The sequence below is a fragment of the Boleophthalmus pectinirostris genome, unplaced genomic scaffold (genome assembly GCF_026225935.1).
Source record: "Boleophthalmus pectinirostris isolate CB_2022bp ecotype Guang Dong unplaced genomic scaffold, ASM2622593v1 HiC_scaffold_18, whole genome shotgun sequence".
In the NCBI taxonomy this organism is placed as follows: Eukaryota; Metazoa; Chordata; class Actinopteri; order Gobiiformes; family Gobiidae; genus Boleophthalmus; species Boleophthalmus pectinirostris.
The window spans coordinates 30337521-30398727 of NW_026571133.1; the positions used below are offsets into that span (position 1 = coordinate 30337521).

Consider the following 61207-nt stretch of genomic DNA (forward strand, 5'->3'; position numbering starts at 1 on the left):
ACATGGGATAGAGAGAAATGTACTTTTGATTCCTTTGTATGTCTAGTAAATGTGAAGAAATTTATAATAAAGCTAACTTTGAACTTTGAACTTTATATTGCCAAAATATCTTCAATTTATCATACTGAAATACAACAAACAGAGATATATTAGTTTTGCCAATATCACTCGCTCCAGGGTGCATTTGTTCATATAGGGTGAATGCAGACTCTTGTCCAGCAGTAGCTCTTGTTGTGTTTGTGTTTTCTGGGTAACCCTCTGGACATAGATTTGGCTGTAAAGTCCAGTATTGTGGTTCAGACCAGACCTGCAGACATCTGGCTTGTCTCATCTCAGTACATCAGCCCCATGGTTCAAACCCTACTCGGGCCTCTGCTGCAGTTTCACTAGCTGATCTTATCCATGTTTGGTCATAAATGTAGTTTGGGGTGAGAAGACATGAATGAAAGGCAATGAGAACAGACACAAGATGGACTGATGCAACAGGCAACTCAAGCAAATTCACTATGGCCCATGCTAGTTGTTCTTCTATTGCAGAAATGAGCTAGAATTAGTGTGTGTGTGATAGGAATTGTTTAAAGGTCCAGTTAAATGAACTGTTGAACATTTGCTCAATTCCCCTTGCTTCACTCTGTTCATTAAATCTTTGTAGTATTTGTAATTGGAATTTTTATTTATTTATTTATTAACTTATTTATTTATTATTTATTTGAATAGGGACAGACACGACAAACGTAGATTAAGAATTAAGTGCTCACAGCCTAGCTCAGATTTAATTAAAAAGCAATGGGAATATCTTTAGAAAAAGAATAAAATAGTATAAAAATATTATTATTATTAAAAGTAGTATTTTGTTGTTGTAAGTTACATTATCAAACCAATCCTTTTGTGAGTCGGGACATTACATCTCTAAATTAGCTCTGCTAATTGGAGCTCCACTGTAGTACATCACAGGGGTCTACCCCCGTGATATACTAGAGTCAGGTCTTTAAAGTCACTTTGGAAACAAAGAGTGCTGTCTGATTGGCTCTTTGTTCCTCAGTAAGCTATACTAAATGCTCTTAGAGTGTGTGGAGGTGCAGGGCATCTCTGCTATAAGCAGCAACAGATGCTCCACTGACCTCATAGGCTTCCTGGAAATACAAATTTGTCAGAACTTAAATGTAACATATCAGTGACACACAGACGGCACAAATACATACACTTAGTTGGGCTATGCAGAGTTTTTCTATGAACACAATGCATGTGTATTATTCAGTATATATTTATTTAAAATTATTCATGCTTTATTTACAATTCAGATTTTATACACCTGTAGTATTCCAGGTGTAATAGCACACTTAGGGACATATATATCACATTATTCTATTTGAAAATTGTCATCTGTTTTCCAGCTGTTGATATTAGATAATCTTATCATTTTTTCTGGTGCTGTGTTGTATTGAGTTGTTTTGGGGCTGAATGGTCATTCTATGATAAGTGCAGCTGATTAGAAGTGATTGAAAGCCACAGAATCACCTATTTGTCTTATCCTTCTCTTTCTTTTCTTTCTTCCGGCACAGGAAACAATCACACTATCATAGTGATGGCCAAGCAGCCCGAGCACATGATATCACCTCTTTAGGAAAACAAGAGGAAACGTGTGCCAGTTGTTCTCACATGTGATCAATTATTTCACTGAGAAGTCGTGTCAGGGCGAAGTTTCAGCCATTAGTCCTTTAGTGCAGGGATCATACTGGGGCTAATAGTGACTAAACACTGAATAAACACATTTGGCTAATAGGTCGTTCGTGCATGGAGTAGCCCACTGGCTATCAGCTTGTTACGCTGGAAGAAAAGAAATATTTGCGCACGGGATTTCACACATGCACTTCACATTGTAAAATAAAGTTCATTTCGGCAATGTCAACTGATTATATTGTCTGAAGTTTAACAATTTGAGACATAATAAATGCTACAATTAGAGGCTGTGGTTGTAGTAATAGTTATGTGACACAACACACAATACAACAAGATTTTGCTTTCATCCAAACGTGGTCACTATTTTACCCATACTTTTCTTTCCCAATCACACGCATTGCTTAGGTTTGACAGCTGTGGAAACATCTACAGTACATTAGCAGAGTCAGTAAGAACAGTTCAGAGCAAGCAGTAGTCTAAGCACATGCACATTCTCCTGCTCATTAATGGATGTGGAGCAGCAGCTATACTCTAGGCTTGTTATATAAGAGAGCTGAGCCATCAAACACCCATAAACAAAAACATATTTTCTGTTCAACAATAAGTCAATCTCTCTTTAGCATCTAGATATGACTCCCTCCTCCAGAGTGCTCAGAGTGTGCATTTACACACTGAATGAAAGTTAAAAACAGCTCCCTTGTTGTCGCTCGTTCTCAGTGTTTACTCTACAGCCGTGCAGCAGGCCCCATGAGCACAGAGGCTGGACTTGTTCTCAGGGAATAGTCCAGTCCCCACAGAGCTGATATCAGAACAGGTTAAACCATGGATAGACTGATAGTTCCCAGTGAGTGGAGAGCAGAGGCAAACACTTCCAGATCACCGTGGCAGTGCAGTGTAAACAAGGACTAGACCAAGCCACTGCCACACAGTAGTCTCCATGGACTCCACTGGAGCAGGGCTTCCTCAAACAGAACTGCAGGTGGGAATGGCCGTTGGTGTTTTATTGCTTGGAAAAGGATTTTGTTAAAATGTTCTGACAGAATTAAACATTCTGACATGGTCATTTCAGCCTAGCATATAGGAATGCTATTTCATTATTGTGGTGAAGACTTCTCATTGGAGTAAACTGTGTACCACACCATTTCTATAATTCTATTTGTATTTATAGTTCTATGACAAATGGTTGTAGCTTCTGTCAGGAGAAAGAAACACAGGTGGCTTTTCTGATATCTTCAGTCTAAAATCCCAGTATTGTGAGACCAGAAAGCAACTAAAAGCCAGCTTCATTCAGTTTGGTTGCACATACAGTTAACAGTTGTCATGTCTGTTGTATGCTCTATGTTCAGATATGAGCTGGATGTATGGCCTCTATGTACACATTGTTTTTGATACTTACACTTGCTCCAGTCCTGAACCACATCCAAAAGTCCCAATGATTGTGTACTGTGTCTGAGCTAAGAAGACACAAGTTCCAGTCCGCATGTCTGCTCTTTGGGGGCTGTGCTTGAATAAGCGCTGGAACTTTCCAGCATTTCTTTTTGGTCCTATTTATTTTTTGTCTGTGTTGTTTTCTCAGTATTGCAATGCATCACTTGACATTACCCAAGCAAGTTTGAGCTGCAGCGCATCAGCTGAAAGCAATTTGGTCCGGAGCGCAGCTGCCAGGCGGATAAGACTTTCCTTCTTTCGTTTACTTTGAAATGTTCCTTTTTTTTCAACGTCCAAAATACACAAGGCAGCCAAATTGCTGACATGTGTGAGAGGGGCAGCAGGACTCCTGCATTCTTTCATGCCCCACTATGCAAAACTCCACATTGTTTATTTAAAGAACACTGAACACTTTAGCACTATTAAGAAACATGTCATATAGTAAACTAAAGGTTTCCTCTCAGGAAAAATCCCTGTCAGTTTATTTTTCTCCTACAAAAAGTTATTTTAGTTTGGACTCACAAACTGCCTGCATGCACAACTAAACAACTGTGTTCAGGCACTAACAGGCTAACCAAACCTGGAAGTGTTGAGATTATTTATGTTGAGAGGTGGGAATGGACACAAAGGAGAGCTGGTCTGTCTCTGTCACACTCACATTGACTGAACTAGCTCAATGAACTTGGAGAAAATTACGGCTTGTTATTATTTGACTTTCTGATTTGTCCAATATTTACTGGTGAAAATAACAATAGTGGCACGAATTATAAATGTCAAAAGAGATACAACTGGCTTTGTGAACCTGCTCATTCTCATTTTGTGGTCAAAAGGACAATAACTGAATTGTAACAGTAAATCCAGCACGGTCAGTCAACAAAGAACACTGGTTTTGGTGGTAGAGAAAGTGCTGGCTTTGCTTTGGAAGTATCTACAGATCTCTCTTTGTGTCATCATAAGCTCCCGCCTCTTATTCTGTGGCTGGGGAAACTGGAGGTGACATGTGAGCAGTGCAGGCTGATGGCCCGAGTGGAAAAAGCCCATCATTGCTCAGTGGGATCTGCTCCCAGAGACAGACAGAGGGACATCCAGCCAGGGCGCAACTTGGTCATCAGATCAGGCTGATGGAGGTGGGAGAAACAGACTGAGACTCAAGGGCCCACAGTGAGTGATAGCCCACCAGGATTTCAGAGCAGCCCGGCACAATGAAGACTAACCCACCTTGACATGCATAGGAAACTCAAAACTCTACTAGCCCACTGTGAGATAGAAGCCACCCAGAGCAGCCCGCCACAGCGCATAGCCCATAGCCCCGCGTCCTTTTTAACTAGCTCTGTTTAGATGAACGCATGACTGAGGAATGCTCCAGTATACCTATGGAAACCACAAACACAACAGCATTAAGGCCATATCAGAATACCATTCGCTCTCGCTCTGCTGGCGGGAGTTCACTATGTCCATGAAAATGTGCTCATTGCTGTATGCTAACAATAGGCTTTATGTTGTGAGAATGTGAGAAAACTGCATTAAAATCAGATCAAAACAAGTGACGCAGATAGTTTGGGTCACTTTGAGAAGTGAATTGTTAATTGTCAATTACCATCTATAGTATGACATAATTATAATATGGTAATGGTACCAGTTTTAAAATAATACATTTTAAGTGGTATAATGGGAAATTTGTTGTATGTGCTGTATAAGGTTTTAGGACTAATTTTTTATGTATTGAACTGCTTGTCAGAATATAAGAGCAAAAGTATACACTGTAGCTGCCTAGTACTACACTGTAGAAACATGGTGGGTTGTTGGCATGCAGAGGAAGCAGTCTGAGGTGGACGTGTAAATAGCCGTGGGACAGAGGGATGCAGAAGTGGAGCCATCAGCGAGAAGTGACGAAGGTCTGGAACTGAGCCAAAACAAACAGTGCCTGGTCACAAGGAACACACACACACTCCTGGCCACTGTGTAGCTCTAAAACAACAGCTTGTGTAGCACTAAGCTGTGTGACAAGCATGAAATTGCAAATAGTAAAATTATTTATGTTGCGTTAATGTTGGCCGTTGTCTATTTGTACATGTTTTTTCATGTGCAGGTTTGTATGTCAGTAGGTTTACCTGTCTGACCATGGTTGCATGAATGTGCTCTGAAGCAGGAGCTCTCCTGCTCCGTCATGTCCCATAGATTCAGTGAGAGCTAACGCTCACTGTGTGTTGTCTTAAGCGCAGCATTCAGAGGCGTTTGGCAGAGCAGCGCAGTGAAAGACCATCTGTGGAGCGTGTCCTGAAAGAATGTACAACACAAGCCCTGGTCATCCCTCTGTCACCAAACACATTTAGGGACTGCGTGTGCTTCATTCAATAGTATCTGCCTGGTCTGTCATTGTAGAAACTGATTCATGGTGCTTATTAAGAAAAAAACTAGATGCAAAACATTATGGTATTTCTTGCCAATAATCGCATAACAAGGTTGCCTGGAATCCAGAATACACACTTAACCTTTACTATTACTAATACACACTTAACCTTTACTATTACTTTACCATCTATATAAAAAATACAGAGATATATCATTCTGGACTTGCCAGGCAAATAATAAGGTGCATACCAAGTATACCTTTTGGTGATATTTATTTGGATGTCTTGGATTTTTTCAAAAAGAGCCTATGGTAACCTGTCTAGCTGAGCTGGTAGAGCTTTTAATCTGACGGTTCAGGGTTCAGGTACCTGTTCAGGCATGATAGCGAACTATTTTGAGTGAATAAATGTTTGAAAATACAGTATTAATATTGCATTTCTGTTCTATTTGTAAATTTGGATTAAAAATGAGTACTCATTTAATTTGTAATGGGCGCAAAAATGGAGGATTGTAATTAATTACATAAACTTAAATACATAATATTGTAACACGGCAATATTGTTATTGTAACTTGTGGCTTTTATCTCCTGAAGTATGTGAGTGGTGGGTGCAGATGTAATAGTGGTACTTTTGGCTGAGGAGTCTGTCTTTGCTGCCTAACATAACCTGCATAGCAGTTCAAAGCCCTGAGCCAATAGTAGTGACTCTATTGACGAGACATGAAAGCTCCACTCGATGTGTTCTGTCTAAAGATCAGAGACAAATGGCAAAGGAGTACCAACATAAACAAATCAAACACACCTCTATATTAATGTTTGTCATATCAAGTGCACTCTCATGTGAGGGCCTCTTAACAGCACAGATACAGCTGATGTCCTATGAAAGCAATGTGTTACATGTGAATTTCCCTTCTCAGTAAGAATCAATACTTTTTTCTGCATTCCACCATACAAATTGGAACATTAAATAATTATACCCATATATGAAGTGTTATGTTTTGATTAGTCCAAGGCTTGGACATATTATTTTGAAAGGTATTTAGTGCTCATTACTAGTTTTATGATGTTGGACCTGACCTGAACAATGGGATTATTGATAGTGGTTTGTTATGAACAAATGCAGTTGTTTAATTCCTTTAGTGCACTGGGCTCCTGGGCAGCCTGTCGCTCCGTAAAAGCCCTGTATTGTATTTCTTTCCTGTGCCAGAGCACGTTTCCTGCAGTGCAGCCGTGTCAAACAGTGATGACCCTTAGCTTCCTGCAAGTCGCATGGAGACAGGCCTGCCACGAGCCAGAGACCACAGAACCACTTTCAATGCTTAATTCAAGGGAATCATTTGGGAGAATTTGACTTTTTTTTTTCTTCCTACTCCTATGTCTAGTCCCGGATCCCCCCTGTCTGAGTTTGCAGGTCACACAGGCGTTTCCTGTGCGGGCTCCTGGTCCAGGCCGCACCTTGAGGGGGGTGGACAGGGGATTTCTGCCTGTATTGGCAGTGACGCCCAACAGAAACACCAAGACGTGCACACTCATGTCAACCAGTTTCTCCACAGGCATAGCAGTATATGGCAGCTAATCGCGACTGCCTTATGTTTAATGGGCTACCAGTGAAATGAGGAGAGACATGGGAATGATGTTGCTAGGACATAAAAAGGCATTCTATCAAAGTTCAATCTAGGGAAAGCAAAAAGCAATAAAAGTGTATTTATTTTGCAACCAATGAATTCAGTCCAAGTGAACGTAAAGATATTTTAGGCACTTTGTCAAATCCAGTGTTGACAGATACAAAAACAGCCAGAAGCAGCACTCAGACTTAAGCATGGGAAAACTGTCAAATAAATGTATTGCTTTGAGTCCCCAAAATATTCAGGCACATGACAAGAATTTAAAGATGAAAGCTATGTGACATGTGTAAGGAAGCCTTGTTTTTGGACTTCAGAACAGTCTTTAATGGTATTTTGTGTCCCACTGCTCTGTGAATGTCTGTATGCATTGGCACAAAGAGCTGTGTCCTCCCTCCCAGTGTACTTTAGATCAGGCCTCTTCCAGTCAAGGTCAAATGTGTTTATGTGCAGACGCACGTCTACTAGCTGCTATATTCTTTAGTGCACATCGCAAAAATGAATCCCGTAGTCTTGGTCCAGACCAGGTCAAAGGCAGGATGTCAACTGGAGAACAGGAGGAAGCAGAAGGAACGTTCTCTGGCTGCAGTTAATGACCCTGAACTTTGACCTCTGACTTTTTTTTTTTTTTAGTTTATTTGACAGGGACCATGTACAGGAGCATTAATCAAAGAAACACTGAAGAGATGCTTTGTACGAGACTATAGCTCTCGGAGCTAATTTCCATCTGCAGTCCCTGACCTTAGCCTTCATCATTCCAACAATATCTATGCTGACTACACACAGATGTGAGGAATGTGCCTTCAGTTTGCCAATATGTATGGGTAGATTTGGCAAAACTTGTAAAAAAAAAAAAAAGTAAAAACTATACTGTAAATGGGATTAACTCGAGACTGTATCTTTATTTTATTTTACATTAAGTGTAAGCCACTGAATTTAATCCTTTAATACATTTACACAGAGAAAAGCAAGTCTGTATTTAAATGGAAATTGTTGCCAGAAATCAATATTTCCTTTTAAATAGTCAGAGGGTTGAAGATCCATCCAAAAATACAGCAATGTGTGTTTTACAAATAATTACAAATACATTTGGGCAGAACACATAATTCTGTACTTTCTGATGCAGCTTCACCAGGTCCAGAAGAATAACCTGCTGCCATATTTGGAAGGCTCCAGTTTACCTTCGATGGCAGGGTTTGGCTCAGGACGTGGCCTCGAATGGTAGGGATTCTCAGGGAGTGGACGGGTGGTTGCCACTTTGGTTACCTATGTAGACACAACAGTTCAAACTGATTTAACGCTAATCTAAAATTCGTGCCAGCTAGCACAGTGACTCTACCATGGACACTGGACAATATATAATTAATGTAATGGCAAAATATGCAAATATAATGAAAGACTCACCTTGGACAGGTCTCCCAGTTCAGGTCTCTTCCATCCCAATTTGTCAAGGACACAGCTGTCAAATGCCTCTTGTTGTTTACGACAATAGCGCAGCTCAGACAGATTGGTGTAGTCCAGACAAGTCCAGTACTCTGTAAAGGACTCGGCACAGTTCCCCTTAATTTGCCTGCGTGTCAAATTTAAGAAGAAAATACTGAATACAAAATGGAACAAATGCCCATAAATCGTAATATAAAATACACAAATCAGAATAGCAAATAAAAAATATGCAGAGCAGATAATTCTGTTATTTATTTTATTGGTAAGATCAACATTTGCTTTAAAGTCTATTTTGTACAATACATATTTACTACAGACAGAACTGAAGTAAGCACTGGTCAGGAAAGTGTTTAAGCCTCTGAATAGTTAAAGTGGATATATGCCTGGACCACTTCCTTAAACATTCCCATGTGGCTATTTGAAAGTCACAGTCCAAATATTTGCACTTTTAAATGACTTACAACCAGATTGGATACCATTATTATGAAAGCTCATTTAGCCTTAGATATTCAAATACCCTAAACCCAAATCCGTGACCAAAACACAAACATCTAGCAGAAGTACTCATAATCATATGCATCACATAGTTCCAACATACAAAACAAGAATTGTAAAGGAAGTAATATTGTATTTTTTCTTAAAATATGAGAATGATTTGAGAAGCTTTGAGTGATGACCAAGTTGACGGTCTTTTCATTAGAAGTCCATCTTGTTCATTTGAGACTTGATAAACTAATTTACTGTAATTGGTGAAATCTGGTGGTCACTCAGTAGATCATAAAAACTGACCAAGTAGTAGTAGCAGTTTGTATCTATATATAAGAATAGATCATTATGTATTAATCAAAAAAGCACACCATAACCGTCTTTCAAAATTGTCAGATTGTCTCAGGTTCTGAGTTACCTGAAAAAGTTTAGAGCACACTCGTTGACTTTTCTTCCTTCTTCAAGACACTTTCTTGGGTCCTTTTCTTCCCAGCGGCAGAGCATAAATTCCTTGTTGGGTTTGTCACACTGGGAGCCATAATGGTGAGCAGCAGCCTTTAGCACTGCAGATGAAACATTGATCTGTAGAAACAAAATTAAATTGTTTTGAATAAACCATGGGCCTAAAACATTACTGAGCCAGGGTGACACAACATCAATCATGTAGACAGTGACAGTTATTTCTGAGAAGCATCGGGTCATTGAAAAGTCACAATGCTCAATTCCAAGTCAAGTTCCAATTCTTTCATTTCTTCAAATAAAGTGTCAAGGCATCAAAATCGTGACTCACCTTTCAAGTCTACAAGTCTGTTGCATATTAAATCAATTCAAATGTGTTATTTGTTCATTTATTTTGAATCATACATGAATATGTAAATAAAATTCCTCAGCTGTCCACGTAGAACCCATGGCAAAGGTGAAATCCATATTGTCAACTGGACAAAAGTTTTTTTGGTCGAATACGTTTTGTAGCTTATCCTAGCTGCAGTTTTCAGAACTAAACAAGCAGATTGAATGTGAAACGTATTTGACCAAAAAAACTATAACTAACAAAAAACTATAATCAAAGTTAGCAAAACAATAATAATAATAATGATAATAATAATAATAATAATAATAATAATAATAATAATAATAGAGTAAGTCGTAAAGGGGCAAATACCAAAAATAAAATAAAATAAAATAAAATAAAATAAAAATTTAAAACACTATTGGGACGTAGCCACTCCAATACATGACTCGAGATGTGATGCAGCAGGTTATGTTTGCTACAGACAAGTAGCTAGTGAACATGAATTTATTTGCAATAAAACCTGTCAAGTTGCTGTTGACTAACACAGATGGGCCGGAAAAAGTCGTGTTGTACAACATAACATCTTAACGTGACTATTTTAAAAAACGAAATTTGTGCATAGGTTTCAACTGTAAGTTTCAACATGTAAGATAGCATGTAAGCATTAGCAAGCTAGTTGGCTAACCTTTCCCACACGGACTAGATTTAACTTACTTCATCCACATTTAGCTCCTGTACAGTCGGGACATCCAGCGTTGGCATAGTTGCCCCTTATTGTATAAAAATAACCCAGAAACTCTCTCTGTGTGAATATCATTCGGTGTCCTCGCCTGACTGCAGGACAAGAGCCCAGACCGTGGAAGGTCAGTTTACTGCGCCTGCCCGTCAGTCGCATTCTGATGACGAAATAAATGGCGACCTAAGAGCAAAAATTAAACATATGCCTGTAAACATTGAAATTGCTTTGTTGTTCCTTCAGATATTCGCTAAAGATGTACTCGGGCTCTATGTATTTCCAAAACATTCATGTTGTCAAGTATCGTACAGACTGTATACTTCCACCCTACCTACTCCAGGTCTCCCCGTTGTCATGGAGACGCCATACCACAGCTCTCCCAAGTCTCAAAAGCACTTTGCTCTAATATCTCGAAGGAAGGCAATTAATGGAGTTTATTGGTAGCAGCTATGAAGGGGAACAGAAATATGGAAGGTAAAACATACTTTTGTCATTTGAAAGTTGGCTTGTTTTTATCTTTTCAGGCCATCTAAATAGGACTGATGTGTTTTTGTACGTCAAAACAAACTAATCATCATCATAGGTTCATAACTGAGGTGCATTCTTGGTGATTGTCTGTGATTTTAATCTCTAACACAGGATTTGGATTTACTTAGTAATCTTTCTTTCAGAATGCATGGAAAAGGAAGGTATACTTTTCCAACTGAGACCCAGTATGTGGGCGAGATGAAAGATGGGATGTTTCATGGTAAAGGAGTGCTGTACTTTCCAAATGGAAGTAAATATGAAGCCACTTGGGAAAATGGCATAACTAAACAGGTGAGTAATCCAGCATGTGTGTCCCCTGCACGGATGTCACAATGTATGTCTCCACATGTACAACTGTGTGTTTCACATTGGTCATAGCTTTCATTACATCTGTTACTGTTTACCAATTATCCACCAATATTGTTGTGGTTATTAGGTATCGCTCCTTTGTGTGCATGAAGATATTGTTCTCACATGTGTATTTGTGGGTCTGATGCGTGCTTTCAAGATTTTTTGTCACAACAGCCATCAGTTCAATTACTATCATCCAGAGGTGGCTCATGTGAGTTGATGGCCTGAACCATGACTAACCTTGTCTCAGACTTCTCTGTACCTGCATCAGTGCCCTCTTACATGCCTGCTTGATTATAAAGAGAATTTAGCTTCTGCACTAACTGCACTTCTACTTTAAAACACAATGATTCTGTCACTCAAAGTGATACTGTGCTCTCTTATTGTTTTGTATTTTATACAATTATTTAGACAAGAAATTAAAGATTTACATTAAATGATAATTATTTTTTCTTGTGTAGCTGTAAAAGCACATTGTATTGTTTGCCTGTAACAAGGAACAGATTTTGCTGTTTTGAAAGACAGTATCTAACAGTTTCTGTTCTCTACAAGGGTGTTTTCACGTTTGCCGATGGGCTGCAGTATCAGGAAAAAGAGTGGGCCTACTGTGACGGGTATGACCGCTGCTTTTACTCTGAAAGATGTAATGGGCTCAGACCTGCAGGTCGGCAGTTCTGTCATTTAATCATTCATTTAAGTTAATTACATTTTTATATTTGTCCCCATAAATATTCAATAGGGAATGTTTGTCTCTGTGTGTAGGAGAATCCCAGCTAACTGATCGTCATCCTCCACGTGTCATCCCTGATGGCTGTTATGATTGTGGTGATGGCTTCTATGACTCCTCCACCAGAGTGGTCACCTCATATACAGGCAGATTCCTCAGGAATGCAGGTCAGTACACAATAACAACAAATCCTTTTATTAGTACAACAATAATATGTAGTGCCATAGATCCATTTAATCTCTTATTGAGATAATAATCAGCAGTGGTCTACTCAAAATGTAAATGTAAATTCATACATGTACACATACATTATGGATAACAGATGAAATAACAACTGTGGATATCAGAGCTCTTCTCTTGGTGTTTATTATTGTCCCTTTTTGTCAACTTATATCAATGTGTCTTATGTCTTCATCTGAGAATCTTTGTTTACTTTTCCAAAATAAATTAAAAAGATAAAAGAGGAGAAAACATTTTCATTTTTAAAGCACCCTATAAATGTATTTGTCTAGGGAAGATGATATCACTGATTAATGGGTACATATTTAATATATTTAGATTAAAAAGGTTAGGGGAATCAAAAAATGTACATCAGCATAGAAACAAAAAAGTGTATAAGTGATTTGTTAAAAACAAAGACAGGCTGTAGTTGTGTTATCCTTTCGTCCCCACTTGCACACAGAGCAGAAGAGAGTTGTGTATCTGTGGAAGGTGAAGGCACATTTGTCACAGTGGGTGTGAAGACAGGATTTATTGCTCTGTGGCTTCCGTCCAGGATGAGAACTTTGTCGCTTTGATGGGACACAGGGGTGAGCCCCCTCCCAGATAGTACATCTCTTTTACTTATACTTCCACGAGAGTAAGGAAGGAGCTCCCTGAGCCGCCCTCAGAACTGCTGGGGTCAGACAGACAGGAAACCGAGCAAGACAGGCAAGCTATCGCTACATGATCTCATTCATATGGACGTATACTGAAATTGATTGAAGTTGCTAAGAAATAGATAGTGTATGAGCCAAAGCTAACTCTCCTTAGTAACAGTTGCTAATATAAGCAAACAGCCTCTCCTGGCCCAGGGCCAATTTCCAAAACAATAGGATCTGTTTTTAATATATCCCCGGAGGTTTTGTTTTATTTTTGTTATTGAAGCAAAAGTTGTCTTTGAGAAATTTCGTGTACATACTTTCAATATTTTATTTTATGGGGAGAGACCATGCACTGGCTGCTAAACCTTTATTTATATTGTGGATTTTCTGTCATGAGATGTATGTTTTACAAAGCATTGACAGCATTTTTTTGGGCCTCAAAGAAGTAGATGTGATGCTTCCTAATAATAAAAAACACATTTGTATGATTAAAAAGAACAAATGGACCAGATCATGTGAGTGTGTGTGATTGAGTATACAACTACAAACATACAGTGTGTGCGTGTGCATGGTGCTGATGCAGTAGGCAGTGGCAGCAGCTCCAGAATAAGCCATGTGTTGTCGTTCAGTTTGCAGCTCTTTCCTGTTTCTGAAATAACTGCTTCTTTTTGAGAATCTGTAAACTGTTGGCTCCAGGGAAAACACCTCTGGTGAGTGGGCCATGTGCTGTCCCGTCCCACTTACCTTCCACACACAGACTTACTCAAAAGTCGAATAAACTTACCACACCTTTATCCTGTGACTGAAACTGTTAGGATCTGTTTCCTCAGACATAATGCAATCTCAAACACAGTGAGACACACACAAAGACACAGACATTATTTCCCAAAATGAATTAAATTTGGCTTCATATAAATGTGGTAATATATATCCCCATAATGCGTGTGTCTGTGTGTGTGCGTGTGAATCACTGCTATTAGACTGGAAGGAAACACTTTTCCCTCTGAGTGTATTTTAAGGATTAAGATAAACAGACTTAAACAAGATGCCATTATCGCTTCCACACACTCTCTCAGTGCTGTGTTCACTGCACAAAGGTCGTGCACACAGGCTGTTATTCTCCAGACGGATATTGAGCAGAAAGTTTACTAAACAACAGAAATAGTTCATTAAACACAAAGATGGCTCTAATGGGGAAATCATATCAAATGTGTCCACACGAACCAACCGGAAAGTGGGTTTTCACAGGTCTCGTGACAAAACTAATTAACAACTCAACACAAATTTTGCTTTGAAATTGATAACTGAATAATTTTTTTCACAGGAAGGGAAAGACGACCTATACAGAAACTTTTGTCTTTTTAGCTGTAATAACATTTTTATATACCTTCCAGTAAAATACATACAATTATTATTTATGCATTTGAGGCCATTTATTAACATGATTAAATAAATACATCGTCTTGCTTACTATAGTCATATCCCTCTCCAGTTCTGCTCTCTTACTGACCCAACCAGGCACCTGTTGCATGTGAGCACACACTTCATCACAGAATATGGCTCTGCAGATAGAGTGAAAGTCATGTGTAGCCTCCAAAAACAACGCTTATTTTATCAACAGTATGACACAGATGAATGTGTCTTATCTGGCATCCAAAAGAAGCTATCTCACTGTATGAAAATGTGTGATCTTCATCTTGGCCTCTGTACAGCCCGAGATTGAATTACTAAAGTGGGGATGCAGAAGACTTCAAGCAGTATATAGTTTAGTAAGAACAAGTTAGGATGTAAAGCAGATTATTTGCTGTTATTATTTTGTTGCCTGAGAAAGATAGCAGCCACCTGTACCATAAAGTGACTCAATTAGACTTGACATTAATCCTGACATAAATGCTGCTTTACACCGTGAAGAGGCTCAAATTACAAATACCAAAATGCCTCAATGTAATTATCATTAAGACTAAGCAACACTGATTGAGGTCAGTGTGTGTTGAGTTTATGCAACACAGAGGCCAGAATAATTACTGTACGTTTAATTTCATAAAGACGCGTCCGGGCCTTGTGTGGCAGCTGTCCTTGGTCCGATGCGTTCAATGACCCCCGATCAGGTGGGAGTTAAAGTTGAAGAGGCTGTTAGTGCTGCAGGCCAATTACACACAATCACGGAGCCCTGCAGACCTGCTCGTGTGCACAAAGGGAGCCCACGCGCACCGCAACCTGGGGAAGAGGCCCGTGCCACTCAAGTGTGTGCAGCTGCATGCGCGTGCTCCATCGAACGCTCACTTCCCCTGCAATTAGCTACTCGTTTCTGCTTAACAATGAAAAACTGGTTTACTATCAGCTCTTCTAGCAGTTACTTGGTTTTTAGGACCATGCCGTTATTGTTTGTAGGTGTCTGAAGTGGCTACAAGAAGTTATTTTCTCCTAATTGTCAGGCTTATCTTGATTTGACAAATTTACCCAAGACTTGAATGCCACTTGAGCGTGTGGCAGCCTGTGACATGCAGAGTGACCTGTGGTTTCATTGTGCAGCCAGCAGTGGTTAGGCATGCTAATAACACCGCTTTAAGTCGAGACAAAAAAGGGCATTGATCTGTGAGTGCCTTTTATAAATCCGTCCAAGTCAATCAGAGCAGTTGGCTACACTCATGCATAAGGGGTACAGGTCAAGCTTTGTATAGAATTATCAATAAAACATTTATTTTTCTGTTAACAGATGACCGTGAGCATGCATGGATTGTACGGACATGTAGGAAAGCCTGGGAGGAAGAATGGATTGGAACCAATGATGAAAATGTCAGCAGCCTCATGAAATAAATTACTTTGTGAATATACAGATACTCATAATTGGATTCATAAGTTTGTTTTGTAAAAGTCTTGATTGTTTAAGACATTTCCATTTTGCATTTGTATATTACCACACATGATTTTCACACATAGTAACTAAAACAACATTGGAAATTTATCCAGAAAATTAGAGTTTGAGTTCCAACATTTTTGAGATGTCTCAGTCATGAGTATTCTATACTGTATAATACAAACATGTCCAACTAATAATTTACAGAAAAATGTAACACCTTAAATAAAATGTATTCTAAAAATAACTAATATCTGGAATTTATTAAAATGTAAGAAATGTTATAGTTTAAGCATTCAATCATCTCTACATGTGCTTGTGTACATTTTAATATGAACTCTGAAGTAAATGCCTAAGTCTCTGATTCCTTTGTGACAGATGACAATTGACCTACACAAGAATTCACATGATATGTTTGTAATCGTGTATGCAACCCCAGAAATATCCACTGAAATATCACATTTTAATTTATTGCATTTCATTACACAAAACATTTAAGATGCATGGTCTATCAAATAAGTTTTTTGTTTTCTTATTGTTTTTTTTAACAAAACCAAACATTTACAGGGGAAAGTGCTTTACAAGAATTTACAGTCTCAATAAATACAATTAGAACATTGAGGTTTGCTGGATCTTATCGAACTGCCACTACATAAAGACACATCTTTTACCTTTGCCAACACAACACTCTCGCTCACATACACACCAAACTATATGTACAAGCCTTATTTGTGTCAATGTACCAATACTAATGCCTCATCTTAAATCAATTTTGAAATAATATATTCCAAAATAGCATCGTAAGAGTAAAAAAAAAAACAAACAAAAAACTTTGGGACTAATACTGTAATTACAATACTGGAACAATGGCATATTATTTTCAGCAAAACCAAAAGTAGCTGTTTGCTATAATCTGAAACACCTAGAAATGTAAGGCACAGATTGTTTTGACAAATTTTTGAGAATCTGAGCTGTTGTTTGGGGGAAAGAAATAAACGTTGAGGCAAAATACTAGAGAAGTGGCTATGGTTAACATTAAATTTCCTTCATGTTTACCCAAAGAAAAAACAAGGAAGGTCCTTACCTCAACCGTTTTGTCTATAAAAGTCCACCTCTTTGTTTATCTTCACAACTGAAACAGCACAACGCTTTAGTCCTGCTTCCATTGTCATTCCTTTAGACTCCCACTGTCACAGGTCGACACTGAATGTGATGCAGTCCTTTACAAGGCTTTCATTCGTTTGTCATTTTCAAAGTGTATAGAGCGGCAGCAGATGGGATCTTCTGGTCCTTACCAGGCCTACAAAATAAGGACTTTTTCAGTATTTCCTCCTCATGACTGAGTTGAGTGAGACTTTGTCCGTGCTGACTCCTCTCTAACCCTTCATTTACTAATGCCAGGTCAGGGTTAGGATCAGAAGGTCAGAGGTCGTTGCTTTCATGGTGGAGTGCTAACGGCTGAGAGGAAGCTGTGGCAGTGACATGGCCTGGTGGGATAGACTCTGAGAAGTCAACACTGAAAAAGGATGACCTACAAAACATAGACAGTTGTTACCTTATTTATTAAAAATATACTTGCAATGATTTTTGACAAAGAAAAACTCACTGTCGATGTACCCGTGAAGAGCTACCATGCGCGCCCGCTCTGAACTCCCAAAGGGGGAGTAGTGCAGTTCATCAGGCAGAGACGAGGGGATCCGTGACTGGGGGTGACCTTGGGGTGCTCCACTGTGCTGGGGTGTGTGCTTTTTATGTCTTGCTCTGCAGTTTTGAAACCACACCTATGAAGATGTAACACAACCTGATGTCATGTATCTTTTGCAGTGTGTAGCAAAAGTAGAGGTTTTAGACACAATTTAAGTTATGCTTATTGCAAAAATAAATTAATAATAATAGTAACCACCCATCCAACAGAACAAAATATAGCAATGATCAGCATTAGCGTGCACCATTTTATTTTCTTTAGTAATTCATACAAACCTGTATTACTCTTCTGCTGAGGCCGGTCATGTCTGCAAGCTTCTGTAGTGTTTGGGCGTCAGGATTGTTGTCTTGGGCAAACTGTGCCTGCATAATCTGGAGAAGGAGTCACATCAGAGTCACACAGAATATGTCAAAAACATGTCTCTTTTATTGGTTAAACTAAAGAACCAGACCTGTAGCTGTTCTGCCGTAAAGGATGTCCGTGCCCTTTTGGCCGGTTTGGGCTGGCTGTCTTGTTCTGTTGGAACTGCTCCTTCTAACGTTATGCCATTGCCTGAAAATAAGCAGAAAAGTTGTACAAAAAACAGAGTAGTTGTGGACTAATTAAAAACAAATTTAAATGTTGTCCTGGGACACATGTGAACCTGGGTTGACAGTAAATAATTTCATTTAAGACATACTTGAACTGAATTTTTTAAACATTGTCCAGGCCTTTGCAGCCTCTAATCAAAACCACAAAAACAAGACATGTAACACAGAAACACTATGTAATATCTGCTCTTGCATTGTGACATGAAGCATATGCTCTGGGCAGTGTGGGAGGTTAAAGTCTGGCCTCCTACTAGTTTGATACTCACCGCTCTCTGCTGCCCTTTTGAGGTTCTCCACCATAGTGTCATAATGGATCCTGCACAGCACCTTCTCCTCCACCAGACCAAACTCTTCTCCTGTGGACAGCTGCCTCTTACAAGAGTAACAGGCAAAACAGGCCAAGTGGTATGCATTACCCCTTGCACGGCGCACCCAATCGCTGGCATAAATCTGACGACCACAGCGGGCACATTTAGTACCAAACCTACTGTAGAAAAGGGAGAGACAAAGACAGGAGAACACAAGGATTAGAGGATCGAAGGTGATGTAAAAGCATCTTATTACATCCTTGATAATTGGTGATGGACATAAGCAAGTAGGCTATGGCAGAGTTCAAACCTGGAACATGGAATGGATTTTTTAACTTAAGCACTTGGCAGAATGTAAAGGTCTTAAGGAAGAACCCCTAGAGGAGGACGTGGCCTTCAGAAAGCGCCCTGACTGCGGCTGCAAGCTGAGCCTTGAACGCAAACAAACCAACACCTGCAATTTCCTGCTTGATGCATGAAGACCCTGACATGTACACACACACCAACACACTGCAAACCAAGGAGGAAGAAAGACGTGCATGACATCACTTTAAATCGTCCTGCTGTAACCGATAGCAACAGTGAGGTCAGGCAGCATCTAAACTTAAACCACCTGACGCACCTTAAGACTATGGTGTGGGTGCTGCACTCTGACAGCATCAGACCAGTCAGCACAGACGGGGCTCTCTGTAGCCAAGATGTAGCTAGGTTTTATATTCATAGTTTTCTAATTAGTCCATCTATATTCAAATAGTGCTATATTCTTTAAAACGAATAACTAATTACTGCTTTATGGGACCCTCTATAACTGAAAGTACAAATACTTTTACAATAGCTTGCATATACTTTTTTTTTTTTTTTTCAAATTTGCAGTATTCAAGGAAAAGATGCAATATATTTGTAGCTGAGCATGGCATTGGTATTTGTTATACTCACATTTTTATAATTTTACCCAGTACATACATTAAAAATACAATGGAATTCTCCATTTAAATAATAGATAGTAAATAATCTAGTTATTTATTTATGATGTGTATTTAAAAAAATTATGACATATCTTGGACCATATAGAATACTGTAGGGAAAATCAGCTCAGTGAAAATAAGAGTGAAATAAAATACATGGGGAGCAGAGACTGAGGGAAGTAGATGAGTGTGTGAGAGTGGTCGAGCATGTAGTGCTCAGGAAAATAGTATAGTAACAGAGAACATCAATGGCACCACAAGAGCAGAGGAGAGCAGAGAGCATGAGGGCTGCCAAGAGACGGGGTTTGGCACAGTCTACGTGCACTCCATTCCACTCTATCTACGATGAAAGCATATCGTCCAGACAGATCCAAAAGCTTCTACATGCTTGTTTTCCTGCTATAGTAATGTTGTGCATATCTGACATAGCGCTATAAAAACATGTCAATATATATATATATTTTTTTTGTCATTTTAGCATTACATTGATTTTAAAGTCTAATCATTTTAATAGCACTAGCGGGATATGTTGTTGTGTATGCACAAGCTAAGCAACAAGTTTCATATAACTCAATATAGCCATTGTGGAGACAAATGGACTCTGTGGCTTACTTCACGTATGTATCATTTGGATTGTTTTGGAGAATTCCTGTCTGGTCCTACAATAGAGAGGAAAACATTGTGGAACATTGTAGCTAATCTAGCATGACAGCTTGTCAGTTTCATGTTCTGAGACAGAATCCAGAAAAGCAGAGATTCATCCCTTTTGTAGTTCCCCTGACCCCTCCCGCGCTCTGCCCTTTTTTTTTCATATCTCGATTTGGGTTTGTCCCAAGAACCTGGTGTTTACTTTGGAGGAACGTCAATCCTCACAGCCTCTATCTCACCCCCTGGATGCAAAGCCTGCACCACACAAAGCTACTATTGGCTCTTTTATCAGTCTGTTCAGCAGCAATTCACCTGCTGCTGAAAGAGGCTCTGGAGGAGCAGCATGTCTTGTGGCTTATTTCTGAAACACAGGGAGATAACTAATCTTTATTAGATTTCCCCTGGGAGATTTTATGTATTGACTGTGTGGTTCAGAGGCACTAGTTGAAAATGGAGCTAATGTGACCTCAAGTACGAGGATCAGTATTTTAAAATAATATTACCAAATCTGATACAAAAAAAAAGTATAATGATACTAATAAATTCCCATATAAGCAACTACACAAATAACTACTCAGTTAAAACTAAACTGTTGGTTAATTTCACCATCCAGAAATGGGTATTTCAACCTTAAAAATTTGACAAACTTTTTGTTACAAAAAGCTTAATTAAGACATCAAAACAATTGCTGCAACTGCAGCAGTAGAAGTAAAAAAAATAAATGGCGTGATTGAAAATGTACTCCTTGGAATACAATATATTCAAATAATAATAACTCATGATTACCCACCTTTGATACCAGCCACACAATAATAACTTAAACATTGCAAACATCCTCCAAACATTTCCCTAATTAACATAAGTGCTAAATCATAGTACAATAAAGAAATATCGTATTTAGGCCTGTTACTAAAGTACTGAGGCCACATGAACACAGGAAGCAAGTATCAGTCCTGAACATTAACAATCATATCTGCCATATTTTATATGGGGCATAGGTCGTATATTCTGCTTTAATATTTACAGACACTGGCAGTTAGTACTTTTGTTGTTTACTGAATACTACTTTTTAAAGTTACTATGGAGACAGGAGCAGCCTGTCAGTGGTGGGTTGATTCTAATTACAGTTATACAAATGCACTGGTATTGTAAGAGCTCCACATGGACTCTAGTTACAGTGGCACTACCTCAGCGTGCCCCTGATTAATGCAGCCCTGCACTTCCTGTGTGGGCCGCGCTGTGAGGGAGAGGGTCTGTGAGGGACGGGGGTCTGTGAGAGAGAGAGTGTGGTGAGGGAGGGGGATGTTTCATAGATGTTTCACGTGTGTGAATGTGGGCGATGGGCCCCCAAGGCCTGACAGAGGCTCAACTTCAGCGCTCTGTCCCCTGCCTCGACTTCCTTCATCCACCTGACCCCTCCCCCACAAATACACACGTATTCAGAGGGAAACCCACTCTGATTTCCTGCTATTACACCCCATTAAAGCAGCTGTCAGTCCAGGTCCAGATGAGAGGCTGACACAAAGAAAACATCTCCAGAGGTTTAAGGCAGCCAGATGAACTGAAGTCACTGAACTGGTCCAGCACGGTCTTACTCTAATGTTATAGACTTAAGTGTAGTATATCAATGCACATATTATAGTACTGTAGTGATGTCACAGCACCAACTGTAATAAAGCTACTATTTCAAATTTAATGTTATATTGTTATACTGAAGAAATACCTCAACAATCAAAATGATTTTTGTATTTGAAAATACATCAAGTAGTCAAATGCTGTCTCCTTTTCTATTTCCATTTGTGCATAATGCCATTTTGAAAACTAGATTTATATTGTATACTATAATAATATACCAGTATATAATTTATAATAATAGGAATTTTAACATGTTGAAGTAGTAGTATATTATTTCAGGAAAAATTTCGCTAAATTTGTTTATTATCTTTATTTAGTTATTTGTTATCTTTATTTAATTATTTCATTTCAGTTTGTGTAGAATCAATACCTATATGTCTGTTTTAATATATGACATAATAAGATAACATTTTTATCTTATAGTGGTAAAACGTATTTGTCATGGCAGCTTTTGGACAACATTCCCCTCATTTATACACTTTATTCCATATAAGCCTTTAATTTTACTACAAATTTACAGTGTTGGCTGGAAACAGTGTACTCGAATCCTTTTATCGCAGTTACACTTGGGCTACTTATCATAGATATTTGCTTGGGTTTAAATGTTTCTGAACTTTTTCTTTGGGGTGTGTATCTTTTCAAGCCTGTGATAAGTAAATAAGTAGGACTACAGTAGAAGCTTTACATCACTCTCAAAGTAAGAGTTCAGTGTGCCCCAAGAAGGCCCACATGAAGAGCGAATATCACTTAAAGAAGAAACCGAGCAAAATGACTGGCAGCTGCTGGCCATACACAAACAAACAAATATATCAGTGTGTGTCTGTCACTGCCCAGAGCCACTCAGAAGAGGTTGTAATGTGTACACTATTTCACTGCTTATGTTGATAATGGCTCTCGTATACTGTCTAATTTCTGGTGCTGTGCTTTGGTGCTATGGAAATGACTAATTGCTGGCTGTGTTATAAATGTCACAAAGTTGGCTAATTCTATCAGACTATCAGATGGTTGATGGTTGCGTGTTTCTGAAATATTCTACAGCTCTAAATTAAATTTCATAACACCGTTTCTGAGTGTACCCAGATTAACCTCAAGCACCACAGCTGCCATACAAGCCGATTGCAATAAACCAGAATTTAGTCTTCTATACTTCATTAACTTTCTTGTGAATTGTTTTGATGCTACTTTTACATCTGTGATTATTTTAAATTGTGGTCAAATTGACAATGTAAAATAAATGATTGTTTAAACATAAATCCAAAGTACAGCACTCACTGCTCTTCTTGAGTGCCACAATGCGGATGACACACACCGTGCATACAAATTCAATTTTCGTGTGGTTGTGCAAAGCTAAACATTTAAGTGTTTGAGTAAATTTAGTCCTGGATTATTGTTTAAATCCTCACATTATTTCTCTGTCTGAGAGTTCAATTGAAAACCATCAACATACCATCTTTAACACGGTCTGTGCGCCATTAAAAACCTTCTAAGCCTAAAGAAAATACCCAAATCCAGATTGATGTGAGGGAGTCATGCACTCGTCTACGGCCATTTATTGTTGATGACAAAAATAATTACATTCAATAAATAAGAATATATATATATATATATATATATATATATATATATATATATATATATATATATATATATATATATATATCTTTTTTTTTAAATTTTTTTTATAAAAAATAGGCATATAGAAACAAATTCCCCAAAATAACAAGTCACACATAACTGAGATTTCTGTTTGTTTTTTTTGTTGTTTTTTTTTAGCAATTCCTATTTTGACTTTTAATGTAAGTAGCCTTCTCTCAGTATACCCTATCTCCTTTAACCAATAAAAAGTATCAAGTATAAAACTGCCAATAATAGGCATAATATTCATTAATTAGTAAAATAAAATAATAATAATAATAAAAAACATAAATAGTTTGTAACTTGACACTTTCAAAAATGTTTGAGATTTATTATAATATAGACTTTAATATTAATATTTAGAATATAATATTGCCTGAGCTCGTGTCTTCAATATTTCCACTCGTTGCTCCTGAGTCCTAATAAACCAACAGGCGACACGTGGTGCGTGCAGGGTGTGACAACTAAACTTTAGAGAAGTCCTCATTCTCTTCAGTCCTTCTGAAACAAATCTGACCAGACTGAGCATGTCACCTGACCTGTTCTGTACACTGTAGTCTCTTTAAATGCGCTAGATTCAAAAGAAGTAGTTTCATGTTTACAGTAGGCCTAATACAGGTGCGACTAACGAGCTCTCCATTGCACCGAACTGTTTGTGCCGTTGGAGACAAAACAATAGTGGATCTTTCAACTAAATTTTGTTACAGGCCGTTGGGCTCACTGAAAGATCTAAAAGGAGCGCGAGGTCGCCCGCATCCATTTAGAAAAGCGTGCGTAACCGTGTGTGCGTGTAAAGACGTTACTGGTGTTTGTAGAAACATGCGTCAGAGACTTACCCTACCTGAAATAATCCATTTTACAGAAGATCTCCTTGTTCTTGATGTAGCAGCTGCTGTGCTGACGTAGCGACGTCCTGCACACTGAGCACTCCAGGCAGCGCACGTGCCATATGAGGTTGTTCACCTGCGCGCACGTACAGAGATGATCAGCGTCATTATGGCTTTAGCAACATACATCAGTAACAATAACCCATAACATCTCAATGTGCCTCTCACTACCTTGTGTATTTCTGATCTTTTTAAGACCTTCAAATAGGCCTACAATATATTTTGGCCTAAATTAGATCTACTAATTAACAATCCTACAGCAATACATTATAATAACCTAATAATAATATAAATAATAGGCCTAATAGTAGCCTAATAGGCCTAAGACACAAATATACATGCTGTAAAGCACAAAAAACATGTGCCACTTTTTCTTCGATCATTTCCAACGAAAATAAAAGATAATTCAATAACATGAATCTATGCCACGTTAGCATTTTATATTATTAGAAGTTTTCTTAGTGAAAATTCCAAGCACTTCCTAGCGGGATACACGCGAGCGCACGCGACACCTCCGTTACGTGAGGCCACTGAAACCCAAACATCTATGTTGTGTCTGTCTCAAACTGTAAGTCTGTCTTTTGTGATTTGACCCAGATATAAGACTTTGGTTATTATATTTTTTTTTTTTTAATTCATAATTTGTGACCAGATATACGTTCCAATAGCCTATAGCCCTATTGTTAGTGAGTAAGTAAAAAAGTAAATGTTTTAATTAGAATATATTTGAGAACGTATAGCTACGTCAATAAAATACTAACTTTGTCGCTTATTACATGTCTAGCAATTACTTATTTCTAATTTAAGTTCTAATTTAATTCCAAATCCATTTGTTTGCAGTGACCTTGAGCAGGTATCGGTCGAGGATCTCCAGGCCGCAGCTGGCACACACATTCTTCCCCGTGGACGGCACAGAGCTGGCCGTAGACGTGGGCGAGCACACTGACGGCGTGGACGGTGTGCTGGGGGACGAGCGCGTGTCCTCCCGCTCCATGTTGGACCGCTGTGACTCTGCGTCCGAGTGAGACTGTACCAAATAGTCCAGAGCACAACAGGACAAAATGAGCACGGAGTAACTCATACATGAAAACAAAGAAAGACTAAATAAAATGATTGCAAAGAGATCAAAAGAAAGATATTTGCCACGCGTAAAATAGCCTATGCTATGCAGGCCTATTCTATTAAAAAAAAAAAAAAAAAAAAAAAAAAAAGCCTAACGGGATATGCAATTTTTTGTACCAGTAGTCCATAAGGATATACGCTGAAAGATGAGTTGGCTCGCATATTTAATTTAGTTTTGCCTATTTACAGTCTATTAAGAAATCTGTATGCTAATTATTAAGAAGTGTTCGTATTTGGCTTCATTTTCTCCAAAATGACCAAATGCCTCGTCATAAACCACAGGCCGCACAGTGTGAGCTCTCACTTCGAACATTTAGGCTACACTATGGTTTGATCACGTTATAGGCCGTGCCAATCACGCCAGAACGCGAAAATCTCGGAATGGTGTAGAATTGATATGTCTAGTAGCCCTAGTGATTTGACAAGTTCTGTTTTGAAGCTCATAATCTGATATGAACTAATGGATGTTCAGTCTGTTTTGTTTTCCAAAATTGCGTTTATGGGAATGGGAGTCGGTTTCTGACATTAGCGTTTATATTTAGCAAATTACAAAGATGGCTCACCATCGGCGCGTGCTGGGGGTCGGTGAAGCGGCGCGTGACTCCCGGTGTGCCCTCGTGCTCGGTGCAGATCACCTAGACGACAGCCCGCGGTGAACATTAGAGACAGTGCTGCATCTGCGTAAACGGCTATACAGGCTCTGGCACCCACAAAGGCACATTTTAATCAATCCATCCACAATATTAAATGTTCACTAGCGTGTCACAACTGTTCTCTTCGCAATATACACAGAGTGGCGGGGGCTGGGGGGTTACCTGTAATTACAAATAGCTCCAAACGCGGAGTAGGCATATAAGAGGGACCCAGAGTGTCAATTTCAGCTGTCAGTCACTGGAAGCCAACGGGTCACCAAAGAATTGCAAATTTGATTTTTAATGGCTATAATTATAATGTAATTCTTCCCGGGAGAAATGGCAGCGCTCACAGACAACGCAAAAATCGGGCTTTTCATAAGTGTGGTCCAGCCGCAGTAAAACAAAAACAAAAAAACAAAACAAAACAAAAAACAAACAAACATGGTGTGTCTTCTGGGAGACAATGATCAACCGAAAGTGACACTGAGCTGCATGCATTGTAGGGCCACAAGTCTGCGTAAAGCTTCCAACAGGCCTGTCAGCACGCTACTCTTTACACTAGCTTTATGAAGAGGATTTGAAATTACGGGGACTACCGAATAAGAATATAAATTCATTTTTATTGAAAAAATATAGAATACGTTGGGCTGCCCGTTTTTAGTTTGCCTAGTCTACGGTGTGATTATGAGTAAGTGCACTTGAAAAACATGGGGGAAAACATTCCCCAGAAAATATCTGTAGGACTGGGCCTACAAGTACAAACGAGGAATAAAAATAAGGGTAAATGTAATAAGAGTAAGGTCTACAACTGCATTAAATGTTGTCTTAATTTTAAAATCAAGTTCATGATCCAAAGTAATTACCTGCTTTGTGGGAATCCCCTCGGACAAAATCTTATTTCCCTCGGACAGAGGGGATAACGCTTCATTTTTCCAGTACATGTACTCTCGAAGCCTCGCACCGCGTCCAAAGTCGAGAGTGCGATGATGAGTCGATGAACAGCGTTAAAACTTGTACATCCAAAGCTCGCATGAACCCAAGGCGCACAGGCATTGGCTGTGTTCAGTCAGCCTCTGCAGCTCTTACTTGCTGATCCACTACTGATAGTGTGTGAAGTGTGCAGAGCCGAGGCGCACTGTTCTCCACTCTGTTCCTCCTCTCCACTTTGGACCAAAGGAAGTGAATCACTTTGAGAGGTTGGCAGCTTGTGTGTTACTGAGGTTGAAGACGCACTGTTGCGGACACTCCGCACACAAGTCAGGGAATGCCTCTGTGCGGGGCTGCGCAGTGAAAGTTTGTGGGTTGACTGTTTTAGGAAGAAGGGGAGGGTAAACCTAATACAAACCAAATATACGCAGATGATGATGTGCGTGAGAAGGGCGGACACGCTCTGGGACAGCAATGTCATAAAACCTTTCTGTATGGTTTGATATTTAGGTAGGCCCATTTGTAGCTACTGTCAGACAAAAGTATAAATAAGATTTTTTTTTTTTTTTTTTTTAATTAAAAATCTCCGTGAAGAGAACAAGTCAATGGGGGTGCATTACGCATGATCACGCACAGCCGTTTTATGACTGTTTAGCTGATTTGGTAAAAACAAATTCATAAATTTTGTAAATGGGAATCTTTGAGTTTATATGATTCATGTATATCCAGATAAAGAAAACCTCTTTACATAGAAAGTCTTGGCTATATTTTAATCAATTAAAAATAGCAGATTTCTACCATATAAAATGGAATCAAATGACCATTTAGGGGGCTGTGCAGCGAAAGCGGAGTCTGCTCATTACAGCATCTGTTCGAGGCCACACACCACTTCCAGATCACGGCGTCAATCATTAGTCTGTCCGTCCGAACCCGCAATTATCAGTCAGTGTGTGGCACACCAGTGATCCCGTTTAAATAAGCCACCAATGCGTCCAATATTTTTACTATTTGTTAAGACGAGACAGAAATATGAAAAATAACTGAATCCCAGATGATGATAACGATTTTTTTTATGGACACAATTTGGATTTTTTTTCTTCAAGGTTCAAGGTTTTAATTTCCAGACATTTAAATAATTCGGGGGTAGGGTTTTACGCACGACCCATCAATAATATCGTTGTGCGGAAAAATTACACTTTCTAGAGCACTTAAAACAATAAATAAGTAAATACATACATACATACATACATATATAATATCAGCAAAGAAATACAACTATTAAATGTGATATATATTTTGCAGACAAAAACATTTTTTATATAACCTATATTTAGCACAATGAATCATTGCAAATTATACAGTTCAGACAATGCTTTCAGATATGTTTGAGACATGCTTCACTTACATGTTTAACTAACCCATTAAAACACACTCAATAAGACTGTGTATATGTACTACGTTTAATTAAGTGTAACAGTAAAAAAAACACACACACACACACACAAATACTTTCAATATCAAATCACAAAGTAAATTAAACACAATTTTTGCATATCTATCCACTGAGGTCTGAAGTGAACACTGGAAAAGCCCTATATGGGGTCAAAACATTTGAAACATTTGAATTATATTAAGAAAACAAATTTCATCATAAAATATAACAGAAAAAATATAACCTAATTGAATAAGCTCTATATCACAACTTAAACACATTCTACCTGCATCTCATGGTTTTATTATTCCAGAAGTAAAGAGATAGTAGGACAATCCTTACTTAAAATGACAGAAACCAACTGACAAAAGGTATTCACGGGCCCAGGTCTAGCTCTCTTAGAAGCATCTGCGTAGAGTCTGTAAAGCAGTCCACTTATGTTTATTGTTTAGTGGGAGGAGGTATCATATTATAGGAGCAGGAGGAAGGGTCATCTCCTAAAGCGTCGGAGGGCCTGCTTTGCGATTTACCATAGGGCTCCCAGCGTTTCCTCTCGGGAGGCTTGTTGTAAATGTAGGGAGACGGGCCCCCGCAGTCACTATCTGGGTTCTCCTCCATCATCTGCAGTTTGGCCTCAATGGCTCGTATCTTAGCGCTCGTGCTACAAGAGTAAAATGAGGAGAAGGATACATTAAAGAAGAGCGAAGGCTAATACAGGGGTGAGGCAGATAGCTGCCCCTGTATTAGCCCTCTTGCCCAACAACACCAAAATGATTACACCGGAGAAAATAGTGACATTTAAATGGAGGCAAATTACAGTGCATCTAAGAGCAGCGGATGAATAGTTGTATCGAGGTTCAGTGGTGGTACAATATAGGTGAGTGTTTATACTTGGCTTCCGATTTACACTACTGCCCAAGTGTGCACCCTTTTCTGTAAAGATGTCCATGATAGACTTGCGCGCTGTGGTAAGTGTGTATTCAAGAAAAAAAGGGATAACAACTCTCTGTGATGAATTCATGAATTAACACCTTTGCTATAGAGTGTTGTCAGGGGTTTGGCAATACAACTCTTTAAATCGTCAACTGCGATTTATGTTGATAAAAAGGAAGAGAGGGCAAATAGACACGGACCTGAGATGATTTGCTGTTAAAGACTCTGCTCCACCACTGGATGATGGCTCCAGACTGGAAGGCATTGACTTCTCATTTCGGAAAGTTTCAAACCTCTGCAGAATAGAAGCACAGATCCACCCAAACCAAGACAGTTGTAGATTTCACAAGACAAGTGTGATGGAAACAGTAAGAGAGATGAGTGACAAAGACAGGCCAAGGAGTGAGGAAAGAGACAAGAAACAAGAAAAATATCAATACATGTTTGTTTGATAAGTGAATCATAAAATGCATCTACTCTCTGAAAAAAAAGTCTAGTCAGCTATCTACAAGGTATGGAGTGGGACATGATGGTACAAATTAAAATTTATAGTTGATCCCAATCACTGTTTAATGGGTAATTTAAGTATTCGGTCACATTTCATTTTGCAGTATGTTTTACATACAACATGTAATAACGTAGTAAGGATTAGGGTTAGATGGGTTGGGTTGTATGTTACTACATGTTGTTATTTTGTCCTTATTGAGGTAGGTACATTTTCCTATAGGTAGTGTCACCAAAAAATCAACTGTTAATTTGAATGCATTTATCAATTGTTTGATATATGAATTCAATCATATATTGAATCCAACTGATAATGCAAAGTTCTAGTAGGAGGAGAATAGATCATAAATAAACCATGTCCAAACCTCAAAGCCCATAATAACTACTGACAGTATCTCTCATCACACAAACATCAGAATTATTAAATTATAGATCTTGTTTGTGTCTACATCAAAACACCAGAGTAACCAAGCAAAACTGTGCTTCCACCTCGCAATCACACCCTAATGGATGAGTGAGGAGCAAGTGGGAGAAGTTGAGGAGCAAAAACAAATGTCCGCACTCATTCCTTTCAAAACCACCTTCCAAACATCTCCACCCGCCAACACATTCTTCCAACCTGTGGAGAAAAACAGAGACAGAACAGCGGTCATGCACCAACCTCTGCGTCTAAGTGCACTATATGTGCAGATATGTGCACATATATGTGAGGCTGTCAAATATCTTGGATGAGAACAGGTCACAAGAAGGAACACAAAGCATCTCATTGTCAATAACATGTATGGCCAAGAATAGGTCCTAAACAATGACTGTTACAACAGCCAAGACCCTACCCTTCCAGCTATTCCTAGAGCATAGGGCAGGATCATATAGGCTGTAAATATACTGTAGTGTACAATTAATCAATCCTCAATCCTTACAAATCAGGACTGAACAAGGCAAAATACATCTTAAAGAACCCACAAACTGGGGGAATATTATGATTATTTTTTGAGAAAAATGCTTTTTTTTTATTAAGACTTGGCATTCAAAACCAAAGTTATATATGATTCACTTCTTCTTGCAGGTCTGTAAATTAAATGGGCACCTCTTAAAACTACCTCTTGAGATTTTGGAAACTGGCCTGGAGTATTAGTAAAAAACATAACAAAGAAACCAGCAAAAAAAAAAAAAAAAAAAAACCCTTGTAACGCTTGTAGATGGTGTACTGCGATGCATAATTACAACATACTACTACCTTGTATTATTTGTGTTGAAAAGAAAAGTGAGAAAAAGGTAAGGGCTATTCCGTGCCAGTTTAGTAAAAACAAATAAATGAAAGTGGTGGTGTTGAAAAAAGTTTAATCTTACTCAAAAATAGCGTGCTTTTTGATGCTGTCCTTTTTAAATTTCATCACAGTATCTTTTTGAGAGCAATAAGAATAAATGTCTTGCTACTCAATTTTGACATTGCAATGGCAGATTTCTTTCAATAAAGACTGTATTAATAAAGAATATGAGTGCAGAAAATTTCTCAGTAGCCAGTTGTGGTGTCGGCAGCAGAAGTATTGACCCTGACCCCCTCCACTAGCTGTGTGTGTGTATGCGTGTGTGTGTGCGTGTGTGCAAAGGGTGTGATTGGTCTCTATACAGGATATCCCTTCACCCATTGCCAGGAGGTTGTCTATTGTTAAAACATAGGCATACGCTGTGCTGGGACCACACGGCTCCCTCTGCACGGACAACAGCAGAAATCCCAAAACAAGCTGAGGTTCATAATCTCTGATATCCCAAATATTTTTAAAGAGACAAATCTTAGAAAAGTCTTGTCAGTTTGTGACTTTTTTCAAACATGTACATTTTCTATAAACAATCCCCTTCTGAATAACTTGGAAAATTGAAAGTAACAATAATTCTTTACTGAGATGATGATACACTTGTGGTATTACTAAACAGATTTGTGTTTAACTTAATTATATAAGGTCTCTCAACAATAATAGTATTACATGTATATTACATATATCCAGTGCGCAATGACACTTACCCTCACCTGTGCATGTGCCCATCGCACAACTAGCTTCTTGGATAATGCCAGTTTCCCATTTAAACGCTGAATAGCTCTCTCTGCCTCCTACAAACAATTTTACAAAGAAGGGAGTCAAAAGAGAAATAGGACGGAAGAGCTTTGTACAGTGATGATTGAGAATCAGCGTTGATTACTGCAAGTGAGTCATTAAATCATTACTATTTATGTAGAGATGGGGGAAACAATAATAGGTGGTGATATGCTCTGATGTGGGCAACCACCGAGTGTGTCTTTGTGTTTAGGAAGCAGAGTGAAAAAATGTAGTCTGTCTCATTAAACATGTAAGTGGCTTTGATGCTAAATGTTTCTAATGAAGTGCTGTATCGGCACGTGTGAGAGTGTAAGATAAACAGCCACTTCCTCTGCTGAATCCTTTTGGGAGGGATTCATATCCCACTGATGCTCACTAGCTGTGAAACAAGATGCTTATCACCGTCCCCAGGCTCACTCTGAAAAATATAACTGCCCGCTGCGCCGAGCTGTGCCTGTCTCAAGTGTTAAGAAATATGCAGCACTTTACTCATTTCGATGTAAACATTTTAAAAGTCTGAAGGAAATAAAGACAGTGGGAAGGCTATACTCAGTTCTTTATTATATGTCATACATACATCTAAAAATATTACTAAACTACAAAACACAGAACTGCATATTTGAATGGAATACGTATGTTTTGGTAAAGAGAGCATACCTCTCTGGTGCTGAAGTTGACAAAGCAGTATCCTCGGGGCTGCCCCTCCAAAGGCCCAGACTTGTGAAAGAGGAAGTCAAACTGCTTGACCTTACCAAACTTCTCCAGCAACTTCACAAGGTGGTACCTGGACACAGCAATCATGGAAAACTATTATTACCATTTATATGTCTGCCATTTGTTATTAGAATATATTAAGATGTGTGATCTGCTGTGTCCAAATGATTTCCCTAGTGGATCAATAGAGTTTGTCTAGAGAGTGTGAACAGAGCATTAAAATATGTATGAAAATAAATAAATAACAGAATAACATAGGTTCATATTTGAGAAGAAAAAAAGCATCATTCTTTGAAAAGTAAAGTAGCTGTAGCATCATGAATAAAACTTGGCTTGTTCTTTATTGTAGCATTTGGTCACAACAACAGAGTAATGAGAATGACAGCTTAGTTTCCACAACAGCTCATTAGCATGAGCCCAGCTGTGGTGGCATGCCACTGACAGTAAATCTTTTATTGAGACAATACGGAGGATACAGTAGCAGGACAATGAGGGAATAAAACAGAGGAAACCTCAAAGCCCCCCTGAGCACAGGGCCCAGCACAAACAATCTGCACTGACTGTTCACAGCAGTCTGGGACGGCCAGTGTACTGTGCAGTGAGAGAAGGTGTGGAGGTGTGCGTGTCTGAGCGCCTGATGCTATGGGAAAGCCTCTTGTGTGACAATAATGTGGAAATGCACCAGGCAAGCACAAAGTTCAGGGTCGGGGTTCTCTTTTGTCAAGGCTCCATGGCTGCTTAAATGGCAGGATGACTGTATAGAACTGCTGCATATTCATAAATTATTCTTAGGGTTTAAGGAGAGTCTGTTATGTTTACTGTAAGAGCATCATCAGGTTTGATCGTCAGACCAGTGGACACACAATATGGTATCTGCCAGGGTTATACATACTGAAATATTCCCAGAACGATGCAAGCATGAACTGAATAAATGTCGCTGGATGTGAGCTCTCTCTCCATGTGCCTGTGTGTAATGTAAATTACAACACTGGAGATTGAAAAGCTTCCTATGTCATGGTTGTTGTTCAGTATCATTAGCAAGTGAAATATAGAAAATACAGAAAAAGAAAATAACAAATATCTTCCCATTGTCTTAAGCAATGTACTTTAAGGGACTGACCTCCCTGACCTCAGTTTAGGAACAAATGCATTTGTCATAACAAAGATGACTGATAGATGCTCATTTTCTCATGTTTACAATTGTAACGGATTTGGCTTTTAGGTACAGGTTGTTGTAATGCCTCCCTGGAGCCTTGAGACAGAGAGGACTTCTGCTTTTCCCAGACAACACCCTGAAAGCTTCTGTAGACTCTACCAAATGTTACTACTACAATATAAATGTATTTTTATTCATTGCAAAAATGACTCTTTGCCTCACAAAAAAATCTTGTCATCTGTGTAATGTACTTATGCTCTGTATGTCAGTCTGTGCATAGCCAAAGATAGCAGAGATTTACATAAACCTAAATGGCGTCCATGTCCCAGAACATGTTTGGATCTATGAGCCAAGCCACAATGGAACATTCCTCCTGGGGGCTGTTAAATCCTCCGGAGGAAGAGGAGGAGAGGGCTGGGGAAAAGGAGACTTGGGTTCACTGCAGCGATGTTGGTCGATGCACAGGTCAAAGGTGGAGGAAGACGGGGCACAGCCCAGAGAAGTGTTGAGGTGAGGAGTCAAAGGACAGTGGAAGCCAGGTAGACCTTATAAAAGCACTTAGGATGCACAGATGAGGAAGGAAGGAAGAGGAGACGCAAGCACAAGACAGATAGAAAAGACAAATAGTCCATTGCAGTAAAGTGCCAGGAATCAAGATGGGAAGACAAATGTTTAAACTTGGAAGCCACCTGTAGAGTGGAAAACTGTGGAACAAGGCTGTGTGTGATGAGATAAGTCACTTGTTTTAACTGACAAAATAACTTCAACTAGAGCTTATGGAAATGTAAAGAAGAATGTCCCTAGAGTGGACTAAATAGAAAGGGTGATGGATTATTGCTAACAGGAAGGTGACATAATGAATTGAACCAAAGAGCAGGAACATCAACATGTGATGAAACCTCCAGTACACCTGTGCTCGCTTTATTAAGAGGGCAAAAAGTGATTAGAGTGAGACAAAAAAAGTCTGAAGGTTTTCTGCTGGCTCCTTCTATTATTATACTATACTGTATAAGTTAAACGATACTTAATTCGAAACATATGCGAGTAGAAGATATATTTCAGTTTTACCAGTCAGTAATGTGGCACATGCAAACAATCAGCTAAATTCCTTGGATTACTAATATTTACAATTAAGTTAAAAAATAAAATAAAATTATAAAAACTAATTGTATATGCTTTTATATCTTGCAAAGCTCGTGGGTGAATGGAACATGCAAAGGTTGTGGAAAGTGCTTTGCAGGAGCTAATTAATCTTCCCAATCAGGAACGGAGGCCATGGGCATTTCTCTTGTTTTTTCTCTATACTGTGAGGTATTGGCCTATTTAGGCAGAAGTTGAGCAGAGCAGCAGAAAGGGAAGGAAACGCCTGTCTAGACGCCCACCAGAGCTGCACCCCGAACATTCTCAAACAGCCCCCACAGGCGCAAAAACAAACCCATTACTCTTAACAGAAGGACTCTTCTCCATCACATTGTGCCACAATTACACACAGCGCACATGCGGGTTACAGAAGCTACGTTTTAAGAGGGAAAGATGTAGCATAAAAATACATGTTCAAAGTATGTACATCGACACCTCAGTGTTCCCCACACAAACAGTACACATTAACACAGCCAGACGTGCTCAGGTCGAGGCTGACGTGGGGAAAGTAAACAGGGCAGGTGAGTGAGGAATGATGCCTGGTCCTTAGCTGAGCAGGTCTCCACGCCTCGCTGCCTGTCTTTCACACGCCTAGTGCCGCCTGCTCAGTGTCAGCCTGTGACACACACACACAGCCTATACACACATTTCATCAATAGATGTGCACACAATGCTTCACCTCACCTCTGCATAAGGCAGAGCCAGACAAGTCATAGAGCACAACCAGTGATTTATACCATGGACAATAGATTGCTTAATATTAACAGCTTATTTTATTTACTCCATTGATAATTGACTGAAGTGTTTGCGCTAGAGGTCTCCAACCTGAAGCTCAGGAGCTCTCCTCCACCCCCTTTTCAAGTAGCTCTCCAAGGGATTTCTGAATTATACTTATTATGCTTAAATTAATTAAATGCCTATTACCATTGTAAATGTATCGTTTTGATGCCTAACTTTGTACACTAATAACTGGATAATGGTTTATGTTTTATAAGCATCTAACTATACATCTAAGGCTTGGTGTTGCTCTTATATACACTCAATTGCTTGCAACTGCTAAAATTAGTAGCTCTCTGGCATTTTTGTTTTATAAAGGCTCACCAGAGGAAAAAGGTTGGAGACCTGCAGTAAAGTTTCTCTCTCACACTCATGGTTATATAATATAAGAAACATTGGTGACACTTTAGTTTAGGGACCGCATAATAATTGCTAATGAAATCATAATTGGTGTGCTAATTAGCTGTTACTTAGCTATTAATTAGTATTTATCAAACACTTATTAATGCTTATTATGATTTCAGTGCATGTACAGAAACATGCATTGTAATCCAAATTACTTCATTGGGAAGAAAACTGTTATGGCTTAATACTTGCAAAATACAGTCTTAGACAAAAATGCATTGAAAGTACTTTATAAATATGAACAATGGCATGGAAACGAGTCTGCCAATCTGATCCATCGGCCACAACAGTACACAACAACAGTTTTTGCCACTGTGGCACTTGCTATTTCCAGCGGTTTCCAATCTAAGTAATAACCAGGAACAGTCTTGCTTAGCTTCTGAGATCTGACGAGATGTTACTGCTTTTTTTTTTTTTTTTTTTTTTTTTTTTTTATTCAACACATCCTTGTACTTACTCTGTAATTTTGGGATCAATGTTACCAATCCATAAGCGGTTTCCATCATGGGCACCACTTTCAGAAAGGATGGAGGCATTTTCGACTGTCTCTGATGCAGACGACATGTGTCCCCTGTCCGAGAATTAGAAAGAGAAGAAAGTAAAAAGAGTTATGTGAATGAATAGCGCGCGAGTTAATTTCATATACAAAACACTTTCACACCACATGTAATCTTGACTAAATTAATGCAATTACGTTATATCTCTGCTCTATCTACAAAATAATAACAATTGCCCAGCTTGGTAAGGTTTTACCCAACTTTTAAGAGTGAAAATAATATGGGCTATATATACTGGGCTACACGCAGTCAAATATAATATATTATTTCAGATTTACCTTTGCCAAATTTGGAACTTATTAACCCCAAGCTCGATTTGTCGTTGCGGGCTAAATGCTAAAGCTTTCAACCAGTTTACCTTGGATCACTTCCTGCTGCTTGCTGTTGTCTTTGTTCGTGTGATTTAAAGTTGAAATTTAAGATCCCAGTTCAGGATATAACACGTTTCAAAATCATAGTGTAATTACGGCTTAATCTATCTTAAAAAGTATTCGATGCTGGTTAGCTCAAAATGCTACTCCTGCACATTCCTTGTCCAATAACAAAGGCGCAAGGTGATGCTGTAGTTTGTTTTCGGAGCCGTCCTCAGAGTGTGTTCGATTTGTAAAACGGGCTCTACCGTTTAGAATTAGAGCTACAGAAGAGGATATCAGGTCCACAGAGCTTCATCGACACCGCCCTGTTGGTATGTTGCTTTAACAATATCATCGCACACAGAGTCAAAATTTTCGTCGACGCAGAGTTATGACGAAGAAGCTGGCCCATCGTGTATTTTCCCTTTTCCTGTCAGCTAAAATCAAACGCTTAAATGCTCACCAGTAAAATTTGAAACTCAGGGTAAGTAAACTCTTCGAAAGACATGAGGAAATGTGGCATCTGTGATGTGTTAGAGGCGTATGAGCTGTTAAAAGTTACCTAAATACTTACTGTAATGTGTTGTCGACCTTCAAACATGTTTTATTTGTCATAAAACATCCTCTAATTACGTTCAAGCATTTATAACTTATGTATGATAGTGACTCACGTGGTCTTTTCACGACATCTAAGAATTATTTTATATTACACGTAAGGCTATCAATGTGTAATGATATAATTCTGATTAAATAATTTTACATATATTATATGTTATTGCCTTGAGTTAAAAAAATAAAATAAAATAAAATAACTCACATTAATTGAGGTATTACACATTATTAACATTTTTATTTTTTCATTCTCCAAATATCTGTGTTGTCACTATTGTGTTGTACATCAAGTATTTTCGCACGTTTGCAGAAAGGTTTACCTGGTAAGAAATAAATAAAATAAAACAATATATTATTTACTCGTAACATACTCATTAATTGGTACTTTTGATACTATAAATGGAGCAGATGTAATCTCTTGATGTAAATGTGCATAGCCCCTGGACAGAATAAAGTGAGTTTTGAGTGGGATATTTTCAGGATATCTATCTGGACACCTGCACTCTTTTCTGCTTGACTCTACCTTTGAAAAGAACTGTCACCATCTCATAATCTGAACTGTCTAGTCCACCTGGCCACCTGTGTGTCTAAGCTTTGTCTCCAAGATGCTAATCTCACATATGGCCTAAATATTTACTTGTAATTGTTTGGTTGTAGGACAGTGCTTACTAAATAACGTAAACGTGGTGTGGTTTGAAAGTAAATGCGACTTTCTATGGACATGGCACATATGTTTATCAACCCTTATTTTTTGTCATGATTATAATTTATGTGTGAGTACAATGACATCTTGCCAGGAGACACCATAGATTAATTTGTTGCACAGAAAAAGAAAATAGAAAATGAATATCACAAAGATTACTCCATAGCTTTGTTGATTCATTATCATATCTTAAAACAAAATCATTCTCTCACCTCAAACTGTAATATTTTGATCTTCTTTTAAAACGGTGATTCTTAACCATAGGACCGTGTCCCAAGGTAGGACTCCGTGCACCCACCTACAGAAAAAGTCGGACCCCAACTTCAACAAGGTTAAGAACCCCAGGTTTAGAAAGCCATGATGTCTAAAATCTATCTTTACTGCAAAAGCCCTTTACAAGAAGTCTACCTCCTGCTGGCTGAGATGTGCCATTACCTCATTTCTTCCTTATAACAGACAAAGCGTGTTATAATGCACTTTTTCATATTTTTTAAAATACTCATTTCTTTGTCTTTTCAGTCATGGTTATGAGCATGAGCCTGCTACGTTCTTTGCGTTGCCGGCCCATGTTGCAGCAGCTCCGGTCTTCTGCAGTGGTTGTCAACAGAGCCAGGACACCAGTACTCAGTCCTGGGCCAACCTGTTTCAACACTGCATATAGCCGTCATTATGCAACTAAAAAGGCTAAAGGTTTGTGTTGTAATTTAATAACAATTGGCATACAGCCTCTGGAGCTCTTTTGGCAGGATCTTTGGAGTACAGTATTATGAGCAGATTTGATTAGTTTTACATATCATATTGGTGTCTTTTCATCTCTAGCCAAGGCAAAGGGCCAGGCGGTTAAGGTGAATATTAATTCAGCCCTGGTGGAAGACATCATCAATCTGGATGAAGTGAAGATGGACATGAATGCAGTGCTGGATGCTCTCAAAAATGACTTTACACGCAACCTCAGCATCAGGACCTCCCCAGGTATTCAAATCATCACTCTTTCTCAAGATCCTTTTTTTTCCTCAGTGTGTTTCTTCTTTTTAAAATTGGCTTCATTCCTTAAATTTAAAGTTTTTATGAACTGTCCAAAATAGAGCCTTTTTGTGACAACTTGTAGATACCAATATTAGCAAATATTAATAATAGAACCAAAGATAGATTAAAGAAATGGACATGTACTCTACTACACTCCCTAGTTTGGGCAGTATTTATACACTTTACATAATGAATATAATAAGTTATATTCAATACTTTCAGTTTGAATGAAAGTGATATCCAAATGCATCCAAGAAAATTCATAACAACAACAAAGAACATTTTATATTCAAAGCTACTAATCAACATTATGTTCTTTTAAAGCGGCTTGGAGTACTTGGTCTATACGACTGAACAATGAACAGATTAAACATAGGGGAGTTACACCAGTTTTCTCAATTTACCTAATTCCAGGAGCACAAAATACAAAACATAGTAACTACAACTACTAATATATTTTTTCATCATTTTTCATTTGACATCTGAAGCCCATGACCAGGTGTTGAGTTTTTCCTCCAGTTCTCTGCAAGGCCAGTACTGCAGCTCTCTACTTTTTTTCTTGTTCTGCAGTCTATGTCTAGTTAATAATATTGATCCTTTGAAAAAGAGGTGGCTTATAAAACAACTGTTGATTAAGTTTTGTTAAACAGATAAAATAACAAAGCTTCTTATTTTGGGAGACGAGAAGCAGTGAAAAAGTCCATTTAGGGACAGTCGGGATATTTATTCTTATAATATTTTGATGCTATTTGTTTGCACTATAATTTTCCTTAGCAAAGCATGAATCATTGTCCATGTCATTCATCTCTAGTGAGCACTAAGTATCACTTTTCACTGGTTTCTATAGATCTCCATTTTTCATCTTTCCGTTCATCATCTTTCCCGTGTTCTCCTGCCCAGTGACCTCAGCTACTCCCTGAATCAAGCCCTCCCTTTAACCCTTCATTGCATGCCATTGGTTTAGGTAAGGCGTAATAAGATAAGATAGTCAAATATTTGGATCTTGAAAATATGCTTTATTTTTAATAAATGCTTGAGTGTTTACATGCGTGAGGCTACATATATTGAAAATCATTTTGATACAGACCACTCTCTTTTCATAGTTTTGGAATAGTTTGAGTTCTCCATTGGATGATGCCCTCTGTTGGTGGATGGGACATTTATCGGTTGTTTTATCCCTGAACACAATTTTAAAGCCTCTAAAATGTAATTGTGTATATGCTCACAATCATTATTGTATATATGTTTACAATCATTATTTCTATCCATTTGCATTTAGAGAAATTTGGAGATAGTATGAGTTAAACACGAACACATGCAAAAAACAGATTAATCAAGGAGCAATGCTTATAGAATTTGGATGGACAAACAGGTCAATTTCTGGAAGAGTTTGTATGTCTTGTGTTTCCTGTTTTGTCCTTAATCCTAAACCACTGTCCCTCTCTTTTGAGCAGCTGTGCTGTAATCCGCAGAGGCAGCCGGACTTAGAGTTGACGGCAGAGATGAGTTGGTGGAATGAAATGACGTCTGTTTTAGTCTCGTATGACAATGTGTGTGTTTGTTCCACAAGCTCCTCATCTGGCTCTAATTAACTTTTACTGTACTTTTGTGTGGGGGGATATCTCCTGTGTGTCTTTGACAGACATGCTTCTATATATGTATGCTTGTTGTGTGAGGCAAATGTGTGGTAGAAAGTTATACTTAGGCCTGCAGTGAAAAGATCAAGCTCTGAGAGTAAACTATGATGGACAGAATTTGTTTCTGTGGTAACGTGGAGTAGACTAAACAATTCCCAAACAAGTCATCATGTCATTATCTTAAAAAAGTTATCTAGCCTAAGAATGATTGCTGTTGAGAACGTCATGATTGTCTGGGAATTTTTAGGTGTGGACATCTAAATTTGAAAGCACTGGGTTATGGGAATGCCACCTGATTTGAAATAGATATGGCTAAATACTGTCATTTGGCTGTAATGGTTGACAAATTATATTATATATTATGCACACAAGCGATAAGACGGAAATATAAATTTTGATAATGCTGCTAAAAAGTTCTTGGAGTTCAGAAGTGACCGTTGTTGTGTACTGTAATGATATCAGACACGTACACAGCAAAGCTAAGCAAGAAAGAAGTACTTTTTTTATACTTTTCATAACATAATAACAATTCAGGGACCACACATTCCCATGCTCTACTGTACATTTTGTAGCTAAATTCACTTGATTTTCCTCTCAGATATCAACTCATATTAGTCATAAATGGAGTGATCAACAAATTGGGTCAACATAGAAATTTATATAACGTCAGTAAACTTTGCATTTACTTCACATTTGTAATGAAATACCAAATTGAAATATTTACTTCTCCACTCACTTAATTTACTGTTATACAGAAACACTGCTTATACTCAAGTTGCAGGGGATGCTTACTATATGGAGTGTGCTGTACTATAATGATAGTGAACATTAACTTCTATAATAAGGATTATGAACTCTCCAATATATGTTTTACCGTTTTTGTTTAAAAGGAAATTATAGTCTGATCATATAGTGCATTACCTTTGGCTCACCTCATCTGTTCCCCCTCACCAGCAATGGTGTAGTCTGCATTGGTGCAAAGGGAGCAGTGATGTAAGGCAGAGGTGCAGAAGAAGGAAACAACAGCGTCTGAGTTTAGCCAGATGGACAAGAGGGACAGAGAGAGAGACTGAGCCAGGCAGGGACGCACACAGGTCCACTGCTGCAGCAGTGCATCACAGCATCTCACTCTGGTGCTCATGGAAACTGAAACTCACAATACTACCTTTTCAACTGCAGAGCTCACTTTTATGTTAAGTTTATGAGTGCATTTTTTAAAGGTTGTTCAAAAGTTGATTGGTTTTCAAGTTGTGCAAGATGCTCAAAAACAACTGGTCATTTTTACGAATCAGCCCAGTGTTTCTCCTTCTTAGTTTTTGTCAACTCTATTACTATTACACATGTGCATGTATCAGTTTATGCAAACATTTGTCATTTTTGTTTTAATTGGAACATCATTTTGTGAACACATTTCAAAGGGAACTTTTATGCTAACTCATCTTTTTTGTATGTCTGCAGTGTTGTCTTGTATTTTGGTTAACACACTTGGATTAATTTAATTTATTATAATTGCAAAATTGTATTTTTCTTAATTACTATGATCTGTACAGAAAGTTCCATCACAAATTTATGTTTTAAAAGCAATTTTTTTTTTACATTCTAAACAAGTTTCAAAGTTTCCTATGCACAATATACCATGCATTTGGCTGTACAATTATAGTTTCCTTATTATTGCACAGAAGGCTCTTTGCAATATCTCAATCAACTGTCCTCTATGTAAGTGTGAATTTGGGGGAAAGTAATTATATCCATTCCTACATTACTACACATTTGTAAATGTTTCTTTGGATTTAGTTTCATTGAATGATCCAGTGATTAAATGCCCTTGTGTGTCCTGTTTAGGAGCTCTGGATCACATTGTGGTGACGACTCAAGACGGGAAGTTCCCTCTGAACCAGCTGGGCCAGATCTCCATGAAGTCCCCTCAGCTCATTGTGGTCAACATGAGCAGCTTCCCCGAGGTAAGCAGACCCTCTGCCCACTCTGCGTTTGTCTCCCACGGACAAACAGGCAGTAACCGTAAACTTTATCAAAATAATCCTGTGTGAAGGAAGAGTGAGCCAGCACAGAACCGGCATGTAACCTGATCCACGTCTCTCTTGGACTTTGTCTCGTATGTTAATTGATTGATCTCTGGCGCAGCCCTTTGTTCTGAGTGAAAGATAGCAGCGTGTGTGTGTTTAACTGCTGAGATGTGGGCACTTGAGCTTGTGAGTTGTCACAGAAAGGGAAGTGACCTCATTTTACCCTCAGGTTAGGAAGGAACGGATTATTTTTCTCTGCTCGACCCTTTTCGCTCCCAATTTTCTCTTTTCTAGATGGTCTGTCTCTGGAGCAATCATAGCTCCATGCACTGACTGTGTGGTGGTCTCATGAATCAAAGCAAGACTTAGCACCATTTTAGAACTAATTTTCTGTTTTTTTTATTTAATTGAAAGATTTTAGTTATTTTGAACAATTTATGCTATTTATGGGCCAAATTTAGACACATTTTATTCAAATATTGATTTACTTACAAAAATAAATGTTTGAAAAATGGTTATGTGCTGTACAATAGAGAGAGTTTAGCCTGCAACACCTATGCTAATAAGCTGCATGCCAGCCTCAGCACTGCACCGTTGATTCCTGACTCTGATAATACCAACATAGGCTGTATAAAACAGTACAGTTATGTTGCCTGTAGTATTCAAAAAATAAAATAAAAATTCTAGCAGTAGTCATCACGGCTTCAGTCTGAATGTTCTCTCCAACCAAAATTGCACCTTGGACCACACACACAGGACGTTGTGATGTTCCCTGCATTACACTGAAGTCCTCTGTACCCAGCGGTAATCAGCTTTTAATGACGACTATCCATTACCAAGTGTTGCGCCAGTGTTGCTATTGTTTTCCATTCATTCATTTGTTGTCAAGGAACCACAGCAAAACTTGGGAACATACATAGATCTTGAGGCCGTCGTCATTTAGCATAAGAAAAGTGTGCGTTTAAAGTAATTTGTTAATAAAATATATTTCTCTTAAAACATGCATGCATCGAACCCTAGTCAGACTCAGTGCTTTGAACCAGGCCGGAGTGTTTGATGTTGCATTTCAATGTAATTCCTCTTCCTCCCCAACATATTAACCAGATCTTGCCTGGTTTGGCTTCCCAGAGAATTCCACACGGCTTTCTGTAACCACCAGAGCACTCTTTGGAGGCAGGAAACAGTGATGAATATGATGCTGAGAACAATCAAACATAGGTATGAACTGAATCTATCACCCCGCACTCAAAGAGAACGTCTGGAGAGCACCACCGGATGAATTTAACAAAAGAAAAGAAATGAGATCTGCTGAATTAATCTAATACATACAAATAAATTCCTTTAATCTCGCTGCCATAGAGGAAGAGGCCAGGAGAAGCTGTCGAGAAAGAAGGGGGAAAGAGGAGATGGGATATCGGAAATGAACTGCCGTGTTGCTCGTGTTGCACATTTGCAGCCTTTGTAAAGCCCTGCTCGGGGAGTTGTCATGCGGTTTGCCGACACAATTTGAGGAGTGTGACTGTTAAGAATCTGGCCTCCTTCCCTTTAGTCTGCGTGGACCTGTGTTTACTAGAGCTGTTAGTGATTTGGGAAAAGGGGATTGTATTTTACATGGAGCATGAGTGAGAAGACATGTGTTGCATATAGAACTGTGATTTTAATAAATAAAAAGTGTCTGTGCTTTTGATCCAGTTATGTTGAGGTTTCATTGAGCACAGAGAACAGTCATGACCCTGAGAGCAAAATAAAAGTTATTTTGAACTCCTTATAATACCCTAAATGAATAAACTTTTCTTCAGAATAACACATACATTTTAAAAGTCAATCTGGAATCATTTGCAGGTAATTAAAGTTGGACATATTTCTTGTAAGTAAATCATTTCAACAATATAAGATGCAAGATGTGCTAAATTCGAATATACAATAAAATATGCACAGTGATCATTTTGCACTCTAATGGGCTCAAAGAAAAATTTATTGGACTTAATAGTTTAAATGAGCATATTAGAACTTACAAACCTCACAGCACATCTGTGTTTGTGCTGGTAACCATGTATATACACAGCACTTGCAGACTCTGGATGGGGGTCAGAAGGGGTCAGCGCCCTGCCCTGCAACCTCTCAGTCCTGTCCCAGTGGGCCCAGGCTGACAGTGGCCCAAGGCGTTTCCACACACTGCTGCCTGTGCTGCATACAGACTGAGTGTGGAGCACCTTAATGGCTGCCAGCTGGGACTGGAGGACTACCTGTGCCTCTCCGCTCTGCACATTGGTTAATTCTAAGCACACACTCATACATCTTTTTGTTGTGTGTGTCTCATGTTACCTCAGGCGACTGCTGCAGCCACTCGCGCCCTGAGAGAGAGCAGCATGAACCTGAACCCTGAGGCGGACGGTACCATCATCAAAGTGCCCGTTCCCAAGTGAGTGGCTCCCAAACTTTCCCTTCACTTTTCCTCTGTCAGACTTTTCCACATTTCCCCTGGTTTACAGAAGCATTAGGACTTCAAATACTGAGGGAAGTTTCATCAGGCCATTAGTGGCTGATAAATTGAAAGTCGTACCCTAATGACCTTGAAATTATGCAGGGACATACTGATCCTGTACCAAATCAAACATTTTATTTACCATACTGCAGTCAATCTTACTCAAACAATAAGAGGGGTTTGAAAATGTAATATTACAATTACTACAATTAAGAATATAGAGTATTGTCTTTTGGGGCTCATTGTAATTCAATATAGTGCTTATAGTATGCACATTGAATTGTTTGATATTTCTTGATTTATTTGTGAAAATTGCTGATTTTATATTTAAAGTCAGCCAATAGGTTGTTTGCTGATAGTTAAAACATTAAAATATCGCAATGCACTGTAAAAGATAGCATCATTATGGTAATGTATTAAATTAAACAGTACAAATACTCCAACAATAATAAAACATATTGTTTGAACCACTATTGAGTTAATCTTGTATCAAAATCTCCCTGTTTTCTACCTTGGTTAATAAGTCATATTTCATTCAAAAAGATCTTTGGCTGTGGTAATAATTTTAATATGTCTCTTAGGGCCCTTTGTCCAAATAAATTTCCCATGTCTGTGTTTCTGCAAATTCATAAATTCATCCATCACTCTCAGAGCTATAGTGTAGCGTTTCAACTTTTCATAAACCCCCAACTCTCCCTGCTCTAAACTGTTAGTGACAGAATTATTGGCTTGTGCTTGTAGACTTATAGTGCCCCCCATATGTGTTGATGTGTGGGGTGGGGTCATTCTGTAGCCTCTTTTTGACCGCTCCAAATCAAACAAGCTGGCACAAAACTATCTATCGGTCACTCAATACACCTCTCCATGTGTGTATATCGGACCTGTATTACATGTACAGGGACTGTGTGTAGCAGCAGGTGTTTGTCTGGCAGAGGAGGGACACAAGAGTCAGACTGCTCTCCCCCTGCAATCAGTCTCGGCACGCTCTGCTCCGATCACCATTTGCATTTCCAAAGAGAAGGCGCTCCTTGATTGGCTCTGGAATCGGTAATTAGGCTGTATTGTTTGTGGTAAATACACGCCACACTTGGATTGTTTGCAAATAATCCACAAGGCAAAAACAACGAAGAAATGCCAATTAAAGACAAAAGTGAGGGAGCAAAATGGGGAAATGGGATTTGTGGAGTGATTACAAAGTGCAAAAGCAAAAACTTGTTGGAATGACTGACGTTTGGGCACCAGCTTAAACCTGTAGCAAGTGGCTGATTAGTGGTTTGATACAAAGTTGTTTACAGTCAGAGTAAATAGTAGTCTAACTCATGTGTATTGTACAGTATACCATGCAGTTTTGCCTTTTTCCATGCATTTTGTATTGATGTGTGGTAAATATATTTAAAATATTGTATTTTTCAGACAAAGTAAAAAAGAATTAAGAAATATAGTGAACAATACTTAGCATAGTACATAGATTTTTGTTACTTTGCCATCTGTCCTAATTTCTGTATCTATTAATGGATGTATATTTTTTATATTAAGCATTTATATTTTATATTGCAAAAATGTCTAACATCTAATTTGAAGTAAATTTGATCAGGAGGACAAAACATTAAATAATCACATTAAGAAGCAGTAGAAGAAATGTTCAAATTGGTGAATGTCAACATTAGGCTTTTGTCACTCGTAGACTCAATTCAGTTTAATCAAATACAGCCCAAAATCAGCCTTTGCCTCACATGGACATGATCACAGTGGGAAGTAACTATTGTTACCTTTTAATATCTTTTTATTTTATTTTGCAGGGTAACACGTGAGCATAGAGAAAACTTGTCTAAACTGGCTAAACAGTTCAGCAACAAAGCTAAAGACTCGGTGAGGAGAGTGCGCACTAACGCTGTCGCACAGGTCAAAAAGGCCAAAGAGGGCCAGTCTGAAGACACAATACGACTGGTGGAGAAACAGGTTTGAGACCGGCTCTGTTTTACTTCTCATCCTTCATGTAATTACACAAAAGTATACATCTGTCCTTTTCTTTGCAGATTCAGCAAATGGCAGACAGCATTACAGTGGACATCGACAAGCTCCTTGCAGTGAAAACCAAGGAGCTGCTAGGCTAACTGTGACAGTAACCGGGGACACAGTACTTTTTCATAATGGACTGAGATGGACGTTTATACATTTTGGTGGTGATTTTTTTTTTTTTTTTTGTGACTACATACAAATTTGGCTTTTTCTTATAGACACCAATTTTTCATTCCTGCCCACATCCCTGGCATCTCTGCTTTCCTCTTTTGGGGCAAATCTATGTTTAACAGTTGAAGCATAAACAGACACTGGCACAGACACGCAGCAGGGACACAGCAGTAGTCACCTCCCTCCTGCCTTGTTACTCTTCTGTCTTCAAACAAACACCAAAGGAGGGACGAATGGACTTTTAATGGGATTTGTGGGCTTCTCCTAATCAAACCCTGTGCCACAAGGGCTGTCTGTTTATATAAAACCAGCGCACCCGTCTGTGGGTAAACTGACATGGTTTTTCTTGGTTGGCTCGGGTGAGAGGCAGATTCTAGAATTCACATGGAACAGTGTGATTAGCTTGTTGCCAAACATTTGTTTCACATTGATGCTAAGTCTGTTGAAAATGCACTTAGGGAAAAATGGGCTGCCTTTGTTCCTGTTCAGGATTGATAACTTAGTAACTCCTTCAACAAATAACTTCAGAAAGAAACAATATTCATGAAATCCATTAAAGAAACCCTGCATGCACCGTTGTTCTGTTCTGTCCTTTTTCTGTAGGATTTCAAATTTCCTTTAGTCTGAGTCTGAGCAATCTTTGTACTCTCCTGTTGGCTACATCTCATCATGTCCAGTAGGAAATGAACTTAATGTTAGCCCTATGCTCCTAAATATATTATCACTGAGTAGCCTGCAAAGGAATATCAATAACGGCACATGTGTAATGGTGGATCATACAATACATGTTATTTCATCTACTTTTGTTTACACCGCTGACAACCTCCATATTATTATGTGGTGAGTGTCTTCATCTCTATCATGGTTTGTTTTTCAGTACTTCCTGTGCTACTGCATGCAAGCAGCCCACATGGCGGTAGGCTTAAATCACACGTTTGCCCACACACTTGCTCCACTCTCATTTACAGTTTACACCACTATAATGCTGTAGAACTAATCATTAGGTTAAGAATTAAATTTGAAAAGGATGACTTTTCAGATGATCTGCTTTGCAATGTAGAAGTATTGCTACAGATTGTGGCTTTATTACATTTTCCTTGGCTCCTTCTCTTTCTAAATGGTTTGGCCTTAATGGCCTAAACAGACTGGAGTCATTGGATAAACAAGAGTTTAGCCGAGGAGTGGCTGGGTCTGGACAGGGGCGGGCCGCGGTGCAAATGGCAGGTTTTTGTGGTGATTCTTGGTCCATATGTCAGCAATTTGAGGGCATTGTGTACCTTGGCTTAAAACAGAGGCTTCATGATCGATGGAGGGGTGAAAATCTCCCAAGTCTCTGGCGCAGAACACAGGCGAGCACAAGGAAATTGCTTTCAGCTGATAGCTTCATTTCAGTTGACATTTATCAAGTGAATTACCCCTGTTCCTTTCAGATGTTTACTACAAGCACCACTGGTTGACATATCCTATAGTGTGTGTTGCTGTGTGTGTGTGTGTGTGTGTGTGTGTGTGTTGGCATTTGTGTGCCAGCTACAACTCAATTGGAGGCTTCAACTGTGTGAAAGTTCTGATGTGTCCCCTGGCCCTTCCTCGCAAAAATATACAAGTTCAAATTAGTTCAGTAAAGTTTGGATTTGATAAGTGTATTGTAGTTCTCCATTTATTGCTGATTCACTGAAGTAGCAGTATACACTCTACTGTACAGAATCTTTAGGTGCAAAAACATTACATAAGTCCAATAATCAAAACAAATATTATTATATATACTCAGTCGTTAGAGACGTGGCTCATATGGCCATCTTGATCTTGTTTCTCCCAGCTCCATCAGCATAACTATACAGTATTGTCTCCCTTATTTCCTCTCATGCTGTCCCATTAAACAAACTATGTTTATGAACCAAAATGCAAGAAAGGACTGAATATTTTGTTTAAGTGAATACTTTGATTATATATTTTTCTGTTTTGATCCATAAATTGTTTCAGTAATACATTTTTTATTGCACATAACCAGAAAACTTTCACACAAAAAAAAAAAAAGAATATTACTAAGAATAGGGTTGCCACCACAACCATTTTCTCTTGTGATTAGATTTTGATGGAGCCAAGTCCAGTCTTGTTAAAGTGCAAAAACATTCTATGCAAAAACTATTTACCTTAAGAGAAAGTATCAAAGTGAAAAACTCTATAAAAAGGTTGTTTCTCATTCTGTTGCTGCTATGTACAAGCTTAGATACAGAACAGGGATGGCAAATACAATGATAGAGAAACGCATTGCATCTGTATTGAGAGAGGAGCTTGTCTGAAGTGTTGCTCTCAGCTCACTTCCTCCGACCTCTCGTCTCTATTCTGGACAATTTGCCTCTTAGCATTTTCTACTTCTCAATTTCTCTTTACTTTTGATGCAGATTTTCTAGCATTGTATTATTCATGAGACTTTCAAGTAGTTTGAGAGCAGCAATGGACCAAAAGTAGTTTGCCAAAAAGACCTGTATTACACTGTAAATCCATAGTGTGAAGAAAGTGCATGCATCTCAAACACTGTATGTATATGTATAGGAAATGGAGAAAACTCAACTGGTTTCTGTCTCTCCCATGATTACGCCCTGAAGTCTCAGGGCCCCGGTCTTCGCTGCAAAACAACGGTACAGCTTTAACACAGACACATTTTCCACACACACTTGCTCTCCTCATCACCTCTAAAGTGTTCAGTGTGTAAGAAGCCATGCTGAAGATCTCATCAAGCATCCAATCAGTGGGTGAATACCAAATGCACTCTCCTCTTGTGATGTGATGATGGTAGGGGGGAAGAAAAGATATATCGAGGGGAGAAAAATCTCTGCATATGCAAATTGGACTTAAAATTTAAATGGATTGGATGATCATAAGCGCATCTTTGACCCTTCGGGTGTTAGCAGTAATAGTGACAGCGTAAAAAGAATATGTGCAGATTAGCCTATTAATATTTATAGATGTAATTGGTGGCTGTGCTTGTTGTTTAGATGTGGTGGTGAAGCCTAATCCAGGTGGGTGCTCTTACCAGCTCTAACAGGGAAATAGGCTGCCATTTTAGGAGGAAGCTGGATATCCTAATAATCATGTAAACTAATACCGTTTGCAAAGAGTATTTCCTTCCTGAGCTCTTGGCCTGTCAGTCATTCAGCAGAATTGCCCGTGTCTGGTCTATGAGCCATTCCAACTCAATGACATGTACCCTCTTCCTCCCCTCAATTTGTACAGAGGACCACACGGGCCCCTCTGGATAGCCCCCTGTACCTACAAGGAGTCTCCACAAGCATCATATGGACCAACCAGACGCTCCGGCACGTGTTCAAACGCAACCTCACCTCCCGCTACTCAAATGTGAACAAAGCACCCCACAGTCTAAAGTGGTTAAACTGTCATTTCAAATTGTCTGGACATTGTGATTACCGGCATGGGAGGAATTATATATTTAGCTTTATGTCTGTGGCTATTTCCTCACCCACACCCTGATCTGTGGGGACTAGTGCCCTCTGTATGATCTGAAGTGACTGGCGCCCTGGATACTACTATCTGTGAAGAGTTAAAGAATCTCCAGGAGACACGCACAATCAAGGGCTGCCAGCTGGAGGAGGGATATCTCTCCAAGCCGCTGGACCTCCAATGACAAGAAAGGGTATCTGTAAAGTCACAAACAAAAGGTCCATCAGGAGGAATATCAGATGTCATAGAGTTCTGAAATGTTTCTGCTGTGTCTTCCCTCATTTTAGGTTTCATAATCAATAATATTAAAAGGAGAAGTTGATGCTGGAGTTTGAAGAAATCACATGTTTTAGCATATGATTGAGAAGCCTTTATTGGCTGGTTTGGATGTCTGAATCTTTGAACTCGAAAATTGTAAAGGCTATTCCAGTGTCTGCCTATACATCTATGTAAATCCAAATAGCATAAGAAAACAAATGGAAATTTCCAATTGGAAAAACAATCTAAAAGAGGAATTTAGTTCATTATCTCACAGAAAAAACCCTACCTCTTTTACACATTGGGGTTTTTCTGACTCTGCTTATTGTTAGGGATCACCAGCAAACTATTTGCACATAAATTGGAAGAATTTTACATTGGATGCAATTCCTCTTACAACCAACCACATTACTGTGACTTGAATGGGCAATAGCAGGCAATAGCAAGGAAACAATAGTTTGCTTGGGAAAGACAATAAATAAACAACATAGTGTGCTCTGAGTGAGACTCCCTTGTGCACTGAAGGCAAAGGTTTACAGACAGTGCCACTGTGACTAGCAACACTGTAGTCAAAGGTGTTCTACTGAAGTCAATCGACAATGAGACTGGATACACAAGTCCCAATGAACTGAACACTGATGGTGTCTTCTCAAAGTCATTGCCTCTGTGAAGAAGATGAACACAGTTCCGCAGTTTGATGGGCGCCTGTTCATCTGCAACCCAATAATCTAAGGCAGGTCTAGTGAAACGCGGCTGAGCTGGGGCTGCCCAGCCAGAGAGGAAGGAAGTGAAGGACTCAGGAAGCGGCGCTCAGAGCTTTCACCAATCATATCCATCATGGAGCAGGCTGGTGGAGGCCGTGTGTGTTTCAGCAGTCAGATCCATCACAGGGCGCTGTCTCCAGGCCCGGCCCGAGGAGCACACGCTCATTAGAGGCTGCTGCTCTGCACTTTAACTAAACATCTTTTCCATAAAATAAATGCTTCCAGGTTACTGTGGCTCTTGGAGAAGCAGGTCGCCCCACCGGTGCTGCCACTCATCTGATCCCAATTACCAGACTGAGGATAGACCCTGTACTTGTGTGTGTGTGTGTGTGTGTGTGTGTGTGTGTGTGTGTGTGTGTGTGTGTGTGTGTGTGTGTGTGTGTGTGTGTGTGTGTGTGTGTGTGTGTGTGTGTGTGTGTGTGTGTGTGTGTCATCATCTGGACTTGAACCTCATGGAGATAACTTGATGTTTAAGTTTTTTGTGATATCATCCTAAGGGGTTTGGATAAAATCAGAGCTGGAGGTTGTGTCTGTCGTAGGACCACCAAACTTGCAATAAAAATCTTATTGGCCTGTCATTCATCCTCTGATACAGGTCATCTAAAGTAACTGATAAAACTCAGGTGATAGTTCTTATGTTAGGGTAGACAATAGGCCTATTAACGCATAGTCTTGACAATTAACTGTAAACTTCAGAGTACTCCTCCCTTCAGAGAGATACTGTATAAGCCAGTTCCTACCTGAGTTGCATCAGAATTGAAGAAGCTACTTGAAATTAGGGAGAGAAATTGATTCACTCTTTTGCCTAATAACAAACATATCCAATTGTTGCTTCTTCTAAATAACTTTAAAACAAATAAATGCTGAACTATCGCTATTATCTCTCCTTTATCTTTTTGGACTATTTCATTGTGTATAGGCATCACGAGTGGAATTGCCAGTTAAAATGAATATTGGACTACCAAAATAATGCACTAAGCACTGTACTATTTAATAATATAATCTTTCCTTAATACTTAGTAAAACCCATGCCATTTTGACATATTAAATAGAATAAAAAATCATCAATAGGCTACTTAAAAGATTTTAGAACAACATAGTTCCTCCATGCAGTACTGTGGTCATAGTTAACTGTCATCTTGGACGCAACAACTACATGGCTGATCAAGTTTATTCTCGTGATTGTGTTTTGTAGTCTTTAACTTAACTAATTGTAGTGCTGTGTGTAGGAGGTAACGTGAGACCTGATTCGTGGATCATCTCGGTAATACTAGTATGTGAGCCTGTGTGTGCTCTGTGTTAAACTCCAGATTTTATTGAATAATTGTTTCCTGATGTTGCACTCTCTTAGAATATTAATTACAAAAAGCTCAAATCATTCTGGTAAGCTGGGGCTCAATAGGAAATTGGGGCCAGGTCTGTCATAGGGGTTAACTCTTGAGGGTCTTACTAGCATATAGCAGCACATGGTGAAAACTTAGTGTTTCAATGCCAATTATGTGACAGTTCTTGTATCACACGATCTATGTTAACCTAACCCTTAAATTCTAACTCATTACTCCATCACTAGTTGTATTGCATTAGAGTATTGTGGCAACAGCCCCATCTAGTGTACTCTTGGTGTTGGTACAAAAATGAAAGAAATTGTAAGTTATTAATTTACCATAAACCTTTAAGTATAGATAAAAATTGCAGTACAAAAATATATTCAGTTAAAATGTCAGGGTCAAGATAGTTTATGCATAATCTATCAGTAATATATCATCTTAATGTTATCATCGCTTTGTGAATAGAAAGGGTATTTCCTTGTTTGACAACAATCAAGGCAGTGTAGCCTACTATAAACCTACTACGGTATATAGGTGACTTCCCTGTTCCTCAATGAGTAACTTAAAACCCTTGTTATTGGATTTGGCCACATGGTGCTCATAAACACTGCAGGGAAACCCACGTATTTAATTACGTGACTCGAGACAAACACACAAAAAGCACGAGGTGTGTGGCTTACTGTCAGTTACATGATATTGTTGTTCAGCCAGCTCTTCATGTTTATTAGAAAATACAAACTAATTAATTCACTAATAAATGTATGACTAAACCTTGCTTATTAAAAACTGTTTGATTGTTTGTCCAAGTATTAATCCTACTTACAAATTCGCTAAAAAAGAATCTTTTGAATTAGAATATTATTATTAAAAGGTTAGTATTTACTAAAACAAAATTAGTTGGCATTGTGTATTATTATAAACCAAGGATTAGCAATGTCACATATACACATGACTAGGATTATATTTTTTATGAAAGACTAGGATCCAGATTTCAGGCATTAGAAGAGGTATTTACAAATACTGATATACTGTTTAAGAATTACTGAAGTTAAATCAGAGGAAATAGTTTACAGAATGCAGTAAAGTCTAAAAGTTTAATTTACTATGCAGTTATTTACAACATAAAAATCTACTACAAAATGAACACTGGTATGAATCCATCCAATCATTTTTATCAGTATTTTTGCCTCTGTATTTGAAGTGTGACTGTTGCTCTTGCTCCGACTATTTCCTTGACTTTAGAGTGCTTTTGACTGGTTGTAATGAGGACTCTGCATCCCCTTCGATCAAACAAAAACCTCTGCAGTGATTCGTCAAAAAGAAGATTTCCTTCTTTGTATCCGTCCACTATCAACAAAGTTCCAATGGTCAGCATATTTCTCAGGTCATTCTCTGTCACCATTTCACAAAGTGATAACTGTGTTGTTATTTCATCTATCAAATTGCTGTTTGTTCTGCTCCCATCAACACAAACAACCAGCTGAAGATGGCTGAGATCAGTGAGGTCAGAAACAGGCTCTTGAGTCCATGAAAAGATGAGCCTATGAATCAGGGTTGTCTTGCCACTTCCTGTCGGCCCCTCAAGTAATAGAGCTTCTCCGCTAGCAGGCACTAGATCATGAAGATTTAGTCTCTGTCCGTCACTGAAAAGGGAAGAATTTAAAAAAAAGACTACAAAAACACATTAACAATAGCGGAAAGAATGGACTATACTGGATATTTTGAAGCAAAGTAACTGATGAAAGAGAGCATGTCAGTCTTTTTATTATGGTTAAGCTTACATGTCGCAAAGTGTAAAGCGTGGGTCATCTATATCCCTGTGGTCTCTCGGCAGGTTTTGGATCCATTTTGTATAATGATCCGTAAGTAAAGTCTTGAGACAACCATTGATGTTAACTGGAATTATGGAATTATGTTATTGCATTATATATCATAATGTATTTATGTATTACTTAAAAAAAACTTACTTTGATTCATTTTAGTTTTTTCTTCATCATCGATTGAATCTTTTTGGTTCACTAAAGAAAAAGTATTTAACATGAGTTGCAGAATTGCGCGGAGCAAGAGAATTTAGCTGAATCATTTCAGAGAATTGTTCTTTTTTAGGAAGTGAGTCATTGTGTTCAGATGACACAACAGTTTATTCCTAAATCCACTTTTATTCTACTGCTTACCGGCAGGCAACGCAAAGGCCCTCCCCAAAGAATCTATAAGGTTTCTGGTGCTGGTACTTCTTAACCCTAACAAGATAAAAGCATTATGTTGAACAGTTCAACCCAACTTCTCAAGGTTCATCATCTTATCAATAACAAATTAATGTATCAAAATGAGTCTACTGAAAAGGTGGATATGTTTAGATAGTCAAACATTGAACACTGTTAAGCTTCTTACAGTATACTGCACTCCTCATACACAGTCATATTGCCCTACACTACAACGTCACACCATATACACATTCCAAATTTCCAAACAGTCATTAGCAGAGATAGATATGAGCAAAATACCCACCAAAATCACATTTATTTTAAATAAGGGGAAAAGTTAAATGTTAGATCACTGTGTTGATAATTCTGTAACCTTGAGTAACCCATGAAGGTGTAAATATCTATCAAGGAAATAACTGCTACATAACCATTAATCATTTCCTGAAGGACCAGTAAAACCCAAGCTTGTACTTAGACTGTTGACTGTTTGTGAGTTGGGTTTTTAAGTTTCAGCTTTCAGTTTTAAGAACTTTTTGAGGACTTTTGCCTATTTTAAAAATATAATATTTAGATTTGAAATTGTTAAGGTCTATGGCAATGGTCCTCACTTGAAATCCATCGATAAGTGGGATAATGTATTCAATAGGTGAAAATATATTACCTTTTTGCTGACATTTGTACACCACAAAAATCAAAATAATGCCAGCCAGAGGCAGAGTTAAACACAATATCACAATGAGGACAGTGTGTTTTCCAGTGGGTACTGGAATATCCTCTGCAAAAAGTCAAAACAACAGCAAGGTTAAACACACACACCCAATATTTCACAACTTTCAAAAACCACAGTGGAAAGAACCAAAAAACTTATTTCACTTTTGTTTAATTTTCCATAATTTGTCATTGCCATATGATTAAAAAAACATGCACAAGTTACAACATAAGCAGTCAATACTGGACCAAAGCCACAGACCATGCTAACTAGAATATGCATGACCAATCTTTTTAGTGTTACTTTACCTGGAATTTGGATGGTTGCTGAGTTGTCCATGAAATTACATGTGTAGTTGTTTTTATCCAATGTGGTCACATTTATTTGAGTAGTGATTTTGAAAAGCTGGTCTACTGTTGTTTCAATGGTTGTAATGGGTTTGATTTCAAATTGGTGCCCATTATGCCATGTGACTTCAGGTTGTGGGTAGCCTTCTGATTGGCAGATCAGTCTCACTTCTCTTTCGGATATTTTACTGATTCTTTTATCAATGCTTTTAAATGGAGCTGTGAAAAACGTAGTTCAGAGACTTACATTTTCATATTTGATATAAACTATACAGATTAATATATGGTGGGACTGGCTTTACTCTGCAGTTCAGAGGTCGAGACCATGCTTGCCTTGCAGGCATTGTGTACACATTATCCTGACATGAGGATTATAAAAGTATTCTAGGGTGTAGGCATTAAAGGTCTAAAATGACTTTTTCAGGGGACTTTTCCTCACCACATATCAAACTGCATCAGTTTGAAACAGGCAATTCGAAATTACTGTCTCTTATGTGATAAGAAAACCTACTCAAATATTCAGCTTCAGAGTAAGACCAAATTGACCTTTTTATCTAACCTGACCAGCAAGATGAATTCTCACGATACTTTCACAACCTCATTATTTTTTACGTATTTTATTATTACTCTATTATTACTGATACAAAGTATACGTCTGCATGGTCTTATCATCCAAACTAAGACTGAAGCAGGTCCCAAAATACATTACTTTGGATAACCAACTTAATAAAAATGTCTAAATCATCTAATAGATTAGAAGTGTGCTCACCAAATACAGATAAAGATAAGGTTTCATAATCTGCTCCAGCCTCAGTTTGCACAAAACACTGATATTTTCCACTGTCACTTATTCTGAGATTGGACACCTGTAGTGAGACAAGATGAATAATTTTATATCTGCATTGAACAAGGTAATTACTTAAGAATATAATTATTACAACAGTAGTGAATATGTAAGCTATGACAGTTGGAGAGAGGGGTATGACAAGGGGTTAAAGGAAGAAAAGGGGTGAAATAAGTGACCAGTCTGTTACCCTGCTGACAAGACCAAAGGAAATACCAGAAACATTTTCCCTGGTAGTTGTTGGGTTGAAAAACTTGTCAGTTTTGCTATAGAATACATGAAGTAAAGTGTGTGCAGGTTGTAACCTGTATTTTTGCCCAGCCTTGCCGTATCTCATCAGTCAAAAGTCTTGCTCTGCCCCGGTAGTCTTGGTGCTGAGTAACTAATTGCTCCACTCCTTTCTCCATGCGGTACACTTCCCGAGCGTCTCCCCTGGGGGGGATCCAGTGCCAGACGACTTTGATTCCTGATAGAGTAGTAGATGACACTTGGAATCTGCATCCCATCACAACATCACCTTTGAATTCAGATTTATATGTGCTTCTATCAACCTCAACAGTAAATAATCCTGCCAGGAAAAGCACACGTGTTATACACTTGTTATCCAAAGACATTGCAATCTATACACTTCTACATATCCTATGACTAGAACACTAGAGCAACCTATCTGAGCACATAACGGATTTGGTTAGCAAAAATATGTCTGTATCGCTGACTCACTACATTTTCTCTTTAAATGATGTCACCATTGTAGTCTTCTTAATCGGGAATAAATGCAAGAAACATTGCATATATTTTTTCCAATTAACCCACCACTGACCTGAAGCAAATGTCGAAAAGACTATTGGCATTAGCCATATGACCCAATTCATGGAAACCTGTTTACAAAAAAGAAGAATAAATGTTATTTTCAGATCAAAATGCTGACAGTGTAGAAGAAAGTTGAAAAGTACTTTATTGTCCTGTAGGGAAATACCTCTGCATTTGACAATTGCATTTGTGTAGTATTAATGGCACACTACTTTGTAACTTTTCTGGTGGATGTTATTTTTTATTTTTTTTGTCATTTATTTTGCAGACCAGTTTAATACCATTTGCATAGCTCCAAGGAGGTAAGCGGATGATGCACCCAGGCCTTTTTACAGCTGAGATCTGTGGAGTGGTGACCCCGCTCACAGAAAGAATGAATGTTCTAATAAATGCAAGACAAAAATACAATGCCATACTGTGGAATATTTCAGACAAAGGGGGGGAAAAAATGCATATTGTATTTATATGCAACTTATATGCCCTGCTATTTACGGATAAAATGCAGATGGAAAAAAAAACAAGCTTCTTTTATAAATACACTCTAAGAGCCAATACCATATAATTAGCAATAAATCACACAAAGAGGCTACATAGCTTATTAAAACTAATACGTTAATAAATGCCTTTCGCCCATTCATACAGAACAGCAAATAGCGTCATTCTAATATCTAAACAAGTACTAGTATCTACAAGACTAACGCAGCGTGCTCATCAAAATGAACTAATAAGCCCTGGTTAGGTAACACAAATATATCCAATAAACAGAAAATAATATGAGGCTTGGTCCCTTACCATATAGTGAGAGGATGGCTTTGCATTAACAATTTCCTAGATCCTTGCTCTGGCGTGTGGCAAATTTTCAAGCTGCTCCTCATTTATGAAGCGACTTGAGCTCTAGGGGAATTTGTGTCTGTGGTGTTTTCGTTTCCAGCACTAGGGGGGAGCCTTTTACGGAAGAGCCTGGTCATTTACAGTAACGGAAGGAACGTGTTTTCACGCGCTCTAGGCTACATCATTGTCTCTCTTTTGGATTACAGTGTATTCTTGCTTGATGTAACAGGCACATTGTCAGTACGGTAATAACCGATGAATTCTTCTCAAGAGAAATATAGTTTCTCCGGGAATTTTAAGAGCGACGTCACATGGTCCACACGCGCTGGAGTCCATACTCAGAAAATGGACCCACCTGGACAACTTAAAAATTGTCTTACTCTAAACCAGGAGTAACCAAACTTCTTTCATGGAGGGTCGCATATACCACGTGGGGGCCATAGTGGTCAATACAGTGAATTGTTAAAAACGTACCTTTAATCTGAAGTTTTAAAATGCCACCACAACTTAATTCTGACTTAGAACCCAATATCAGGTCTGTCTCAAATCAAAAATTGTTAATTACTTAAGTTATAATGGTCGACAATTTAAAACTAGCAATAAATCCCAGGATAATTTGAGTTTGAGAGACAAGAAACATTGTCCTGATGGCCAGTTTCTCTCCAGCCCATAGTTTTGACACTCCTGCTTTAAACAGTTCAGGGGGGTAGCTTGCTTTTCTTTGACATTAGCCTGCATTCTTTTGGCATTTTATTTTTATTATAGTTATAGCCTGGTAAAAAATAATGTGATCATTCATGTCTGAATATCTCTAGCCTAAATGAAAACCAAAATCAGAGTTGTTTTGTAAACATAATAAAACAGATGTAGCCCCAAACATTGGAGGAGATTAAAATGACTGGGCCCCAAAGTGGACAAAATAGGCTACTGTGACATCATCACTTTAGATCTAAACCTGGGGCCCAATGACTCTATAGGCCTATATAGTATATTATTTGTGCACCCCCTAAGGTGGTGCTCATGTGCCGTGGCGTGGCCATATGGTTGGCTATCAATGGACTAAAGGCAAAGACTAAAGACTAAAGAGTTTGTGTGATGAGCTTTAAACATAAGACTGCCCATGGGCTAGAATTGGAGGTCTAAAGGCTCATTTTGTTGTTGGTCTTCAAATCAATTTCAAAACAACATAATGCAAATGTGCTGGATGTTTACTGTCGAGTGTTCATCTGACTTTTCCCTTTCTGACAGGTGTGGGTTTTTGAAGGAAATAAAGGTGGAAAGCCCTTGGAATTTAGTTTGATCAAAACAGACAGTTTGGAATTATTTTCCGATCGGTCTAGGCTTTGTTTAGATGGGAAAACCCATTAGCCTATGGGCTAAATTATTTGAATGACGCTATCATCTACAGTAATTAGACCTTCAATTGATTTAGTTGGCCATCATAGCTTTGGTTCAGTTAACTCCCTAAATGGAACCATTAACACTTGTATTGATCACAGGCTCCTGAAAATGTGTTTAAATCAATTTTGTATTTTTTCTTGAGTTTTCTTATTTAGATATTAAAATTTTTGCTACAGTGTTTGCTAATCTGTGGGTTGCACCTCCTAACTGCTGAACATTCCACCAGAGATAGATATAGAAAACCCCAAGCATGATGTCACTGCAAAGGGAGAGACTGAGAATGTTGTCAGACTTTTGTCATTCCTGTATCTATCACTGAAGTTGAACACAACATAAATGTAAAATGTACACCAAACAAAACAGGCATCTCAGCTAGGTTATTTTTGTCTTAATTCTATCTGTCCATCTTGTACATACCCAGAGTTGTAAGAGTTCAGTACGAGGTTGAATGGCTGTGACAGCATGCCCTATTATGAGGTACGTTGTCCAGCACTCATTTTCATCAATCATTTTGACAACTAAAATGAATGTTAAAATTGTATTTTCAAGCTTCATGGTGTACACTAATTGTTTATACAAACAGGTT

At 38.5% G+C, this 61207-nt stretch overlaps 6 protein-coding genes across 12 annotated transcripts; 2 read left to right on the forward strand and 4 right to left on the reverse strand.

Moving 5' to 3' along the window:
* Positions 1-7963: 7963 nt before the first annotated feature.
* ndufa8 (NADH:ubiquinone oxidoreductase subunit A8) lies at positions 7964-10684 on the reverse strand. Its single transcript, XM_020940265.2, has 4 exons — positions 10518-10684; positions 9429-9592; positions 8486-8651; positions 7964-8347 (listed from the first exon to the last, which is right to left on the reverse strand). Exons 1-4 carry the CDS (start codon positions 10563-10565, stop codon positions 8210-8212), a joined length of 516 nt encoding a protein of 171 aa, XP_020795924.1. The 5' UTR covers positions 10566-10684; the 3' UTR covers positions 7964-8209.
* Positions 10685-10721: 37 nt separating this feature from the next.
* On the forward strand, positions 10722-16066 carry morn5 (MORN repeat containing 5). The gene is made up of 5 exons (XM_020940227.2): positions 10722-11013; positions 11211-11358; positions 11971-12082; positions 12181-12312; positions 15725-16066. The coding sequence occupies exons 1-5, from the start codon at positions 10967-10969 to the stop codon at positions 15823-15825; spliced, it is 540 nt and encodes a 179-aa protein (XP_020795886.1). The 5' UTR covers positions 10722-10966; the 3' UTR covers positions 15826-16066.
* Positions 16067-16328: 262 nt separating this feature from the next.
* Positions 16329-27093, reverse strand: lhx6a (LIM homeobox 6a). 2 transcript variants are annotated; one of them, XM_020940237.2, is made up of 9 exons: positions 26859-27093; positions 25924-25995; positions 25083-25265; positions 24193-24314; positions 18427-18647; positions 18022-18122; positions 17846-17941; positions 17472-17646; positions 16329-17396 (listed from the first exon to the last, which is right to left on the reverse strand). In XM_020940237.2, exons 1-9 carry the CDS (start codon positions 26934-26936, stop codon positions 17317-17319), a joined length of 1128 nt encoding a protein of 375 aa, XP_020795896.1. In that variant the 5' UTR covers positions 26937-27093; the 3' UTR covers positions 16329-17316. The 2 variants fall into 2 exon arrangements, with proteins under 2 accessions (XP_020795896.1, XP_020795898.1); XM_020940239.2 differs by lacking the exon at positions 25924-25995.
* A 1275-nt stretch (positions 27094-28368) lies between these two features.
* Positions 28369-37324, reverse strand: rbm18 (RNA binding motif protein 18). Its single transcript, XM_020940248.2, is given in 7 exon segments — positions 28369-28864; positions 28867-29015; positions 29488-29582; positions 31815-31901; positions 32545-32671; positions 36537-36650; positions 36995-37324. Coding segments are annotated over 6 exon segments (585 nt in total). The 5' UTR covers positions 36644-36650; positions 36995-37324; the 3' UTR covers positions 28369-28844.
* mrrf (mitochondrial ribosome recycling factor) lies at positions 37322-48239 on the forward strand. Its single transcript, XM_020940254.2, has 7 exons — positions 37322-37473; positions 38824-38994; positions 39124-39276; positions 42810-42928; positions 45322-45413; positions 47276-47435; positions 47513-48239. Exons 2-7 carry the CDS (start codon positions 38826-38828, stop codon positions 47588-47590), a joined length of 771 nt encoding a protein of 256 aa, XP_020795913.1. The 5' UTR covers positions 37322-37473; positions 38824-38825; the 3' UTR covers positions 47591-48239.
* Positions 48240-54555: 6316 nt separating this feature from the next.
* On the reverse strand, positions 54556-59319 carry LOC110174177 (uncharacterized). 6 transcript variants are annotated; one of them, XM_055153494.1, is made up of 11 exons: positions 59182-59285; positions 58671-58771; positions 58400-58457; positions 57885-58045; positions 57505-57601; positions 56697-56954; positions 56341-56454; positions 55650-55715; positions 55443-55493; positions 55257-55371; positions 54556-55118 (listed from the first exon to the last, which is right to left on the reverse strand). In XM_055153494.1, exons 2-11 carry the CDS (start codon positions 58677-58679, stop codon positions 54650-54652), a joined length of 1398 nt encoding a protein of 465 aa, XP_055009469.1. In that variant the 5' UTR covers positions 58680-58771; positions 59182-59285; the 3' UTR covers positions 54556-54649. The 6 variants fall into 6 exon arrangements, with proteins under 6 accessions (XP_055009469.1, XP_055009467.1, XP_020795894.1 ...); XM_055153492.1 differs by having other exon boundaries at positions 57885-58147; positions 59182-59280; XM_020940235.2 differs by lacking the exon at positions 58671-58771 and having other exon boundaries at positions 59182-59319.
* Between the last annotated feature and the right edge of the window lie 1888 nt (positions 59320-61207).

Coding starts and splice junctions, on each gene's coding strand:
- ndufa8 (XM_020940265.2), bottom strand. CDS start 10,565: ATGCCAACGCTGGATGTCCCGACTGTACAGGAGCTAAATGTGGATGAA. Junction 9,593..10,517: donor AGGAGCTAAATGTGGATGAA/GTAAGTTAAATC, acceptor TTGTTTCTACAG/ATCAATGTTTCATCTGCAGT. Junction 8,348..8,485: donor AACTGGGAGACCTGTCCAAG/GTGAGTCTTTCA, acceptor GTGTCTACATAG/GTAACCAAAGTGGCAACCAC.
- morn5 (XM_020940227.2), top strand. CDS start 10,967: ATGGAGTTTATTGGTAGCAGCTATGAAGGGGAACAGAAATATGGAAG. Junction 11,014..11,210: donor GGGGAACAGAAATATGGAAG/GTAAAACATACT, acceptor TCTTTCTTTCAG/AATGCATGGAAAAGGAAGGT. Junction 12,083..12,180: donor TAATGGGCTCAGACCTGCAG/GTCGGCAGTTCT, acceptor CTCTGTGTGTAG/GAGAATCCCAGCTAACTGAT.
- lhx6a (XM_020940237.2), bottom strand. CDS start 26,936: ATGTACTGGAAAAATGAAGCGTTATCCCCTCTGTCCGAGGGAAATAAG. Junction 24,315..25,082: donor TCGACCGATACCTGCTCAAG/GTCACTGCAAAC, acceptor ACGTGCGCGCAG/GTGAACAACCTCATATGGCA. Junction 17,942..18,021: donor TTACGGCAGAACAGCTACAG/GTCTGGTTCTTT, acceptor CTCCTTCTCCAG/ATTATGCAGGCACAGTTTGC.
- mrrf (XM_020940254.2), top strand. CDS start 38,826: ATGGTTATGAGCATGAGCCTGCTACGTTCTTTGCGTTGCCGGCCCATG. Junction 38,995..39,123: donor TGCAACTAAAAAGGCTAAAG/GTTTGTGTTGTA, acceptor TTTCATCTCTAG/CCAAGGCAAAGGGCCAGGCG. Junction 39,277..42,809: donor CAGCATCAGGACCTCCCCAG/GTATTCAAATCA, acceptor TGTCCTGTTTAG/GAGCTCTGGATCACATTGTG.
- LOC110174177 (XM_055153491.1), bottom strand. CDS start 58,576: ATGCAATTGTCAAATGCAGAG. Junction 56,455..56,696: donor AGCAACCATCCAAATTCCAG/GTAAAGTAACAC, acceptor GACTTTTTGCAG/AGGATATTCCAGTACCCACT. Junction 55,494..55,649: donor GGCCTTTGCGTTGCCTGCCG/GTAAGCAGTAGA, acceptor CTTTTTCTTTAG/TGAACCAAAAAGATTCAATC.